The 72,089-nt window shown below is 44.9% G+C and overlaps 2 protein-coding genes and 2 long non-coding RNA genes across 7 annotated transcripts; 1 reads left to right on the top strand and 3 right to left on the bottom strand.

The window, feature by feature from the left end:
- Window positions 1-36,364: 36,364 nt before the first annotated feature.
- LOC100502438 (alpha/beta-Hydrolases superfamily protein) lies at window positions 36,365-37,856 on the bottom strand. Its single transcript, NM_001196916.2, has one exon. It carries the CDS (start codon window positions 37,647-37,649, stop codon window positions 36,663-36,665), a length of 987 nt encoding a protein of 328 aa, NP_001183845.2. The 5' UTR covers window positions 37,650-37,856; the 3' UTR covers window positions 36,365-36,662.
- Window positions 37,857-42,042: 4,186 nt separating this feature from the next.
- On the bottom strand, window positions 42,043-42,660 carry LOC103650123 (uncharacterized). Its single transcript, XR_002268000.2, has 3 exons — window positions 42,566-42,660; window positions 42,313-42,486; window positions 42,043-42,096 (listed from the first exon to the last, which is right to left on the bottom strand). It is a non-coding gene; the product is annotated as an uncharacterized lncRNA (long non-coding RNA).
- A 101-nt stretch (window positions 42,661-42,761) lies between these two features.
- On the top strand, window positions 42,762-47,597 carry LOC103650124 (uncharacterized). Its single transcript, XR_563926.2, has 6 exons — window positions 42,762-45,146; window positions 45,236-45,315; window positions 45,425-45,524; window positions 46,555-46,608; window positions 46,965-47,046; window positions 47,153-47,597. It is a non-coding gene; the product is annotated as an uncharacterized lncRNA (long non-coding RNA).
- A 3,574-nt stretch (window positions 47,598-51,171) lies between these two features.
- LOC103650122 (uncharacterized) lies at window positions 51,172-59,081 on the bottom strand. 4 transcript variants are annotated; one of them, XM_008675776.4, is made up of 6 exons: window positions 58,689-59,081; window positions 57,946-58,325; window positions 55,583-55,893; window positions 55,406-55,465; window positions 53,836-54,350; window positions 51,172-52,183 (listed from the first exon to the last, which is right to left on the bottom strand). In XM_008675776.4, exons 2-6 carry the CDS (start codon window positions 58,245-58,247, stop codon window positions 51,455-51,457), a joined length of 1,917 nt encoding a protein of 638 aa, XP_008673998.1. In that variant the 5' UTR covers window positions 58,248-58,325; window positions 58,689-59,081; the 3' UTR covers window positions 51,172-51,454. The 4 variants fall into 4 exon arrangements, with proteins under 4 accessions (XP_008673998.1, XP_008673997.1, XP_008673996.1 ...); XM_008675775.4 differs by having other exon boundaries at window positions 57,946-58,449; window positions 58,689-58,915; XM_008675774.4 differs by having other exon boundaries at window positions 57,946-58,978.
- Window positions 59,082-72,089: the final 13,008 nt, after the last annotated feature.

The raw sequence follows: 72,089 nt of genomic DNA, 5'->3' as shown, positions 1-72,089 counted from the left end.
TGTAAACCTTATGATCATGGTTTGGGCCAAATAAAAAAGTTGTAATATACTTAATAACCTACAATTAATAGTAAGGAAGTACCCCCAAAAAGTTTTCAGAAAGCCCTAAACAGTCCACCCAAGATTTAGCACAAGGGGAAATTCAGTTTTTGCCTAAGTACAAAAACTAACCCTTGCACAAAGACTCCACATGTTCACCTTAATCCCCTTTTCAAAACCTTTCGACCCAATTGACAAAAGGGCGCCAAATTAACCCTAGAACACCCTGGAAAGAGATGACACCTACCCTAGGGCGCTAGACACGACTTGACACCCCTTTTGTCTTGGTTCGGGCTTAGTTGACACAACAAACTTCTCCCCTCTCTATCTCCCTACCCCGACCATATCTCGACTTGGAACTCACAGCGAAGAGATAGGATTTGGAGCAGAGAAGCGACCGTACACAGTGACTTTGCCAAGATACGCATGCTATGGCGCTCTAATCGGCCGTTGAACCATGGCAGAAGCAAGCTTCCACGTGTTCGACGCGAGCTGGCATCCGGGGCGCGCTCAGAGCACGCCCGTGCGCGAACCCCCGCGCGCCCGCGGCCGCCCGTGACCACGCCCGCGCCACGGCTATAAAGCCCGCCCCAGTGCTTGGCTGCCTTCCCCGTTACCCCCTCCGTACCTCGCCGGACTTGCCCGAGCCAGCCATTAACTCCGGCGACCTCCCCGCGACCCGCCAGTGCCGCCCGAGAGCAACCACCGTGGCCAGCCCCTCTCCCGTCCTCCTCCGTTCGATCCAAGCCCTCAGATAGCTTCCTGGTGAGGCCGTGAGACTTGCTCAAGCTTGACCCAGGGACCCTCGTCACCGGAATAGCCCAATCGTGCTCGCCGGAGTTCCAGAACCCGCCGGCGCACGGGGACCGGGTAAGCCCCTGCACCGTTTTCCAATTCGTTGCGCGCATGGCCTCAGTGTCACCCCGTGAAGCTCCTCGTGCACCCTAATTGAACTATACCGCCGTGGTTTGGCCGGAGCAGGAGCCGCCGACGACCCCCGCCGCCTGTGCTCGTGGCCAGGGTAGCTCCGACCACCTCCGACACCGACCCGCACACCGACGTGACCGTCGCGACCTCCCGGACGTCACTGACCACCCCGCCGGAGCTCTACTGCCGCCGGTAAGCCCCACCGCCGTAAACTATGCCGCGGGTACTGTTTAAGCCGGTCAGGGAGCGCGGGTTAGATTTCAGTTAAGTCCAGGGGGCTTTGCGCAATGTCAGTGACCCAAGCCAATAGTGGACCAAGGGCTGTTCTGTGAGAAAAGAAAAGGAAAAAACCCCAGGGGCCTCAGCGTAAACCTGTTTTCTTTTCCATTTTCGAATTTCTTTTCTTTTTGTTATAACAGATAGCTAAATAAATGCATAACTTGAAGAATAATCATCCAAAAATGTTCAAACCAATTTTGCTAGATTCTGGAATTTATGAACTATCAGATAAAAATAATAGAACTCATGGCTTCTGTATTCCTTTCTGAAGTTTTGAATTAAATAAGAAAACCACTCAAAACTCAATATTAGAAGGAAAAATAGGAATATTGTTTGACCAGGGTTAGAAAAATTTTGAGAAGCTTATATCTACCTACTAGACCAAGTAAAAATGTTAAACCTCTCTGTATAGTCCATTTAAGTTAGTTTTACCCCTTATCCTATAATATGCTTAAGGATAAGGAAAATAGAAAATGTAATTTAATTAATGAACCAGAGAGTACCTCTATTTTTGTTAGGTTACTTATTCAATATAGTTCACTGGAAAAATATATCATACCCTGTTTTAGTGTAAAATAAGTAAGATCTCTTTTGTTTTAATAAAACAAGTGAAACTTAGAAAAACTCTACAAAAATAACCCCAAGATAAAAGCACCCCCACCCTTGGGATAACTATTGTTTTATTAGAGAGAACTTAGGAAAAATATGAAATCTGTTGTTTGGCATTTTTCAAATAATAATGTAGTAGAAAGTGCCTTTTTGGCATTAAACTTAAGAAAATCATAACTAAATAACCACCCCTTAGTTTTCTGTGATTTTTGGCACAGAGACCTGTTATTACTATGGGATGCCAACAAAAATAACCTTTAGGACAGAACCTACCCCTAACTATGAGGAGTAGTGTAAAGTGGCCCATTTTGCCTAACTGTTGTTATTTTTGTTTAAAGCCTAGCTTTTATACTTTAAGCCTCAAATTCTTAAAACAAGCTAGAATATCCAGTGACAACCCACTGTAATTTTTACAGAATTTTTGGAAATTATTAAAACCATGTTGTAGTTCAAACCTACACAAAAAAAACCCTAAATGGAAATTAAGGAAAGAAAAATGAAAGGTGTGAATTAATGTTATCCTAAAAACTTTGTAATCTGTCCACTAAAATGTATCAAGTAATACCAATCCACTATGTGATCCTCACTGAAAACCCAAGCCTAAGGAGTATTGAACCTAACCCACTGGAAGCCCCGCATGACTAAGAAACCCTAAGTTACTTCTTAACTTAGTCCTCTTCCGCATAATATTATTAAATTCTGCATAATCATGACATACATGTTCATTGCATTCGATAGACTGTAATCTTGCTGACGGAGAATACATCCTCGTGCCGGAGCAAGGAGCTGCTCAGGAGGTAGCCCCAGATCCAGCACCCGAGCCTGCACCAGAGGACCTGCCTGCCACTGCTTTGGAAGGCAAGCCCCGGTTTTATGCATAACCTGTTATTTATACTACTTTACTTCACTTAATGATTGTAGGATTGATTGTGCACTTAGGTGTAGGAATTGTTTGAAAACCCTAGTTGCATGATCTCAGGAATCCTTTTGAGATGAATACTAGTATGATAGGTCGAGTAGTTGCTTTAGTAAATTAGGATCTCGGTAGAAGACGAGTGATTTTTCTAGCACTCGCGCGAGATCAGGAAATTGATTGTACCCACTTTCACATTATCATGATACTAGTTGGTGGACAACAATCCATGGGGATTGGTTGTTTACGAGATGGAAAATGGAATAAGGATTAACGTGCGGATACCTGTGTCAAGCGTTTGAACGTACTAAACACATACCGAGAAATATGGTAAATCGGTAAGCCTAGTACCTGATTGAACCTGGCAGTAGACTTTGCCCCTCACGCGACCTGAGACGAGGTCTCCCATTCCGGTTATGGTGGGTACAAGTGCGGTCACTGCACGACGGCCAGTCGGGGTCAGTGAGGCATTGTACGCCAAGGCGGTGAGCCCTGTTCTGCTGACGGGGAATCGATGGGGACGGTTGATATGTGTGGGGACGGAGTGCCCCTATATGTCGTGTGTTTAGGTTTACCTTGCAAGGATAAAAACTCGATTCGAATCGTCTGCTTCTCGCAGCTAATGAGACTGCTTGATCCATTGTACTGCATTGAGTAATAAGTGGAAGTATGAGGAGTTGTGATAAGATGTTGATTGTTAATAATGCTTGCTACCATGTATGAGTAGATAGTCCACTTTTAGCCTTAAGAGAGTCACACTTAACTTTGACTAAGTTAAAACTTTGATTTAGAAACTCAGCTAGTGCTTTTGGCAACCAAACCCCCACAGCCAAACAGCTGCATGTCTAGAGGTAGAGGAGTAGACTCCTCACACCGGGTAAGTCTAGCTGAGTATTAGTATACTCAGCCTTGCTTGTGGCATAATTTTTACAGGTTCTCTGGAGGAGATGGTTGCTGGGATAACTTGGCCGTCCACCTTTCCACCGGGTTGGACTGTTGAGTGGGACCCTGCCTCGGCTGAGGAGGAGCATGAGGAGTGATGGGACAGGCTTCCCCATCTCTCTGTTTAATCACCGTTAGTTTTATTCCGCTGCACTTCGAACAATGATGGTTACTTTTGCAAAAACTCCGATGATGATGATGGTGATGTAATAATGTAACAGTGTGACATGTATGGTTTTATGCTTTATTGTATTTGCTCTGTGACTCACCTTCGAGTGAGATTGTGGTACTTGATCCTGTCAGTGGCCGTGTCGGACTAGATCCGAGGGATTGACGGGTTATTCCCATTTAAGTGTGGTCTAGCCTCTAAGGCGGGACTTGGGCACTTAAGTTGGAATAATTCGGGCAGTTCCGCCACAACACGCACCTGTTGGTCGCCATCGACAAATTCTCCAAGTGGATCGAGGTCCCCTAAACAGCATCAGGTCCGAGCAGGCGATGGCGTTCTTCACCAACATCATCCATCGTTTCGGGGTCCCAAACTACATCATCACCGACAACGGCACCCAGTTCACCGGCAGAAAGTTCCTGGACTCCTGCGAGGATCACCACATCCGGGTGGACTGGGCCGCCGTGGCTCATCCCATGACGAATGGGCAAGTAGAGTGTGCCAACGGCATGATTCTACAAGGACTCAAGCCTCGGATTCACAACGACCTCAACAAGTTCGGCAAGCGATGGATGAAGGAACTCCCCTCGGTGGTCTGGTGTAACACCTCTGGTGTTACTATAACTAAAACTTGAGCATGGCATCATAAGCATTGGCATTGCATATGTTTGACACACCTAGAGTGCATTCACTAGGCAAAAATTTCAAACAAGTTGTATTGTTTTAATGTTTTGCAAATAGGACCCTGGATAGGAAGCTTTACCCTAAATAGGGATTAAAGGGGTAAAACCTAACCCAAATTGAGAAAACCTAAAGGCTTTAGGGAAATAGTTGTAAAATATCCCCAAAAACAAAGTTGAATCACATTTATACCCCTGGGACATCAAGAATCTCAATTAAAACCCTGGAAAACCCTAAAACCAAACCCTAGGGACCTATGTGCAAAATTAGTCCACTTTGGGGCTAAAGTGCAAAAACCAAGTCAAATAAGTATTTTAAGTCATTTGGTTCACAAATATGTGGACTTGAAAGCCAAACCCTAAGTTTTGGACTCATTTGCAAAAAGGACCCCAATTTTGATTCCTATGCTAACCAATTTTGATTCCTATGCTAAGTCTGAAATCAGGGTTATAGGCCCAACTTTGGGGCTGTGTAGCTTTCAAAATAGTGAGAATTCATATTAGGTCACCACATCAAAATTGTAGCCCAATTATAGGAGAACAAGTTTGCTTAAGAGTGCAAGCCATGTTCTTGTGAAAAATTGGAACATAATTATGCCCAAAGTTGGACTGTCAGGCTGTTATGGTCTGAATTTTCAGACTAGCAGTGAACTAACATCGACTTCAAGCTAAATTCTGAGCATGATCCAGTGAAAATCTACCTGTGGTTGCCATAGCAAGTTTGTAGTGGGTATAATGCTCTACAAGTTTGCTGCAAAGATTAACTCGTGTTACCACAGGAATTTGGGAGAAAATCATGCTCCAACTTGGTCAGTCAGTCAAGCTTTTTACTGAATCCAGTGCACTGTTCACCGTCTTCAGAAAATATCGCGCGGTGGATAAGGACTTGGACCTCGCCGGCGATAAGGACGCCCCGGCGGTCGGGATGGACTGGAGGCCACGGTAAATATCCTTGGTCACGTGGCAGTAACTCTCTGTGGTGGCGGACTCCGGTTAAACGGCGGTCGTCGTGCCATCACCGGGTTCTGCCGCGCGGCGAGCTCACCTGCACCGTCTAAAGACCGTGGTCCTCATCCAACGCCAGCCGTTGGCATATAAATTGCGCTCAGGCTTAGCTTCTTCTCCACATCCCGCGCCTTTGCGACTAAACACTTGACACCGGAGAAGCCACGAGCTCTTTCCTCTATTCTTGCTCCGCCGCAAGGGACTCCACCGTGGATAGCACTCTTCGGGTGGGTAATTTCTCAATTACTCTCTGTTCTAGCTCGTGTATAGTCTCCTATTGATCTCTGTACTGAGCAATTAGAATTTGATTGAAGCCCATCACCGGAACACACCTGTGCGCTGTCAAACACCGCTGTGACACCCCCCACCGTCGACCCGTTCTTCGGGTCTTGTTCTGCCCAAACCGAAGCATGTCCATGGACCCTAGTGAACCCGTAAGCCTTTACCTAGCCTCAATTTGGCCATCTCTGCCATTGTCTGATCGGAACATGTCCACCCTCTTGTCCATCCGCTCTGCCACCGTGGCCAGGACATTATAGTGCACCATTAGTGAAATTGATGGAGGGGAAATGGTCGGGGTGGATCTAATTGTGTTCCTGTCGCTTGAGAGCTCCAGTCGTGGCGTCATCTGGCCGGAATAGGCTCGCCGGAGTGCGGCGAGGGCTGATTCCTCGTCGTGGACTTTGCTCTGCGAAAGTTTAGAAGGTGGAGGGCCTTAGTGTAAACCGTCAGTGACTCACTAAACAGTAGAAGAACCTGTCTCCAAATAAATACAACCCCGAGGCCCTTTCTGCAAAGCTGCCAGGGCGCAGGCGCACGCGCGCGCTTTCCTCGTTGAGCTGGGCCACTGGGCTGAAATCAGCCCAGTACTATTCATAAGTTTTTATTTTTCTTTTTACTCCAGAACCAAAACAATTGTAGAAAATTACAGAAAAATGGTAAAATTGTAAAACCAATTTTCCTAGGCTTATTATTTTCCCTAGAATTTAATAATATTATTTTTGTGATTTTTAGTTGAAATAAGAAATTTTAGGGCATTTAAAGTAGTTAAAAGTATTAGTTATGGATTTTTAGAAAATAATGGGTAAGTCCAAAAATGCCCAAACTTTTTATGGGAACTTAAAGAAATATTTAGAAGCCTTGGGTAGGATTTGAGTTGATTTGGACCATGTTTGATAACTAGAACCCAAAACCACCCCCCTGCCCTATGAACTCCTTTACCGACTCCGGAAACCCTAAGTTCTCGGAGTTCCGTGAAGGAAAGTTGTATTCAAGACTTAGATAATAAATCTTTATTATCTTTGCACTCTCATGCACATTACATGGCATTCATTCTTATATATATATATGGTTATGTTAGAACGTGAAGAAGAAATAGAAGTCACCGAAGAAAGGACACCACCACCCTCGGATTCTCAAGCAGGCAACTGCTTCTACTTCGATATTTGTGGATCCGAGCCCGACTCACCTGTTAACGAAGGCAAGCCCCGGTGCATTTGCCACCTTCCTTGATGTTTTTAAAATCTTTCTCACTTGCTTGCTGCATTAGGTGATAGGAGTTGCTTGATAAAACAATTCTTGCATTACCTTCCTTGATCTTAATTACCCTCCTTGAAACCCTGTTTTTACAAAAAAAGTTGTTACTATGCTTAGTATTGCTTTAGAAAAACAAAATGATTTGTTTTACAAAAGATGTTTGGCAAAGTGGGAGGGTTGTTTTCAAAAATAAAACTTGATGGTGAATCCATCACGGCCGTGATGGATTCAACATCGGAAAAGATGTACCTCTGCCAGGTACCAAGTTTTTGGGTTAAAAGATTAAGCTGAGACCGGGCGGGTGACTTGCACGAGAAGAGAGTCTCGGTGTAGTGTCTCCGCCTGAGTCGATTAAGGACCGTCTCGATGTAGGCCTGCTGACCGAGGACCCTTTAACTGGTCACATGCCTCGTCATGGGTAAGCCTTGCCTCGGGTGGACTAAGGCCAGAATAAGATAACACGAAATGGGCGTGGAGCGGTGGCGAGAGTAGCGTGTACCCTCCGTGGCAAGAGGCTGGACGGTGGTGTATCTGTGCTCTCGGTTTGCGTGAACCTGATCTGGTCTTAAGAACCCCGGTGGCGGGTTGACATATGCAAGGGTTAAGTGCTACATATGTCGTGTGATTGGAGATCCTCAGCTGAGTATAATCGATTCGGATCACCGTACCTCCGCGGTTATGGAGACTTGGCCACTGACTTACACGTAGCATTCCACTAAAGATGATGGGTTTTTGTTAAGAAATTGGCTAGTGCAGGACCAGTGATTGAACTAGGGTAGAAAGAACTCTAGTTGCAGGTAATTGTACTTAACTTGACAAATAAAATTGGATTTTTAAGGATCCACTTTAGTAAGCATTTCTGCAAAACAGAGTCTTTGATCATTGAAAAGCCTTACCTTGACTCCCATATGACCAACATACCCTTGAGAGTCTTTTCTTTAGTCGGGTAAGACTTGCTGAGTAATTCCATACTCAAGGTTTATCCCTTCGTTGTTTTTAGGTGAGGAAGTAGCAGATTTTTGTTGCTTCTGTGCCAAGGTGGTTCCTAAGGAGGAAAAACAAGACTGAAGTGCGAGAGGACTTGGTCCTCCATCTAGAAATCTTTTGCTTAAAACTTATCGGGAGGAGTTTGTGCCTCCCTTGGTTTGTATAATATTACTACTCAGCACTCGCTTTTAGTTCTGGTCTGTAATAAAACAACTTGAGCTTGCTTTTTAAATAAATGTAAGTTATGTAATCGCTTCCGCAATTCTTTATCTCCGATGTTCTGTAATGTCTGCAAGACGGGTGAATCGTTCCTGGTAAGGTAAGGAAAGATACCGAACTTGTCAAGTAGTTCAGGAGCACCTACAGGGTTGTCTGAAGTCCGTTGGACAAGGATAACTGTAGGTGGGCCTAATTACTTGGGAGGTTCCATCACAGCTGGTATCAGAGCGTAGCCCTTCTTTGCAGATATTATGAGGCATCTTCAAAAGGATTTTCAAAAGTCTTACCTAAAAACTCTTTTCTCTTCTTACCTAAGTATTCTGAAGAATCTATCTTAAAGACCAGATAGGAAGAGTGCAATGTATAGAAGGTTGAATCGACTAAGGTTGATTATGTACTTACACATACATCATGCTAAGAATTATACTAATAACATTTTCCCCCTTAGAAAGATGCCGCCACGCACAAGGCTAACGGCACGCAAGTCAACTGGACCAATTGGTGTGCCCCGGCATCAACTGGCCCCTCGACATGAAAGCAGTAGCAGTGGGAGTAATGACCCCATAGGAGATCTTGAAGCCCGAGTGAGTCGACTTCAAGCAGCGCTGCAACACAGGACCGATGCTTGGGTCGCAGACGGAGATAGAATAAATGAACTAAGAAGGGACATCCGTCACCTGCAGGATCAGCTTGCTGATCGGGACTTAGCACTTGACTGGGCAGTACAGTCTCGTTTGCTGGCATGTGCTAAGGAAGCAAGGGCTCATGCCCGAATTAAGGAACTTAGCTCAACTGTCGACGACCTGCAGGTCTATTGCAATACGTTGCATGAGGAAGTCCATGTACTATACTCGCAATTACACCCTAGTGCACCTGCACACCCTGCTGAGGCGGAAGCCGGACCCTCTCACGTTGCGGGACGCACGCTGGGTGGGGAGTTAGACCTTTTTGAGCCCCCTCCTTCCATGAGGTTGGTTGACGTCTGGACTCCCACACCTAACGATGAGGTCGCCAAGAGTAATGGGAAGCAGGACTAATGGTGTAATAGAAGTAGAAGTAGAGTAGTGTATTGTAGGTTGTACTGGTGTATAATAGGTAATACTATTGTATACTAAGTATTGTACCCTGTTGTAAGAATCTTGAGTCTGTAACATTACTTTTGGTAATGTAAAATGGAAGGCTTCTTTGGCATTTTATATTTATTTCAAATGTTCTTTGCCTCAGATGCCGACCAGGACTCGAGGACAGGACGCAGCAGGAACTTCTGGGGGAAGGGATGTTACCCCAAACCCACCTCCGGTTCCTCCCACATTGGCCGAGGCGATTGCCGCCTTGGTAAATGTCACCGCAGACAATACCCGCTTTCTTAGGGAAATGGCGGGTCAACAGCAATTCCAGCAGCAGGCAGGAAGGGGTTATCAGCAAGGCCCCCGTGAAACCACTTACCTGGATTTCTCGGAAACCCGTCCACCGCTATTTGTGAAAGCGGAAGATCCACTAGAAGCCGATGAATGGATACGGGTTATTGAGCAGAAATTTGGTCTTCTCCGTTGTTCAGAGACGCAGAAGCCGTTATTCGCAGCACAACAATTACGTGGTCCTGCCAGTACCTGGTGGGGAAATTTTGTGGCTATTCAACCTGTCAACCATCAAATCACCTAGGAAGAGTTTAAAGCAGCCTTCCGTGAGCACTACATACCCGAAGGAGTGCTGCATATGAAACAAGAAGAATTTATGAAGCTGAAACAAGGAGGAGATACCGTCAATCAGTATCTCAACAAGTTTAATCACCTGTCGCAGTATGCCATCGACCAGGTGAATACTGATTTAAAGAAAAAGAACTGCTTTATGAGGGGTTTAAATGATCGGTTGCAGAGAAAGATGGCCACATGTATAGATCTCACGTATGGAAAGGCTGTCAGCACAGCCTTATCTGTTGAAGCAAAATACGCAAGTTCTGGGAAGAACAAGGGATTCGGTGGTGAGAGGCCTAATCAGGGCCAGGCGAAGAGGCAACGGTTTGTGATCCGGCCTTCAAGCCAAAATCGCACTTTTTCTTGTCCACCCTCATTCCCTTTCAAACAGCCAATCATTATTCGCCCCAACAATACCCCCACTACCCCAAATCAGCCGGGTGCCCCAGGCACTCGATTCCCTGCCTTGCCTAGCTCTTCAACTGGGTGTTTTAATTGCGGCAAGTCGGGACATTTCATCAAAGACTGCCCATATCCTAAGCAAAATCAATCAAATGCTCCGCAAGGATCTGGGAGATCAGCTCAGCCCAAAGGAAATACTGTGGGGAAAAGTACAAAGAAGACGGGGCGTGTATACTACACCCAAGTGGCCACTACACCGGAAGGAGAGCCGGTGATGATGGGTACGTTTCCCGTGGCCAGTCACCCTGCAATTATTCTTTTTGATTCTGGTGCTTCGCATACGTTCATTAGCAAGAAATTTGTGGAGCAACATCACATTGCATGCCATGAATCAAAAGAGGGATTTAAAATTCATTCACCTGGGGGACACATTTTTACTAGAGAAGTGGCCTATGAAGTGCCAGTAACAATGGCCGGACGGAACTTTCCTGCTAACATGATTGTTCTGAAAGGCCAGGATATAGATGTAATTTTGGGTATGAATTGGTTAACCCAACACAAGGCAATTCTCAACACTGAACTCAGAACTGTCAGGTTGAGCTATAATCAAGAAGAGATTCTTTTGTCTCTCCCCGTAACCAATCCAGCCAAAGCTTCTGGTAGAATATATGAAGCCATTGTACCGGAGATCAAGAACATTCCGGTAGTATGTGAGTTTCCAGATGTATTTTCGGAAGATTTGCCTGGACTGCCCCCTGAAAGAGATGTAGAATTTGTAATTGAGCTAAAGCCCGGTACGGCTCCCATCTCCCGAAGATCGTACCGTATGCCCCCTAATGAGTTGGCGGAATTGAAGATTCAATTACAAGATCTACTGAATAAGGGATTCATCCGTCCAAGCTCGTCTCCATGGGGTTGCCCCACCATTTTTGTTAAGAAGAAGGATCAAACCTTGCGAATGTGCGTGGATTATCGACCCCTGAATGAGGTCACCATCAAGAATAAGTACCCTCTTCCAAGGATCGACATCTTATTTGATCAACTGACTGGGGCGAGGGTATTTTCCAAAATTGATCTCAGGTCGGGCTATCACCAAATCCGTATTCGGCCCGAGGATATACCGAAGACCGCGTTTACTACGCGGTACGGATTGTTTGAATACATGGTAATGTCTTTCGGGCTCACAAATGTTCCTGCCCACTTCACCTATTTGATGAACTCGGTGTTCATGCCCGAGTTGGACAAGTTCGTGGTGGTCTTCATCGACGATATCTTGATATATTCTAAAAATGAAGAGGACCATGCTCAGCATCTACGGATTGTATTGACGCGCCTGAGGGAACATCAGTTGTATGCCAAGTTCAGCAAGTGCGCGTTCTGGCTGGAGGAAATTCAATTTTTGGGGCACGTGTTATCGGCTAAAGGAATTGCGGTAGATCCTAGCAAGGTCAAAGATATTCTGGAGTGGAAACCCCCAACCACTGTTCACCAAGTCCGGAGTTTCCTTGGACTAGCTGGATATTATCGCAGATTCATACCAGATTTTTCTAAGCTTGTGAAGCCAATCACAAGTTTATTGAAGAATGACATTAAGTTCAATTGGTCTTCTAAGTGTAATGAAGCCTTTGAGCAATTGAAGACATTATTAACCACTGCTCCCGTATTAGCTCAACCGGACATCACTAAGCCTTTTGATGTATATTGTGATGCATCAGGCAGTGGACTCGGCTGTGTATTAATGCAAGAGGGCCGAGTAATTGCATATGCTTCAAGGCAGTTGCGCCGACACGAGGAACATTACCCAACTCATGATCTGGAGCTAGCTGTTGTGGTTCATGCCCTGAAAATTTGGCGTCACTATCTGCTGGGAAATATCTGTCACATATATACAGATCATAAAAGTTTGAAGTACATTTTCACCCAGTCAGAATTAAATATGAGGCAAAGACGATGGCTTGAGCTTATTAAGGACTATGAACTGGAGATCCATTATCACCCAGGCAAAGCCAATGTGGTGGCAGATGCACTGAGCCGTAAGGCTTCCTGCCACTGTCTTATGGTGAAGACCTCTGACAACACTTTGTGTCAAGAGATGGAAAAGCTAAACCTGGGGATAATCCAACAAGGGACTCTAAATCAGCTAAAGCTTGAGCCAATCATTTTGCAAAGGATAATTGATGCTCAAAAAGATAATCTGGGTATGAAGCACATACGAGAGAAGATAAGGGCTGGAGTAGCCAAATGTTTCAAGGAAGACGATCAAGGTGTGATATGGTTTAAAAACCGCATAGTAGTGCCAAAGAGCGAAGAGCTCCGCCAGCAGATTCTTGATGAAGCACATCTTAGCCGTTATTCTGTTCATCCCGGAAGCACTAAGATGTACCAAGACTTGAAGCAACATTACTGGTGGACAAAGATGAAGATCGAAATTGCACGCTATGTGGCTAGATGTGACACCTGCAGGCGTGTCAAGGCCATACATTTGAAAGCTGCTGGTCCATTGCAGTCATTACCAATACCAACATGGAAATGGGAAGACATCGGTATGGACTTTATCGTGGGATTACCCAGGACTGCAAAAGGGTATGATTCTATCTGGGTTATAATTGATCGACTTACAAAGATTGCTCACTTTCTGCCGGTCAAGACAGATTCCCCGGTTACTGTCTAAGCCCAATTGTACATTGCTCGTATTCTTAGTCTGCATGGTGTTCCAAAGACCATAGTGTCGGATCGTGGACCTCAATTTGTAGCCAAGTTTTGGGAAGCGCTTCACAAATCCTTGGGTACTAAGTTGCTCCACAGTTCGGCCTATCATCCCCAAACAAGTGGACAGACTGAGAGGGTTAATCAAATACTCGAAGATATGTTGCGAGATGCGTTCTGGACTTCTCACCGAAATGGGATGAATGTTTGCCTTTGGCGGAGTTTTCATATAATAATAGCTATCAAGAAAGTATCAAGATGGCACCCTTCGAAGCTTTATATGGACGACGATGTCGTACTCCGCTAAATTGGTCTGAACCTGGGGAAAGGTGCTTCTTTAGGCCTGATATGGTGAAGGAGGCTGAGGAAAAGGTTCAGAAAATTATTCATAATATGAAGAAAGCACAAGCTCGTCAGAAGGGTTATGCAGACAAACGGCGAAGGCCCTTGTATTTTCTTGAAGGGGACTACGTCTACTTGAAGGTTTCACCAATGAAGGGAGTATCGCGTTTCGGGATAAAAGGGAAGCTTGCACCCAGGTACATTGGTCCATTTCCTATACTTGAAAGATATGGGCCAGTGGCATACCGACTCCAACTACCTGAAACATTGTCTGCTGTGCATAATGTGTTCCACGTGTCACAATTGAAGAAGTGTCTTCGGGTTCCCGATCGAACCATTGAAGTAACAGATGTTGTCCTTGAACCGGACTTGACATACTCTGAGCACCCTATTCGAGTCTTGGATCAAAAGAACAGGGTTACCCGGAGAAAAACTCTCAAATTTTATAAGATACAGTGGAACCAGCATTCTGAAGATGAGGCTACATGGGAAACTCAAGACTTTTTAGATAAGAATTTCCCAGGCTTTTTAGCCTCTTGTAAACTGTAAAGCCTGTATAACTGTGTAATACAGAAGTGACCCCCACATCACCCCTGCCTTGTACCAGAAATAAGAAAATAAAAGTATTCCGCGTTTCCTTTTCCATTACTTACCCTAGGACTTTTAATCTCGGGACGAGATTCTTTTATGGGGGGAAGGATGTAACACCTCTGGTGTTACTATAACTAAAACTTGAGCATGGCATCATAAGCATTGGCATTGCATATGTTTGACACACCTAGAGTGCATTCACTAGGCAAAAATTTCAAACAAGTTGTATTGTTTTAATGTTTTGCAAATAGGACCCTGGATAGGAAGCTTTACCCTAAATAGGGATTAAAGGGATAAAACCTAACCCAAATTGAGAAAACCTAAAGGCTTTAGGGAAATAGTTGTAAAATATCCCCAAAAACAAAGTTGAATCACATTTATACCCCTGGGACATCAAGAATCTCAATTAAAACCCTGGAAAACCCTAAAACCAAACCCTAGGGACCTATGTGCAAAATTAGTCCACTTTTGGGCTAAAGTGCAAAAACCAAGTCAAATAAGTATTTTAAGTCATTTGGTTCACAAATATGTGGACTTGAAAGCCAAACCCTAAGTTTTGGACTCATTTGCAAAAAGGACCCCAATTTTGATTCCTATGCTAAGTCTGAAATCAGGGTTATAGGCCCAACTTTGGGGCTGTGTAGCTTTCAAAATAGTGAGAATTCATATTAGGTCACCACATCAAAATTGTAGCCCAATTATAGGAGAACAAGTTTGCTTAAGAGTGCAAGCCATGTTCTTGTGAAAAATTGGAAGATAATTATGCCCAAAGTTGGATTGTCAGGCTGTTATGGTCTGAATTTTCAGACTAGCAGTGAACTAACATCGACTTCAAGCTAAATTCTGAGCATGTGTTGGAGACTTGTTCTCAAATGCTTTGCCTTGGCAAAGACTGGTTCCCAAATGATGCAATCGCCAATGCTGGAGTGCGTGAACAGTAACGGAATTCTGTTCACTATTTATAGGCACAGGACGCAGCCTGTGAGGAATTACAAATATGCCCCTTATGAAAGCTTACGACATTGACTCAGACCATTATGGACTAAAAGGTCATTCTATCTTTAAGTCGGTTTGTAATACCGAAGCTTCACAAAGAGGAACCTTCGGCTATCTTATACAAACAGCTTCAGCCGAGAACCACTTCTTCCTATAAGACCTTCGGCGACGAAGCATAGACCCAACAGTAGCCCCTTTCGCGGTGCTAGATCGTTTTTCGTAACGAGCTTGATCCGTGAAAAAAGTCTCTTAAGCTTTGGAGCGCCGAAGGTCTGAAAAACACCTTCCCTTAGCTCGTTGTCGAGAAACGATTCGATCTCCCAGCGTGTAGCGGCCCCACCTTGCAGAGTTACTGTTCAGTCTCTGCGGTCCACCACGCAGCGAGTGCGAGCGGGTGTCCGCCTGGTGTAAAAATTCTGGCGCTTCGCCTTCTTACCTGCAGCACTATATAAACAGACGAGTAGGTGTGAAGTTACCACAGCATTCATTGCTATTTGTACTGTTTTGCTGCCAAAATTTTTAACCGTCACCGAAGCTTGTCTGTCAGAGTCGAACGAAGCTCCAGTTTGAAACCTGCTTCGGAGGAAGAAAGTATTAACGTTCCACAAGTTCATAATTGAATGGCCAGAGTGCGTTCTACTGCCAGGGTTGAGCGTGAGGGGGACGAAACTGAAGCTTCGGAGACTGTTCCCATCTCCGAAGCTATGCAACGATCCGGGCTGGTGACTTCGGAAAAGATCCCTCATGATGATGCAGGACAAGCAGAACAAGCAATCGCTGAAGCAGAAGAAGAAGATATTGAGGAAACTGATTCTAAAGATGATTATCGCATTGCCATGCCAAGCAAGCCCAGCCACTTGGACTTCGGGAAATCTACTGTTTCGAAGGCTGATCTGTCCAAGATGGTAAAGTCAGGCTTTTTTACTGAAAATCAGAAGAAGCTATTACGCTTCGGAGGAGAAGAAACTACCCCAAAACCAGAGAAAGATGAAATTGTTATTTTCAAGAGCTTTTTAAAGGCTGGATTAAGATTCCCCCTACATGGGATCATTGCGGAGGTGCTGAAGAGGTTCGGTATCTATTTTCATCAGCTGACCCCTAACGCTATCGTTAGGCTTATTGTTTATATCTGGGCAATCCGAAGCCAAGCAGTGGAACCATTTGCGGACAGCTTCTGCCGGGTTCACGAGTTGCATTATCAAACAAAGGCTAGAAAAGATGGATTGCACGATAATTTTGGTTGCTATAACTTCGCCTATCGAAAAACTACAAAGTTTCCTGTAATTAGCTACCGAAGCAGGTGGGCAGCAGGCTGGAAATCAGAGTGGTTCTATGTCAAGATTAATGACGACAAGGAAAAGCTTGTGCAAAGCCCGCTGGAACTAATCTTCGGAGAAACCCGACCTCGCTGCGACATGACACCCGAAGGTCCAACACAACAAGCAATGAGTGAATTCAGAATTATTGCAGAGCATATCAGCACAAGGGACCTTGTTCAAGAGTTTTTAGCTTTCAAAGTTTTTCCCAGTTTGAAAGAATGGGAAATGCCGAAGCTACAGGGGGAAAAGAGAGAAGGTGAACTTGTACGTTTACCTTACTATTTCAAGTTTAAAAAGTACTTTAAAACACCTTGTCAAGAGTGGCTAGATACAATTGAAGCAATGTGCAATGAAATTCTTGGCAATTATTCCAAAAAGGAAGATCAATTGATGACTGCCGCCTTCGGCACCCGTCCGAAGCGAAGGCTAAATCGAGTGTTGGACGCCTTGGGCTTTGATTATCCTGATTATGAAAATCTGAACAAAGGTACTGGGGGTCAAAAAAGAAAAAGGATAACTGAGGCCATAAGTGAAGAAAAAGAACCATTAAAGAAGAAAATTCCGAAGAAGAGGAAAACTTCTTCTCCGAAGCACCAAATATCTGAAGCAGAAGAAACCCCCGCATCACCTTCTGCTGCTGTCGTTGAGGAAATTCTGAAGGTAATGACTGAAACCTTACCTGCGAAGCTAAGTCCACTGGACCCTCAACTGACAAAGTTTTTTCAGAAGGACAAGGAGCCCGAAAAATCGAAGAAAACCATCAAGGCAAAGAAACAAAGAATTATCACTGTGACAGAAGTAATTGACAAGACGTCGCCAAGAGCTTCGGTCCAGAAAACACCAGCGGCTGCAGAGAAGACAGATATTGAAATTGCACCTTCGGAGGCCGCAGCTGCCGAAGTTGCCTCAGCTGAAGATTTGAACCTGGAGAGCACAATTGAACACATTGACCAACTACTGCTAGACATGGCTGCAGAAGAGGCTACTACCGTCACCGAAGAGGCCGTAACCGCAGCTTCGGGAAAAGGAAAAGAAATTGCTGACGAAGCTTTAAAAAACGAAGCCTTCATGTTCCAGAATTTAGTTGGAGAACAACTATCAAAAGCTGAAATAGAAGAGCTTAGAGAGTATGCCAAATCCTATGGATACAAACCTGGGGCACTCCTCTTCGGAGGCGTTGACGACGAAAAATTAGATTGCATTCGAGATCAAACTGGGGCCAAAATTATCGGTACTCTGTCAAAGAGTATCGGCTTCCCGAAGCTGGAAACAGACATCAGCCGCTACCGACGACAACATGTCGTTGGTAGTTTATTTTATTCCAACTTCAAGGTGATACTTGTCCCTTAACTTTATTGTTTCTAAGAATAAAAACATGTCTGACGAAGGTTATTTTTGTGCAGAGTATGCTGTTGAGCAAAGCCTTGCAAATGCAGCAAGATCTTGAAGATAAGAAGCACGAAGTTATAATTGAAAATTTGGAAAGCAGAATAAAGGAGCAATCGGATGTTATTGAGAAAAAGAACTTTGAGCTCCAGGCAGCCGAAGGTTCATTGGCGGAAGCTGAAGCAAAAATAACAGAACTAAACACGAAGCTTCTCCGCCAGTCTGAACAGTTCGAACGAGAAAAGCTAGAGCTTAATGCAAAACTTGAAGCCGAAGCTCAAGAAAATTCAGATTTGAGAAAACTATTGACAGGCCTTCAAGAAAAATGTCTGGAATTTAGCAACAAATGCATTCAACGCTTAAGAAAGATTTTTTACTCAGTTGGAGCCAGTAGTGAAAAATTCACCCCCTCAGCTGAAGATCTACCAAAAACCTTCGAACATATTGAGGGGGAGATTGACGAGCTCGACGAAGTCATAGCTGGGCATGGTGACTTTTGTGCCTGGGTGGCTTCTCGAGGCACTGCTGCAGCTTTCCTGAAGGCTGGCTGCGATCATGCAAAGATTGTCAATAGGCCAAATTTCACCTTATCACCATCAATCCTTGATGATATTCCTGATCTCGCCCGCAGTATCTCGAATAGATTTGTAAAAATGATATGGACAAAAGGTGGGCGGGAAAAGGCTGGAGACGAAGCTCGTAGCCACCTTGAACCAGTAAGAAACCATACCTTATGCTTACCTTTTCCTGAAAGCTTGATTTTAACTTACAACGACCTTAATCATATAGGATGACGAAGCCGAAGCCGATGATCAAAAATGACGCCGAAGCTGAAGCTCCTTGGAGATTAGATAGTAGACTGCAAACAGTACTTGAGAAACTTCTGAGATAACTTTTGTAAATGTAACTAAAACTTTTGAGATAACTTCTGTTCATACCTTGTTATATATCCTTATCATATATGTATGAGAAATGCTTTGATGTGGACGAAATTTTCTTTTGAGCCGAAGGCGAAAAAACACCTTCCCTTCTTTTCGTACGCAACGAAGCATAGAAAACAACATTTTTCCTTTTTTCCGAAGCTCTACTTTTTGTACACGAAGCTCTTTTTTCCCCTTCTTTTTCCTCTTTTCGCCGAAGCAACCATTTATGCCATGAAGATGATTATCCTACATATGCCTAAATGAATGTTTATGAATGCAAATGCTATGATGTAATGCGATGTGCAAATGAATGGCCAAACACGTATCCGAAGCCATATTCACAGCCATTATTTTCTTAAAAACAATTCGCACCTCAGCTCTGCATTCCCTTAGGAACGACTTTGGAGCTTCTTCGCCTTTACTCTTGGCGGAATCAGCGTTGACTTTTCGCTGTAAGCTCTGCATTCCCTTAGGAACGACTTTGGAGCTTCTTCGCCTTTACTTTTGGCGGAATCAGCGTTGACTTTTCGCTGTAAGCTCTGCATTCCCTTAGGAACGACTTTGGAGCTTCTTCGCCTTTACTTTTGGCGGAATCAGCGTTGACTTTTCGCTGTAAGCTCTGCATTCCCTTAGGAACGACTTTGGAGCTTCTTCGCCTTTACTTTTGGCACTCGATGGTGCGCTCTCAGCTTTTACATTTACATTCCTTGGGGGATTTTGCTCTTATAAAACTAAGAAAAGAAATTACACATGCTGGCCCCATTAAAAACCTTTCTCCCCCTTCGGAAAGGAAAAGGGTGCCATGAAAGAAAAATATGAAAAATTACATCGAGTTATACATAATATCGCCGAAGCTCATCCACGTTCCAAGACCTAGGAACGTCGTTGCCGTCCATATCCTTCAGTCTGTATGAACCGGGTCTTGACGAAGATGCTACTAAGAAAGGTCCATCCCATTTTAACTGCAACTTGCCCACTGTTTCTGGGTTGGCCACTCTCCGAAGCACCAAGTGTCCTGGCTCAATATTCTTTAACCGAACCTTTCTATCTCGCCATTTAATTGTTTCGGCTTGATATTTATTAATGTTCTCCACGGCTTGCAGCCTGATCCCTTCTAAAGCATCTTTTTCCACAGAATAAGCAGCTTCGGAGCCTGATTCTGCCGAAGCTGTTACCCTTATTGATCCGGTTTTTGCTTCTTCCGGAGTTACTGCTTCGTCACTGAATAATAACTTGAATGGAGTAAAGCCTGTAGACCTTGATATTGTTGTATTGTGGCTCCACACCACTTTGGTTAACTGATCTGGCCATTTTCCCCTGGGTTGATTGAAGATTAACTTCATTATTCCTGTCATTATGATGCCATTGGCTCTTTCAACGAGTCCATTTGACTCCGGATGTCTGATTGATGCAAAATGGATCTTCGTACCAATTTGATCACAGAAATCCCTGAAAGCTTCGGAGTCAAACTGTGTTCCATTATCCACAGTAATAACCTTTGGTACCCCGAACCGACAAACAATATTTTGCCAGAAAAACTTTTGGACGGTGGCCGAAGTTATTGTGGCTAAAGGCTTTGCCTCAATCCATTTAGAAAAATACTCCACCGCCACTACAACATATCTTAGGTTCCCTTGGGCCGGTGGTAACGGACCTAACAAATCAAGACCCCACCTTTGCAATGGCCAAACGGGTTGTATGAGCTGTGTTAAGGACGAAGATTGTTTTTGATCTCGTGCACATCTCTGACAACCTTCGCATTTTTGAACTAATTCCGCTGCATCCGAAGCTGCCTTCGGCCAATAAAATCCTTGGCGGAAAATTTTTCCAAGTAACGGCCTAGACCCGATGTGAGATCCACACAGGCCTGCATGTATTTCTTTCATCAACTCTATACCTTCGGCTCTGGATAAACACTTGAGTAGCGGAGCACAAACTCCATGCTTGTACAACTCCCCTTCTATCATAACATATGGACGAGCTCTTGCCTCTATCCTTCTGTTATAAGCTTCGTCATCTGAAAGGAATTTTCCCTGAAGATAAGAGATGATCTCAGTTCTCCAATCTTCGCTATACACAGGAGATATACTAAGGACTGCCCTTTCAAGAAGTTCCACCGAAGGTGCTTTTATTGTTTCGAAGATTACATCCGAAGGTAAAGGCAGCCCCTGTGCTACTGACTTAGCTAACAAATCAGCATGCTCATTTTGTCCTCGAGGGATATTTTTGACAGAAAATCCTTCGAAGGAAGCTTCAACTCTTCGAACCATATCCAGATATTTTTCAAGCTTCGGATCCTTAGCCTTGCAACTCTTGTCAATGTGACCCGAAACAACCTGGGAATCAGTTTTGAGTATAGCCCTTCTGATTCCCATTGCTTTTAACTTCTGAAGACCTAGAAGTAGGGCTTCGTACTCGGCAATGTTATTTGTGCAACTAAAATCAAGTTTTGCGGCATAACAAGTTTTGACCTTGGAAGGTGAAACCAACACAGCAGCCGCTCCTGCTCCGAAGGTTCCCCAAGATCTATCACAAAACACTATCCATGCTTCGGCGTCTTTATTTGCTTCCTCCTCCTGAGCCCCTGGCGTCCAGTCAGCAATGAAGTCTGCTAACGCCTGGGACTGAATCGAAGATCTATGAACATATTCAATACAAAATTCATTGAGCTCTGCAGCCCATTTTCCAATCCTTCCAGTAGCTTCTCGGTTCCTCATAATATCCTTCAGAGGTTGTGAAGAAGGAACGATTATGTTGTAGGCTTGAAAATAATGCCGAAGCTTTCTGGATGCCATCAAAACAGCATATAACACCTTCTCTAATTTTGTGTAGTTTTTCTTTGAGATGCTGAGAACTTCAGATACAAAATATACTGGAACCTGTTTCCTGGCTTGGCCATCAAGCTTCTCCTGGACAAGTGCTGCACTTACCGCTGAGTGCGAAGCTGCCACATATAATAATAAAGGAGCCCCTGGCACAGGTGGAGTTAATGCTGTTAGCTCTATTAAATACTGCTTCAGGTCTTCGAAGGCCTTCTGCTGAATTGGTCCCCATTGAAAGACTTCGGCTGACTTCAGCACTTCGAAGAATGGTAGATTTCTCTCTGCTGATCTGGATATGAATCTATTGAGAGACGCCAACCTTCCTGTCAATCTTTGAGCCCCCTTTTTTGTAGTTGGTGGCTCCATCCGAAGTATAGCTTCGATCTTACTTGGATTGGCTTCAATTCCCTTTGTTGAAACCAAGCATCCTAGAAATTTCCCCTTCTTTACTCCGAAGACGCATTTTTCTGGATTCAACTTTAAACCAGCTTGTCTGAAACTGGCGAAGGTCTCCTGCAAGTCAGCAATATGATTCTCCTGCTTCGTGCTTTTGACAATGATGTCATCAACATAAGTTAGCACATTTCTGCCTATCTGAGACTGGAGAACTTTCGCAGTCATTCTGCTGAAACTTCCTCCAGCATTTTTGAGCCCCTCAGGCATCCGAAGATAACAATATGTGCCACTTGGAGTTATGAAGCTAGTCTTTGGCTCATCTTCCTTCTTCATCCAAATTTGATGATAGCCTGAATAACAGTCTAACAGACTCATGAGCTCTGAAGAAGCTGCTGCATCAACTAAAGAGTCTATCCTTGGCAATGGGAACTCATCCTTCGGACAAGCCTTGTTAAGATCTGTAAAATCAATACACATTCGCCACTTGCCATTAGCCTTTTTTACCATAACGGTATTAGCTAGCCATTCTGGGTACTTTACTTCTCTGATGACTCCTGCACTGAGGAGTCTTTTGACTTCGTTACGAGCACCTTCGGCCTTATCGTCTGACATTTTCCGAAGCCTCTGTTTTCTGGCTCTGAAGGATGGATCAACATTAAGCGAATGTTCAATAACATCCCTATTTACTCCGCAGAGATCATTAGCTGACCATGCAAAAACATCTTTGTTGTTAAACAAAAACCTTATCAAAGTTTTCTCCTGCTCTTCAGATAATTGAGAGCCTAATAGCACCTTCTGCTCTGCTATGTCTTCACATAAGAGCATAGGCTTCGGCTGATCTGCTGAAGCTGCTTTCTCCCTTCTGAATTTGTACTGTTCACAAGCTTCAGCTCCATCTATGTTATGGATTGCTTTTGAGTCAGTCCAATTACCTTCGGCCTTTCTGGCAGCTTCCTGACTTCCATGTATAGCGATGGGTCCTTGATCCGAAGGTATCTTCATGCAAAGATAAGCAGGATGAAGAATTGCTTCGAAAGCATTGAGGGTGCCACGACCAATAATTGCATTGTAAGGGTATTCCATGTCAACAATGTCAAACACGACTTGCTCAGTTCTAGTGTTGTTGATGAACCCGAAGGTTACTGACATGGTGATCTTGCCCAATGCTACAATCTGTCTCCCTCCGAAGCCACAGAGAGGATGTGTAGCATCATGAATCTTATCTTCTGGCTCTTGCATTTGTCTGAAGGCCTTAGCAAATATGATATCAGCTGCACTGCCTGTGTCAACCAAAACATTATGGACCAGAAATCCTTTGATAACACAAGAGATAACCATGGCATCATTGTGTGGGTAGTCCTTGAGATGAAGATCCTCTTGGGAGAAGGTAATAGGAATGTGAGACCATCTGGACTTGATGAAGGGTCCTTGCACCCCAACATGCTGTACCCTTCTCTGTGCTTCTTTCTTCTGTTTCTTGTTGGCTGGCTCTGAGGACGAACCACCTGTAATCGGGAGTACCAGCTTCGGGTCCGAAGCAGCTCCAGTTCGATCATTGAACGTAGCCATCAGCTCAAAAAGTGGAAGTGAGTTCACCGGAGGTGGGCGCCAATGTTGGAGACTTGTTCTCAAATGCTTTGCCTTGGCAAAGACTGGTTCCCAAATGATGCAATCGCCAATGCTGGAGTGCGTGAACAGTAACGGAATTCTGTTTACTATTTATAGGCACAGGACGCAGCCTGTGAGGAATTACAAATATGCCCCTTATGAAAGCTTACGACATTGACTTAGACCTTTATGGACTAAAAGGTCATTCTATCTTTAAGTCGGTTTGTAATACCGAAGCTTCACAAAGAGGAACCTTCGGCTATCTTATACAAACAGCTTCAGCCGAGAACCACTTCTTCCTATAAGACCTTCGGCGACGAAGCATAGACCCAACAGCATGATCCAGTGAAAATCTACCTGTGGTTGCCATAGCAAGTTTGTAGTGGGTATAATGCTCTACAAGTTTGCTGCAAAGATTAACTCGTGTTACCACAGGAATTTGGGAGAAAATCATGCTCCAACTTGGTCAGTCAGTCAAGCTTTTTACTGAATCCAGTGCACTGTTCACCGTCTTCAGAAAATATCGCGCGGTGGATAAGGACGTGGACCTCACCAGCGATAAGGACGCCACGGTGGTCGGGATGGACTGGAGGCCGCGGTAAATATCCTTGGTCACGTGGCAGTAACTCTCTATGGTGGCGGACTCCGGTTAAACGGCGGTCGCCGTGCCATCACCGGGTTCTGCCGCGCGGCGAGCTCACCTGCACCGTCTAAAGACTGCGGTCCTCATCCAACGCCGGTCGTTGGCCTATAAATTGCGCTCGGGCTTAGCTTCTTCTCCACATCCCGTGCCTTTGCGACTAAACACTTGACACTGGAGAACCCACGAGCTCTTTCCTCTGTTCTTGCTCCGCTGCAAGGGACTCCACCGTGGACAGCACTCTTCGGGTGGGTAATTTCTCAATTACTCTCTGTTCTAGCTTGTGTATAGTCTCCTATTGATCTCTGTACTGAGCAATTAGAATTTGATCGAAGCCCATCACCGGAACGCACCTGTGCGCTGTCAAACACCGCTGTGACCCCCCCCCCACCGTCGACCCGTTCTTCGGGTCTTGTTCTGCCCAAACCGAAGCATGTCCATGGACCCTAGTGAACCCGTAAGCCTTAACCTAGCCTCAATTTGGCCATCTCCGCCGTTGTCCGATCGGAACATGTCCACCCTCTTGTCCATCTGCTCTGCCACCGTGGCCAGGACATTATAGTGCACCATTAGTGAAATTGATGGAGGGGAAATGGTCGGGGTGGATCTAATTGTGTTCCTGTCGCTTGAGAGCTCCAGTCGTGGCGTCATCTGGCCGGAATAAGCTCGCCGGAGTGCGGCGAGGGCTGATTCCTCGTCGTGGACTTTGCTCTGCGAAAGTTTAGAAGGTGGAGGGCCTTAGTGTAAACCGTTAGTGACTCACTGAACAGTAGAAGAACCTATCTCCAAATAAATACAACTCCGAGGCCCTTTCTGCAAAGCTGCCAGGGCGCGGGCGCACGCGCGCGCTTTCCTCGTTGAGCTGGGCCACTGGGCTGAAATCAGCCCAGTACTATTCATAAGTTTTTCTTTTTCTTTTTACTCTAGAACCAAAACAATTGTAGAAAATTACAGAAAAATGGTAAAATTGTAAAACCAATTTTCCTAGGCTTATTATTTTCCCTAGAATTTAATATTATTATTTTTGTGATTTTTAGTGGAAATAAGAAATTTTAGGGCATTTAAAGTAGTTAAAAGTATTAGTTATGGATTTTTAGAAAATAATGGGTAAGTCCAAAAATGCCCAAACTTTTTATGGGAACTTAAAGAAATATTTAGAAGCCTTGGGTAGGATTTGAGTTGATTTGGACCATGTTTGATAACTAGAACCCAAAACCACCCCCCTGCCCTATGAACTCCTTTACCGACTCCGGAAACCCTAAGTTCTCGGAGTTCCGTGAAGGAAAGTTGTATTCAAGACTTAGATAATAAATCTTTATTATCTTCGCACTCTCATGTGCATTACATGGCATTCATTCTTATATATATATATGGTTATGTTAGAACGTGAAGAAGAAATAGAAGTCACCGAAGAAAGGACACCACCACCACCCTCGGATTCTCAAGCAGGCAACTGCTTCTACTTCGATATTTGTGGATCCGAGCCCGACTCACCTGTTAACGAAGGCAAGCCCCGGTGCATTTGCCACCTTCCTTGATGTTTTTAAAATCTTTCTCACTTGCTTGCTGCATTAGGTGATAGGAGTTGCTTGATAAAACAATTCTTGCATTACCTTCCTTGATCTTGATTACCCTCCTTGAAACCCTGTTTTTACAAAAAAAAGTTTTTACTATGCTTAGTATTGCTTTAGAAAAACAAAAGGATTTGTTTTACAAAAGATGTTTGGCAAAGTGGGAGGGTTGTTTTCGAAAATAAAACTTGATGGTGAATCCATCACGGTCGTGATGGATTCAACATCGGAAAAGATGTACCTCTGCCAGGTACCAAGTTTTTGGGTTAAAAGATTAAGCTGAGACCGGGCGGGTGACTTGCACGAGAAGAGAGTCTCGGTGTAGTGTCTCCGTCTGAGTCGATTAAGGACCGTCTCGATGTAGGCCTGCTGACCGAGGACCCTTTAACTGGTCACATGCCTCGTCATGGGTAAGCCTTGCCTCGGGTGGACTAAGGCCAGAATAAGATAACACGAAATGGGCGTGGAGCGGTGGCAAGAGTAGCGTGTACCCTCCGTGGCAAGAGGTTGGACGGTGGTGTATCTGTGCTCTCAGTTTGCGTGAACCTGATCTGGTCTTAAGAACCCCGGTGGCGGGTTGACATATGCAAGGGTTAAGTGCTACATATGTCGTGTGATTGGAGATCCTCAGCTGAGTATAATCGATTCGGATCGTCGTACCTCCGCGGTTATGGAGACTTGGCCACTGACTTACACGTAGCATTCCACTAAAGATGATGGGTTTTTGTTAAGAAATTGGCTAGTGCAGGACCAGTGATTGAACTAGGGTAGAAAGAACTCTAGTTGTAGGTAATTGTACTTAACTTGACAAATAAAATTGGATTTTTAAGGATCCACTTTAGTAAGCATTTCTGCAAAACAGAGTCTTTGATTATTGAAAAGCCTTACCTTGACTCCCATATAACCAGCATACCCTTGAGAGTCTTTTCTTTAGTCGGGTAAGACTTGCTGAGTAATTCCATACTCAGGGTTTATCCCTTCGTTGTTTTTAGGTGAGGAAGTAGCAGATTTCTGTTGCTTCTGTGCCAAGGTGGTTCCTAAGGAGGAAAAACAAGACTGAAGTGCGGGAGGACTTGGTCCTCCATCTAGAAATCTTTTGCTTAAAACTTATCGGGAGGAATTTGTGCCTCCCTTGGTTTGTATAATATTACTACTCAGCACTCGCTTTTAGTTCTGGTCTGTAATAAAACAACTTGAGCTTGCTTTTTAAATAAATGTAAGTTATGTAATCGCTTCCGCAATTCTTTATCTCCGATGTTCTGTAATGTCTGCAAGACGGGTGAATCGTTCCTGGTAAGGTAAGGAAAGATACCGAACTTGTCAAGTAGTTCAGGGGCACCTATAGGGTTGTCTGAAGTCCGTTGGACAAGGACAACTGTAGGTGGGCCTAATTACTTGGGAGGTTCCGTCACATCTGGAGCCTGAGGACAACACTGAGCCGAGCCACGGGCTTCACGCCGTTCTTTCTAGTCTATGGGGTCGAGGCCATCTTGCCCACAGACCTGGAATACGGTTCCCCGAGGACGAGGGCCTATGCCGACCAGAGCAACCAAGCTAGTCGAGAAGACTCGCTGGACCAGCTGGAAGAGGCTCGGGACAAGGCCTTACTACACTCGGCGCGGTACCAGCAGTCCATGCGACGCTACCACGCCCGAGGGGTCCGGTCCCGAGACCTCCAGGTGGGCGACCTGGTGCTTCGGCTGCGACAAGACGCCCGAGGTCGAAACAAGCTCACGCCCCCTGGGAGGGGTCGTTCGTCATCGCCAAAGTTCTGAAGCCCGGAACGTACAAGCTGGCCAACAGTCAAGGCGAGGTCTACAGCAACGCTTGGAACATCCAACAGCTACGTCGCTTCTACCCTTAAGATGTTTTCAAGTTGTTCATATACCTCGCTCCCACGCAAAGTTTAGTCATCAAGGAAGGGTCAGCCTTGCCTCGGCAAAGCCCGACCCTCCCTCGGGGGCTAAAAGGGGGGAACCCCCTCTGCGTCGAAATTTTCCTCGAAAAAAGATCTTTTCTGCCAGAATGTCTTTCGTGCTTTTCGACTACTTCGAAAGTGGATCCTGAAAACGACGGAGTACACGTAAGCAGCCAAGGCTGACTAAGCTGAGGGACTCCTACGCCTCCGGGATACGGATACCTCACTCATCACCTTCTGCGATAAGTAACTCACGTTCGGATAAGTGATTCCGCGGACCGAACAAGTCTTCACGTTCGGAAGCTCTTCTGCCGGAGCGATTCTTCGAGCCTTCTCGACTGCGTCGGTGACAGAACCCCATGGACGGATAAGAGTGCGCGTAAGCGGCAAGGTCGACCGAGCCGAGGGACTCCTACGCCTCCGGGATACGGATACCTCACTCATCACCTTCCGTGAGAAGCAACTCTCGCTCTCACAAACAATTCTGTTACCGACAAAAAAGTCCAGATACTCGAAACAAGAGGAAAGGAGACGCGGCTTTACAACACGGCGAGGGTGTGTTTTGGCCTCGGCGGCTGCGGAAAACACACGCTACAAGATAATCCGATCCTGCAGGCTCGGATCTTGACGGCTAAAGGGAGCAGCAGCACCCTCGGCATCGACAACACCTTCAACGAGGTCCGACCTAGCCTCGGACGGCGACACGGTCCAAGGGTCTCCGCTCTGAAGGACAACGTCATCGCCAAGCCCGGGCCATCGCCGCCAGGGTCTTCTCCGAGAATCCGGCCCGAGCAGGCGGCTCGGCCGGTCACCCCGGGGCCTCGGCCAGCTGCCCTCCGAGGACATCAGCCCGACCCGAGGCCTCGACAGGTCAATTCCGGTGTCGGTCCCGCTAACGGACGACCCGGCCAGGCTCCGGCCGACCAGGTCTTCTTTTTGAGCCAACTCTGCCTCTGTTTGCGCTGACACCGCTACCCCTGGCCTCGGCTCATCGAAGAGCGGCCGAGGGGTTCCTCTAACTAAGCAAGGGAAGCCTCGGACAACAAGGCTGACCGAGCCGAGGGACTCCTACGCCTCCGGGATACGGATACCTCACTCGTCACCTTTACACGGGGCGACTCACGCTTGGTGAAGCGGTTCAGACAACCAACAGGCGAGTCTTAGTGCTCGAAAATGAGGAAAAAACACGGCTCCGTGCCGAAATTACATACATGTTCAGGCCTTGACAGCCACAATGAACAAAAACACGGGCATTCAAAGTGCCATTACAAACGGAACTCCGGTTCCACCTTCGCAGGTACGAACAACCCCACTCGATGGGGGGGGCATGCGGAGCAACAGAAGCCCGACGGGCGGCTCGCCGTCACCCGCTCCGGTAGCAACGACAACGACCCCGCTCCGGGTGGCCGAACTACAGTGGCGAGGGCCTCAGGGCGGATGCCGCTGCAATCTTGCCCTCGCCCACGCCGACGCTCGAGGGGCGAGGACAAGTACAAAGAGCCGGAGGCCCGAAGCATGGATGGTGGCGGTGATCCCGTCGGCAACGGGGACTTCTCGAGCGGCCTCCACCTCGGCACCGACGACAGGGGCCGTCAGCCCTCCGGCAGATCCCCACTCAGATCCTCCCGGACGAGTGGGGCACCGACCTCCGCGTGGAGGCGTTGTACCGGTGCAAAGGCAGGACCGCCCCAGAACACGAACGCCGCCCTGACAGCGCGCGATATCTTGGGCGGTCCTCCCGTGCACACGGCGCGGCAGCCGCCTTCTGGCAGGAGGGGGCACCGGGAGCTAAGCCGACGAGCCCGACGCGCTGAGGCTGACGACGCCCGCCGTCGACCAGCCCCGCGTTGTCGAAGTCCGACCCGCCCGCAGGGCCAGTGAGCGCCCTCTCCCTCGAACGCCGAAGGAGAGGCCGACCCACGAACCCGCGCGGGAGGTAGAGCTCCGGCTCAGCTCGGCCTCCACCACAGCGAGGATGATGAACATCCTTGAAGCTAAGGGTGGGACCAAGATCGCAGCCCGGCTTGCTTCTCCCCACCCAGGGGCTGGTGGTCACCGTCTCAGGTGACCGCCGGCGGAGGGGTGCAGCCGGGCTGGCTGATGAAAATCTTTGAAGCCGAACGATGGCTAAAAGGTACCAACTCCCACGGAGTTGCGTTCCCCCAACGACAAGGCGGAAAGACTGCGGGTATCCCCCATCCGGGGGCTTGGAAGGTGGAAAGACATGATGCATAAGGGAGCGCGAAGACATGGTCGCCTTCCAAGAGGGTCACCCTCCTTTTAAAGGCGACTCTCCCTACTTGCGTCCCCAGCCGTCATGGGCTGAGTCTTCCCAACACACTCCAAGGTCCTCCCCCTACGGCGCGGGGGCTGGGTCCCACACGTCATGCAAGCCGGCCCAGAGCAGAAGAAGCCAAACCGCCGTGTGCGGTGCGTGCAATCGCCCAGCGGTTACAAGCGGCTCTCCACTTTTGCCCAGACCAGCGGGCGAAAGGGCGGGCAGCCATGCAGGCGGCATGCAACCGTGCCAAGTGGGCGCACTTCTCCGACTCCCAACACGCCCAGCATGGAGGCCCAGGCCCACGCGTCATGCCACCGGCGCGCCGAATGCTTCGTGCATGCAACTGCACCGCCACTTGCGCCACCACCGCGCCTCCTCGACTGCGGAACCAATACCGCGACTCGAGGCGACCCAGCGCATGACCCAACAGCGCCAGCCTGGCGCGACGGTCAATGCGGCCAAAAATGGGCCGGCAGTAATGGCGGTGGCAGGCGGGCAAGAGCAGCGGTCACGTCGTCAGCCAAGCTTACGTCCCATCCGGGGACAGTGAGAGAACCCTCTCTCACGGCGTGAAGACAACGCGCCCGTGTTTCGTTCCTCGAACGGCTCGCGCACGTGCAACGGCCGCCCCGCGAACCACTCGCCCTGTCGCATTAACTCCGCGGCGGGACAGGCGGCGCCTCTGGCAGGAGAAGCGAGCGACGCTTCGTCTTCGCCATAATGACCGCGTCAAAAAAGGTACGCTGCGTCGTTCGATTTTGTATCCTTTTCCTTTTTCCTCTTTCTCTCTCTTGCAACAGGGACCGAGAAAGGGGGATACCCCGAAAAGGATCCTTCCCCGTGAAGGAACTAGGCTCCGAGCCTCCCTACTGATCAGAGGTTCGAAGGCTGGCCCCTCGGAAGGGTTCAATAGCCGCCTCAGAGCACGTGGGCTCCACACCCACTACTGGTCAGAGGTTCGAAGGCCGGCCCCTCGGAAGGGTTCAACGGCCGCCTCAGGCTACTCGGGCTCCGCGCCCACTACTGATCAGGGGTTCGAAGGCTGGCCCCCGAAGGGTTCACAGCCGCCTCAGACACAGAGCGAGGGATGACCATGGGTACGTTCGATACATAACCAAGGCTCAGGCTGCGCTCCTGAGGTACCCTAGGACATTTCCGAGACGAGCGGGAACGATCTTGTAACGGAATCCCATCAGAGGGAGGCATCGAGCCCTCGGACCCCGTCGCCAGGGGATCGGGTCCGGCAGATCACCCGCATGTACTTTTGGGCGCGCCTCTGGGCCTCTAGCCGACCCCTAACAAATGGGGCACGGACGTCCGCTCGGATCACCCGCCTGCAGCTCACCAGAGACACCATGTTCGGCGCCCACCGAGGGCAACATGGCGCTCTCCCCCCCCCCCCCTCCTCCTTGCGGAAAGGCGACGCAGGGGCGTATGTAAAAAAGTCGAGTATGTCCCTGATCGCCCTCTTGCCCTGTGCAGAGGCTCGGGGGCTGCTCTCGCAAACCCGGCTCCGGCCAAACCGTTGACAGCATCAACATACCAGCCCGAGAACTTGGGACCCGACCGTACACCCGGGCTACAGCCAGCTCGCATGAGGGAACGACCAGACCAGCCGAAGCATTGCGCGAGGCATTAAGACCTCGGAGGAGTCAAACCACTCCTCCGAGGCCTCGGGGGCTACACCCGGCGGGTGTGCTCGCGCGCACCCACCGGAACAAAACGCAACCGAGAAAGGCTGGTCCCCTTGCAAAAAAGTGCGGCGAAAGCCTCCAAATGAGTGCTAACACTCCCTTCGAGGCTCGGGGGCTACTGTCGGGGACCATAATTAGGGGTACCCTCAAGGCTCCTAATACTCGGCTGGTAACCCCCATCAGCATAAAGCTGCAAAGGCCTGATGGGTGCGATTAAGTCAGGGATCAGTCCATTCGAGGGACTCGACCACGCCTCGCCCGAGCCTAGCCTCGGACAAGGGCAGCCGACCCCGGAGGATCTCCGCCTCGCCCGAGGCCCCCCTCCAGCGGCGAACATATTTCCGGCTCGCCCGAGGCCCTGTCTTCGCCAAGAAGCAACCCTGACCAAATCGCCGCACCGACCGACCAAATCGCAGGAGCATTTAATGCAAAGGCGGCCTGGCACCTTTATCCTGACGCGTGCCCCTCAGCCGACAGAGCCGAAGTGACCGCCGTCACTTTGCCGCTCCACTGACCGGCCTGATAGAAAGACAGCGCCGCCTGCGCCGCTCCGACTGTGGTGCCACTTGACAGAGTGAGGCTGACAGGCGGTCAGGCCCGGCCGCAGGCACCATAGGAAGCTCCGCTTCGCCCGACCCAGGGCTCGGACTCGGGCTAAGCCCCGGAAGACGGCGAACTCCGCTCCGCCCGACCCAGGGCTCGGACTCGGGCTAAGCCCCGGAAGACGGCGAACTCCGCTCCGCCCGACCTAGGGCTCGGACTCGGGCTAAGCCCCGGAAGACGGCGAACTCCGCTCCGCCCGACCCAGGGCTCGGACTCGGGCTAAGCCCCGGAAGACGGCGAACTCTGTTCCACCCGACCCAGGGCTCGGACTTGGGCTCAGCCCCAGAAGACGACGAACTCTGCTTCGCCCAACCCCAGGGCTCGAACTCCACCCTGGCCTCAGCCAACGGCCTCCGCCTCGCCCGACCTAGGGGCTCGGACTCGACCTCGGTCACGGAAAACGGACTCGACCTCGACCTCGGAGGAGCCTCCACATCGCCCAACCTAGGGCGCGGGCCGGCCACGTCAACGGGAGGCGCCATCATTACCCTACTCCAAGCTGACTCAGGCTACGAGGAACAAGACCGGCGTCCCATCTGGCTCGCTCCGCCAGATAGGAAATGATGGCGCCCCGCATGCTCCCTGACGATGGCGGCTCTCGGCCCCCTTACGAAAGCAAGAGGACGTCAGCAAGGACTCGACAGCCCCGATAGTTGTCCCTCCGCCAGGCTCCAGCGCTCCTCCGACGGCCACGACATCACATAAACCGGGCGCCAATATCTCTCCGGCCGCCACGATGGCGTGTACTTAGGGCACTAGCTCTCCTCCGCTAGACACGTAGCACTCTGCTACACCCCCCCATTGTACACCTAGATCCTCTCCTTACGCCTATAAAAGGAAGGACCAGGGCCCTCTTAGAGAGGGTTGGCCGCGTGGGGACGAGGACGAGACAGGCGCTCGCGTGAGGCCGCTCGCTCCCTCTCCCGTGTGGACGCTTGTAACCCCCTACTGCAAGCGCACCCGACCTGGGCACGGGACGAACACGAAGGCCGCGGGATTTCCACCTCTCTCACACCTGTCTCTGGCCACCTCACTTCCCCCCTTCGCGCTCGGCCTCGCGTCGACCCATCTGGGCTGGGGCACGCGGTGACATTTCACTCGTCGGCTTAGGGACCCCCCAGTCTCGAAACGCCGACACTTAGAAATGGCCCAAGGGCACATTTCCCTTTCACATACAACTCTCACAGAGGATCAATTCCAGAGAGGTCTACGAAATCTCTGATGAGCAGGTGGGACAGTATCAAAACTCAATGTTCTACCTTTGCTGGATGCATGACGGCTGTGCTTCGACAAAACCCAAGTGGCCTGACTGGTGCAGATAAGGTACGTGTATGTAATTTTATGCATATGTTCTTCAATGCACTTAACAACACCCCAGTGGCCTTATTAATGCATATTTTGTTTTGTAGACTTCTCTTGCAGCTACTCGGTTTGCTGTTGTTGAAAAGAAGCCCTTCCATTTCTTATATTGTTGGTCAATATTGAAGGATCAACCAAAATGGATGGACCAGCACATGGGTAACCAAAATCCTCCACCCAACCCAATAGGTACCCAATCAAATACTATTGACTTAGATGGTGGTGAAGACTCAGCTCCATCAAGCTTTACTTCGAAGAGGCCGCCTGGTCGTGATTCATCCAAGGAAAAGGCAAAGAAGCAAAGATCTGAGAACACATCATCCACTGATTCAGAGTACCTAACACGGATGGGTGAGCTTTCTTTGGAATGGTTATCTGTCTACAAATCAGTAGCTTCAACTGAGGAGAAGAACTTGGAGTCCATGAACAGACATGAGAGGCAGAAACTCATCTTGGAGAGGAAGAAGCTCAACTTGGAGAAACTAAAGATGGAACGACAAAAGGTCAAGGAGGACACGAAACAGGAGGTTCTGATATTGATCATGGATTTGAGTAAATGTAACCCCCTACTTCGATAGTACTACGAGGCTAAACAACAAGAGATACTGGCAAGGGTTACTGGAACCTCGTCGTCAAGCAAGTGAACATTCAGCAAGTCATCGTAGTGGTTGAGGAAGTAATGTAATTTGTTTTTGAGAAAAACTTTATGTTTCTGCACTAGCGAACTTCACAATTTTCTGTTGTGTGATGTTTGAACTCTGTCATGTTGGTTAATAATAGTAGACTTGTTATTTCATTCGTGGATTACACCATCACACATTCCACAACCACAAATTACAAGAACTTGTTATGTTTCCAGTACACATAGTAGCTTGGGACAAACATAAACTACGACATGACACATGACACTACGACATTTAATAAAATGTCATCATTTTATTGTTGATGTAAATATAAACTTCAGACTTAAGCAGCTCTGGATCCAAGTCGCGCCTAGTGGTGGTGGATTAGATCAACCTACAACTGAGTATATTTCACTGGATCAGTTATGCCACTCCATGCAGTTGGGCAGTTACGCCACTCCCAATGCATGCAATCCACACTACCAAGCATATCAGGGAAGCCGCGTGACTCTTCAACTTGGAGTAGCCTAGCGATATCAGCAGGAGTAGGTTTCCTGAGATAGTACCCCCCAAAAGCGGTTTGGATGGTGGTGCAAAAGTGTTTCAAAGCCTCATGTGACGTAGATTCACCAATGCGTACGTATTCATCAACGGCATCCGCAGGAACACCGTATGCAAAAGAGCAGATAGACCTAGCTCACCGGCACAGTTTGGACGCTGAACGAAGTAGGGATCCACTTGTTGCACAGCAAGAACGAGGCGCTCAAACACATGGCGACGCATGCGAAACCTATTTTGCAAAATATAGTCAGTACAAGTGTGAAGCACGTACTATGGACGTGAATAGATGTGCGTACGAAATAAGATACCTCCTCCGGAATTGAGCATCCGTGTAAACCGGTTGCGCGCAAAAGTAGTCGGCTCGGATTCTTGCATCACCACTCATATGGTCACGATGGATTCGAACACGACCAGGAATGGAACCAGCATACCGACGCTCGTTGCGTGCACGACGCCTACGATGTTGGTACGTCGCAACCTCCAAGTCATGTTCTTCATCTTCCATGTCTTGCGCCATCCTAAGAAAATAATTCGAATCTACGTACCAGCATCCTCCAAGTCATTAAGTGTTGAAGAGTGAGTGATTATTTATAGAACGGATAGGCTTCGGAGACAAGCCATCCTCTTGTCGTACAGACGAAGCTAGTCGATGGCTTGTTGAAGAAGTGTCGTGGCTTACGGTGAAAGCATGTCAATTTCGAAACATTTTTTCATACGAATGAAATATTATGACACGTTTTATCGACAACAATTACACACAACATAACATGGAATGTTATTTATTTTGTACAATTCGAAATTATTAAACAACCATTGTTTTTTAGATTATTATTTCTAACATTATTAAATACACTATTTTGTGTATCCTTTGTATACATGAAATGGGTACAAAACAAAGAAAACCGAAAAAGAAATAGAAAAAGAAATTTTGTTAACACTGTAGCTTTAGGGGGCCGAATTTAGGGGACGTTGCTGGAGACTCGGAAGATATAGAGGACAGAATCTTTTAGAGTGTGTTGTAAAAGACAGAGAATATTCGTTTAGGGGACGAAATTTAGGAGATGTTGCTGGAGACAGCCTTAGAGCAACTCCAGTAGTTCTCTAAAAGACTTTCTAAATCAATAATTTAGGTAGTTAACATGAAAACTATTCTCCAACAGTTCTCTAAATGAACTTTCTAAATTTAACAACTTGTCATCTAACCTCATTTTCTCTCTACATTTAGCAATCATTTAACAACTCCCTAAACAAAAATGTTGACTGCATTATATAGTTTTTGTGACTTATTTTTTATGGGGATAAATACAAAACAAAATTACAATATATATTTAGAGAACTATTGGAGAACTCACATTTTTTTACTCTAAAAGTCATTTAGCAACTTCTTAAATCTGTAATTTAGAGAGCTAAAATTTACATAACTATTGGAGTTGCTCTTAGGTTGGATGGATCGATTTCATCTGCAATGTGTTATGGTGGGTTTGGGGCTACTGATCAGTGAGCGGTAGACGTGAAACAAAGGCAGCTTATTTTTGTTATAAAAGAATGCGGCACATTTTGATTTACTCTCCCAAGTCCCAACTGACAACTCCCAACCACTTGTACCATGCAGCTACAGCTGTTGGCAGAAATAATATATCTGATTCGTTAATTAATGAATGAAAGTTGCAAGATTCATCATCGGCAGGCATGGAGGCATCTGGAGCGGTTGCAGATGGCGGATCGGGACCATCAGACGAGATCTCGTAGTATTGGAGCAAAAACAAATTCTGTAATCAGCAGACAGCACAAGTTTATTGCTGGATCCGTACTCGAATATAGCTGGAAGGAACCTAGGATAGAATCTGGGATGGTGAATGGACCACGCGCGGTTGAAGGCAAGCCTGGCCATGGCACGCACGCACGCAGGAGGCGTGCCCAAACTACTGCTCGCCGTGGTGCGCGCCCGCGGCTGTAGCGGTGGCGCGTGCCTTGAGCCAGTCTATGATATCGTCGAACACCTTCTCCACGTTCTCCTCGGGCTCGCCGACAATCTGGTGCCACATCCCTGGGTAGATGCGAAGCGTCTTGTCCTTGCTCCCGGCGCGCCTGCAGAGCTCCTCGACGCAGGCCGGGTCGCAGACGGTGTCCTCGGCGCCGTGCACGACGAGGAGCGGCAGCTGCACCTCCTCGAATCGCCGCTGCAGCTCGCGGCAGACGCGGAGGAGCTCGAGCGCCGTGGCCGCCCTGGGCGGCGCCGTGGTGCGGCGCGGGGAGGCGAGCGCGAGCGCCCGCTTCCAGTCCACCTTGAAGGAGCGCTCGGGGATGTTGCCCCGCGTGAAGGCGACGCGCCAGGTGGGGACGACGGCGGCGGCTGCGGCGAGCAGGTGCTCGAGCGGCCACGGCGGCTTGAACCTCGGGCTGACCCCGCACATGGCGCCGTTGAGCACGGCCCCGTCCCGCCACAGGTCCCTGTTCCGCAGGTGGAGCAGCAGCGCGATGGCGCCGCCGAGCGACTCCCCGTAGAGGAAGCAGGGGAGCGGCGGCGGGTAGTCGGCGCGGAAGGGCGCGAAGGCGGCGTCGCAGTCGTCGAGCACGGGGTTGATGTCGGGGAGGTGGCCCTGGAGGCCCTCGGAGAAGCCGTGGCCCTGGTGGTCGAGCGCGGCGACGGCGAAGCCCGCGGCGGCGAGGTGGACGGCGGTGAGCTGGATTGTCCAGCTAGACTCTCCGGTGAAGCCGTGCACGACGGCGACGGCGCCCAGGACGGGGGCGTCCCCACTGGGCACCCAGCGCTGGGTGAAGATGCGGAGCCCCCGCGGGTTGACGAAGGACGAGGCGGAGTGGGTCACGCCGTGGCGCGCGTAGAACTCGTCCGGCGTCAGGCGGCCGAAGGGGCTCCGCTCGTCGGCCTCCGCGATCGGGTGCACCATCTTGCTGTAGCTGCTGCCTGCTGGGTGGATGAATCAGAATCAATATAGGTGGGGAGGTGGAGGAGAGGGGAGGCGTTGCCGTTGCTTGTATCGGACCGCCCTCCGGTGCGGATGGAAACAATGGGGAGGAGAAGGCAAGGCAGTGCGGGCGCCGTGGTGGGAATCAAGCAACACCGAATGGGCAGGGTCGCTGGGCGTAGGCCGCAGTGCACAGCCGCATTGGCCCACAGCGAATTGACTCATTGTGCTGCGTTGCTTGGGAATAGAATGGGCGATTAGTTTAAAAAAAACTAATATCAACTCCAAAAGTCTAGCTAAATAAACTAATATCGACAAAATAGAAAAAACTACGGTTAAAACTTATCCAGCGGACTTTCCTTCTTACTCTAAAGTTAGCTAGGATATTATATCTAGGCTCTTGGAGTTGTTCTAAGACCCTGTTTGAAACATCTAAAACTAATAGCTAGTTACTAGAAATTAGTTGTTGGGGTCAAACACCATCAGTTAATATCATGGCTAATTATTAGCTACCTCACAGCTAACAATTAGTTCATTAGCTGGCTCAGTCCAGTTAATAATTTATTAGTTGGCTAACTATTAGCTCTAGTGGTTCCAAATAGGGTATAAACCCTAAATTCGATCGTAATGAAATTTTGGTCAAACTCAAAAAATATTGTTTTCTTGAAAAAATGTATTTTTTGGACGGAGGGATAGCTACTATTAGGATATTATTTGAAAATCTCAAATTATATAAATTTTGACTACATTTTATTTGAGCTACATGTATCTGCAACTCAAATAACATGGATAAATCGATAATAAAGTTTTTTCTTAGAATGATGTGCCTTTTGTAGAAATTTATCATATGATGGAAGATAGATGAATGATGAGGATCCTAGTGCTCCTGATGACTCTTTTGAGGGTGTTTGGTTGTCTATGCTAAAGTTTAGATCCTGTCACATCTAATGTTTAAATGATAATTACGGGTATTAAATATAGTCTAATTATAAAATTAATTTCACAGATAGACTAAAAGGCGAGACAAATTTATTAAATATAATGAACCCTATACTTAACACTCATGATTGATATTGGAGCATTTGATGTGGTATAAACTAAACTTTAGTAAGATAAATATTCTAAAATATTGCTGGACTTGGTGAACGTATGATGTTTCAAGTACAGGTAGCGAGTGGGCTGTCACACTCAATTTAATGAATGCTGTCCGTCAGCGTTTTTGTTTTGTTTCTCCCAACCACCCGGTTCCGGGGCCTGGGGCCAAGAGCAGGAAGGTACCTGTGACGATTGACGAAGGTACGGCCCACGATAGAGATGGGAAACAGAATTCATACCGGAATTAAATTCAGCGTTCAGTTCTCCAACCCGACTTCAATACAAGAGCCTGAAAGTGAAAGCGGGGAAACATGAAAAAGGAAAGGTGCCCACCCAACTCATGGTGATGCATCCACCAAGCCAACTGTTTGAATGCTCACGTGAAAGATCACATCTAGATGAAGGGACACCAAGCAACATTCCTGAAAGCTCTGTCTAACCCATATGTTTTGATTTCATTTCATCTAAGATTCGTACAGATGATGATTAAAATAAACTCCATTGGAATCTAAATGGCACGATGCGCTTTTTGGCGAAAGAATTGACGCTTTTAGGCGCCAGAGTCATGACTTGCCTTGCAAGTTCATCACATGTAACTTTGGAATTCTAATGCCATGTTTGGCACAGTTTATTTTTAGCTTATTCACTGCTTTAAGCAGAAGTTATACCAAACAGGTAGATTATGCAACAGTTTATTAGTTTAGCTATTTATCAGAATGAACTAAAAGAAGCTAACAACCAGAAGCTGCTTTTCACCAGCTTCTCAGATAAGTTGATTTTCTAACAAATAGTAGCTATACCAAATAGGGCTAAATATTACAGTACACCACTATGTGTGATATATTTTGGATTATTTACGGCTACAGCCCAAAAGTAATATAATTACAAAAATATAAGGAAGCGAGCAGCTGGGTGTCATTATTTAGGTACAATGGGATACACGAGTGGCAAATATCCAATTTCTAAAAATAAAATTAAATGCAAGCCTTGCATACCCCCAAATATTGGCCACCTTCCAATCTCCAAACAATAAATAATAAAATATTATTTTCACAGACCAGGAGTTGAAGAAATTTGATATTACTGTAGCCCAAGGGTTCATGGGCGCGTACGAAACACTCATGCCTCGTTTTGGATCCTTGAATCGAACTCATTCTAATTATTTTAATTTAGATGTTTTATGTAGATGAACAACCATCAAAGATGAACTTCACTACTTGGGGATTGATAGATCAAAATCCTAAGAATTTCCTATAGGGCTGACTTCCCACCAAAGAGATGGGTTGGCCCCATTGGCTGCTTGAATACACAGAACAAGGTGGTGTTCGCCAAGGCAAAAGGCTATCAACCTAGTCAAAAAGGGAAAGACTTTCTATATGAGGATTAGAGCTCCTCTACCTTTGGTGACTAGGACTCAACTTATACACCTACCCTCTAAACTATATAAATAGAGGCAGAGTACCCCTTTAAAACACACAAACAAACACGATCAAGTACATCATAACTAGCAATCCAACAAAAGGCAACATGCCTAACTAGATGTACGTATTATCTGCCCTATGTTGAAGCCCGTCTATCCTACTCCAGGTAACCCTACAATATACTTGTTGATCGAGACACATCAACAGTTGTCGTGATAGGTAGGGGATTTCAGTGAAAGAATGATCATCACATTCATAGCAGGGTCAACCTTCATGTTTGGTTCCTAGATGTGTATGGCTGACAACTCTAGCACGCTTCATGAACACCTAATCCATACTATAGTGATCCAAGCTTCCCCACCAACTCATGGTTACATGCTAGAAGACATCGTCAAATTTTTTGGTGAACTTTTGATTTTGGTCCTACTTGAATATAGAAACAACTCAAACCAATGAGTACAAGTCCAAGTTAGGCACGACCTAGCTTTCTAAGTCAACATCTGTGCCACTGGACAATTGTGGTCCAAACCCAGTTTGACTACCAATATGAGTCTAACTCAAGCACGACCGATTCTTTTGAGTCAACTTCTAAGTGCGGTACTAGCACGACCTAGACATGGGCCCATAGTGTTAGGCACGGGCACGATCTAGGGGAGTGCCCAGGTCGCAAGTTCAACATATAGTGTCTGCATGGACATGGCACGTTTAATAGGCTAGCACGATATGTTGAGATATTTTCTAAAGCACGTTTAATGGGCTAGCACGATATGTTGAGATATTTTCTAAAGCACGTTTAATGGGCTAGCACGATATGTTGAGATATTTTCTAAACATTGGATAATCTTAGGCCATATGGATTATTGGAATTGAATTTCATAATAATAATTATAATTAAACATAAATCAATTAAGCTAATAAAGTTTTATACAAAATGTTTTGTATACTACTCTTGGTCCTATATTAGATAATTTTATGCTCCTCCCCCCATCTTGCATCCAAGCGCTAGCTACTACCTTTACGTGGCCACGTGGCAGAGCTAGGGCGTGGTAAGTAGTGACGGCACCACACAGGAACAGTGGCCCAATAACACGACGTGGTAGTGCGGGTAGCGGCACAACGTGCAGGCACTACACGACGGTTAATCTTTAGCGACCATTATTTAGAACCGACGGTTGGTCGCTAAAAGTTATAGACCGACGGTTGGTCGCTAAATGCATTTATAGCGACGGTCTATGGGTCGCTAAAAGTTTAGAAATTTAACGACTTATGGTCGGTCGCTATAGAGGTAAGTGTGTGACTGATGGTGGGTCGCTATAAAGGTACGTGATTTTTGTGTTTTTTATTTGCTCACCAAAGCCCATCTAAAGGCCTGCTAAACAACAAACGAAACCCTATTCTCTCCCATGGCCACCCCTCCCTCAGCCATGGCGGGTGCAGCCGCCACTGCCCACTGCTCACTCAGCCGTCCGCCCTAGCCGCTAGGTCAGCCGTCCGCCCGTCGCATGTATAGCGCCGCCACTCACCGCAGGCACATCGGCACAACGCCTCCGACCAAATCCAGTGGCTTCACGGCGCCACGGCCTCCAGGCTCCACGCACGGGCACGACCTCCACGGGACCACGCACGGGCACGGCTTCCAGGCTTCAACGGAATCTCGTCCCCGGTCACTGCACGGCTTCAACGGAATCCAGCCCGCCACTGCGCCACGCCTCCGGCCAAATCCAGCGGCGCCTCTGCACGGCGCCACGGCCTCCAGGCTTCCACGCACGGGCAGCACGGCTTCCAGGCTTCGCAGGTACAGTTCCTAGCCCTCCACGACTCCACGGCCTCCACGGAATCAACGCACCCTAGTTTTTAGTATCTTTGCTTTTGCTTGTTCCCCAGAAGAAAACTACAAAAACAGCTTTCTCTACCTGTCAAAGTGTTGACATATTATTCAGAATCTTTTAAGGTACCAAATGAACTAAGTTGGTTTCTGAATTAGAGTATTCCATCGATTTTAGCTTATGTATATGACAACTGAAAACAGAGTCCAAATAATGTGATCAGTAAATATTGTGGAGCAAATTTAGCAAAATATTTAACTCAATGTACACAGAATAAGCAAGGGCAAACCATGATGATCAGACCTCTTCACCAGATATGGGATCAGTTACAGGTTCCCCTGCAGATGCCTGATTGAATAACATGTTTCCTCTTGTAGCTCGAAAAAGCATCCGCTCAAAAGCAAGTGCCTTCGACTTTAATATTATTCCACTAACAAATCTCACTCCAGAATGTCCATGTGCTCCTTGATGCACTCCCTGGGAACAGTTCTTTTTTGTAATGGCAGAACAGGCAATGTAATAGTGTTAGCATTATGAATCAGGGCTAAAATCAGACCTGTTCGAGCAGATAGGCATTTCCCTCATGTATTCCGGTTAACATTATGAATCACTGAAATATGAGTAATGCACCTCTAGCTCCTCCAGATCAATATGAGCAATGTAATAGTGTTAACATTATGAATCAGGGCTAAAAACTTTCTGTTACAAGAAATATGAGTAATGCACCTCTAGCTCCTCCAAATCAATATCCGGTTCAAGTGCAGGTCGAACAGAAGATCTTAAACCTGCCCTGTTGATCTGATCACTGAAAATTTTTAGTTTGCGTGACATTTCTGCACATCGCTTTACCTGCAATGGAATTAAGATGTGTTTGTCAACATAACTAAAAAGTTAGTGAGACCAGAGATTTTTAAATATCAGCAACAGCCCAAACAATAAGTTTTAGTACTGTCCGCTTCATCATCATATTGTTTATGTACTGTGCTATTTTTAGAGGATGTGAAGTCTGGTTCTAATTTCCTATCATCTACCATACTGTACTCAGTGCTATGAGCATATTTTAACTGGTAACTTGATTGGCAATCCAGTACTCATGATATCAAATAGCATAATGCAATGAGTAGATTAACCCCTTTTCCCCACAGTTGTCTACTGGGCAAATCACTATATAATCCACACCAATCCTGAAATGACCATCCCTTATACTGTAAAATAGCCTCTACTAAAAGCAAACCACTCAGAGCATCACCTACTGCCTGATTGATCAGCTGACTCGCTGCCAACAATCTCATTACAGCGTGGTACTGTGCTGATTGCTGAACCTAGAAAGGGCATTAGACCAACCGCATCAAATAAACTGTTGAAAGGGAGAATAAGGACGTAAAACAGATAGTAAGAGCGTACCAATGTCAGCTTGAGAGGAGAGCTCATTGCTTAATGACTCTAGCTAAGAGATGAAATCCTCTGAGAATACCACAGTCCCATGCCCATTTGCCTCAAAGTATATACCAATGTCATACTCCAAGGCCCTTTTGTGCAGATATTTCACTCCTGTAGGAGTGAACACCACTTCGAGGCCAAGGCTCTTCAGAAACTGCGTCGACGCCCCATTCGCATAAGCTGTCTGAACTATTCCAAGCCTTGCAGACAATGACTTGTTTGCTTGGCCACCATTGTTATTAACGATATCTAGCTGCTCTCTGATAAAAAGGGCAAACAGAGATAGTATCTTATCTCCATCAACAAGATCAACCCAAAAATACACTGCATATGTGTTTACCAAAAATCTTGCTTCCCAGCTGCTTCCAATAACTTTGGGAAACAAAGAAAGTTAAAAGTATTAACCTTAACCATTTGATAGTCAACACAAAGAGAAACATATATCCTTAAATTCGACGTATGGCTGGTTGACAAATACCTGGTTGACAAAGATACGCTACAAAGGACTCTGTTTTAGAATGCATCAGTCAAACTCGCCTTCAGTCTAGTGGCGTTGTACTCCCATTTTAACAAACTGCATAAGTATATGATTATCAATCAGTGCCTTCTTTGACCCTGACTAAGCATTGTGTATCTCTTAGCAAACTGCATAAATATACTAATTTGAAGTATATTGATCCGTGCCTTGCCAATTGCCATGAGTCAATGACGTCGATTGCGCGGTGCTCCATTCATATCCATTCTGAATTTCTGATTTGATTGTCCTTGGAGTAAATCTTGGACTGTCTTCATGTGTCCGAATCCAAAATAGTCTTGTGGTTCGTCTGCCTTTCAGCTCATTTGGAAGGTTCTCAGAGTTGCTGATCCCACCATTGGCAGTTCAAGTATCAAGAGGCCATTGGTGACAGAAGCTGCAACATCCATGGTTATTAGATGTACATGTCATTTTCTTTCACCCTTTTCCTGAATAACTTGTTGGCATTAAGATGCATGACACTATTACCTTCTTCCTGAATAACTGTGAGCGAGATGTATAAAATATGTAGTTTTTTATGTTGAAAATACTGAAGTATGGAACAATGTACTCCTAACTAGGGATTGTGGTGGGACACAAAACTGACAGTAGCTTCCATTTTCCTATAGTAAATTTTATTTGTCATGATCTAGCTTTGCATATATAATTTTCTCCGAGTTCCTTACAGAAGCTATACCAAGTTTTATATTTAGTCCCTAGTATGAGTGGAAACTTTGTATAACTGCTGTAAGGAAAAACTTGTTCATAAAACTTTGTATTTCCCAACACGCCCTGCATACCTCTCTGTTCCTAACTTTTTTTGTGTGCATATCTTTTTCAGCAGGGAAGTTCCCTAAGGCAAGCAGTTGAAGTTTACTGTCTTTTTACACTCACTGGCTTAAGTCTCCCGCGGCACATGCACGGTCTTATGACACAACCACTGCCTTTTTAATATAAAATGGTCATTAGCTGTTAAAGTTTACTGTGATGCCCTTAGTCTAGTGATAAAATGGAGTTCAGCTGATCAGGTACAAAGGAGCCCCTGAAGTGGAAAGTCAGGTTCAAAATTGCACTTGGAATTGCTGAAGGGCTGCTTTATCTACATGAAGGCTGCCATCGCCGCATAATTCACAGGGACGTCAAGGCATCTAATATCCTTCTAACTGAAGACTACCAACCTCAGGTATGTTCTACTCTTAGGTTACACTGATCATGCCATTATGTGATCATCATGGATGTCAAGAATTACAGTTTTGCTCCCACCTTATACAGATATCAGATTTTGGGCTTGCAAAGTGGCTCCTTGACAAATTGACCCATCATGTTGTGTATCCCATTGAAGGCACATTCGGGTGAGCCTGGCTGTATCTTGGTCATGCTTTCATAGTCAACATATAGCGCTGTAGTTGTTTTAACTTGAACCTCACATTTGCTCTATTTTTCTTGTCATGACATTTGCAGCGAGCGTCTATGCGTTCGGGTTACTAGGACATGGGACTTCTATGATCCTGGAGATGATAAAAAACTTCTGCATTCTGATCTTGTACTGCTCGATGAGGAGGTATAACACACATTTTCCTTATATGCGTCAATCCCTGCTTGCTTATCCTGTAATGCGTGTAACTACCTCTCTACGTGTTAGCAGGGTGCCCTAGGTCTCTTGAAACTATTTTTGTTCTGTATATAAACTGGGTCAGTTGCTATTTACCTTTTAGGCGGCTCCTTTGCTGTGTTTTATTGTTACAAATAAAAAAAACCCCATCATTTAAGCTTTATAGGAGAGGAAATAACAGGCCTAAATGTCAAGGCAGGTAGCAGTCCTTGGGTTAGCTTTGTAATGGGGAATATATGTATTTGCAGACATACTATGTCTTAACACTAAATTAACTGAGCCATACTATTGTAACATCCTCCATTCCAAAGTTTTTCTTTATGTCTCCAGGCTAAATAGGTATGTGGCACTATTTGGTGAATTTAGTCATGTAAGTATTTTTTAGACAAATGATAGCTATTCAACATATGCAATTGTTCTGTAAATAGAGGCACATTAGGCGGCTCCTTTGCTGTAGTTCGTTAGGCTTGGACCGATAGAATCGTACCCAATCGCTAGGCAATAACTGACTCATGATGACTGTTATGATTTGTTCAGTTTCGCATAACTAACTCAATCGCTACCTCATACTTCGTTTCGATCATTGTACTTTTATGATCCTGTGATCCCTAGCATGGTTCTAAGACTAAGTATATTCTTTTTGAGTTTTTGCTTGCTGTTCGTGAGGAAGATATGCAAAATTAGAGAGGGACAATATGGTCACTGCAGGAGATGTGGGAAAAAATAAAGAAAAAAAATAAAAATTAATAAGAGGGTAGAGTACTATTCTTATGACACTAGCAGGAGATGTAGAAAAAAGAAATAATTAATAAGAACTCAAGTCTAAAGCTTGCAACATATTATTATGACACTAGCAGATCATTAAATTAGATATCTATACTAGAGCCTAAAATCCATTGAAATTTTAAATTCTATACTTTGACGTATGGATGGTGTTTGGAGTGCAAATATGCATGTTTATGTTCATTTCCTTTTGCAGGTTCATAAAGCATGGTTACCACCTTGGCTAGCGGCACAATATGCTCATTACGTGGTAAGAGCAGAACCACAAATATTTATCACTTCAATTTCCATTCTTATGTTCTCCCATCACTGACCACAAATATTTACTACTGCAATTTCCATGTTCTTGTTCTCTCATTGCTATAGACGTCATCATTTGTAAGAGAGGTTGTCTCAGATCACTGGAGTTAACATGGGAAACCTGCTATGCAGAATGTTTTCGTGCCTTTTTCATACTACTTTCTTTTATTTCCAATTTCACTGGAGTTAACATGGGAAAGCTGATGGATGTACTTGCTTTTTTGTACTTGCTTTTTTGTACTAGCTATAACACATTTACCTTGTTCTCTCAAACACTAATGGATGTACTTGCTTTTTTGTATAAAGGATTGAGGGAGAGGAAGCAAAAATGACTGTATGGGAGAATATGCAGAAAGCTGAAGCAGAAGCAGCCATACAAAAGCTTGTGGTGCGCTTGTTTCTCCGTTCTGAATTTATAACTCTTTTTTCCATCTTCATTCCAGTTTCCTGGTTGGTAGGAGGTTTCATATCATCTCATACTTGTGATTCATCAGATAAAACTTGAAAAGAAAAGGCCATACTCGCTGGAGAGGATTTTCAACACCCTTAGGTCTGGCTCTCGGAAGACACAGGTGGTACGCAGTACATCAACCGCAAATCAGAATCAGCATATTTCCAGAACTATCAAAACGGCGCCAAACCTCAGCAAGAACGGTCAAATGAGTTCATTGAGTGGATGCTTCAGACAGGATCTATAGCATGGATCATAATCTGGATTGTCCTTAAGTTTTTATTGTGCTAGGGGAACATAAGAAAGTATGTAGAGCAAAATGAGAGGAGCTGTTGTTACCCTCAATTCTTTGTGATTATTGTGCTAGAGTGATGTAGTTGTTGGCTTTTGAACAATAGCTGGAGTGATATGAAACATTAGTGGTCTAGTTGTGAATGATATTATAATTGTGATGCTTTTGTGAATATATAATTGTGGTGCTTTTGTGTTTATGTGATGGATCTATGACTGTGGTATACTGATTAACTGTGTATGTCTTTATGATTTGTGTATAAAAATCTGTGATTTATGGTGCTTAATTAAATGTATATTATTATTAATAAAAACTGTAAAAAGGGTGACTTTCTGTTGGTTGCTAAATGTATAGTATGACAACTTACGGTTGGTTGCTAAATCTATAGTACAGCAACCCACCATTGGTCGCTAAATATACAATATTAGCAACGGACGGTCGGTCGCTAAAAAGATGTCGGTCGCTAAAGCCTTTAGCGACGGCACTTACAGCGATCATCCTTATGGGTCGCTAAAGGTTTTTAGCGACCAACCGTAGGTCGCTGAAGGCCGTTTTAGCAACCAACCGTAGGTCGCTGTAGGTGAACCGTCGTGTAGTGAGGGGGAGTGAGTGTGACACATTGGGGGCTAGTTTGAGAGTTCAAAAACTGGAGGGGATTGGAGGGCTAAAATCCTCTTATTCAAAATTTAATAGGAAGGGAATTTTAGCCCATCCAATCCACTCTGGTTTTGTGGCTCTCAAACTAGCCCTGGGAGTGAGGGGCTGCGTAGGATATGTGGAGAGATGGCACGTGGGGCAAGGCACAACTGTGCTGGTATGGCGCTGACGACAACTTGGCATAGGCCTAGTGGGCCACAATGCATAGTGATGGTAATAGATATAAACTCACCAGATTTTGTCATCCCAAATCCATACCCGTGAAAAATATATATACACATTAAAAAAACTCATACCTATGACGGGTTTGAAAATTTGTCCAAACACATACCCATCGGGTTAGCGGGTACTCACGGGTTTCCCATGGTTTCATCTCCAATATGGTAGTTCTTTTCATAATCAATAAATATCGTAATGATCATGGTCCAAATTTATGTGATGAACAACGAGTTCATGGTTTGGTATAAAAATTATTAGTAGAGAGAATGAAATACAAATAATAAGTTATATAATCAATTGACCTTGCACTAAGTTATCCATCCACCATATATATAACGCTAGTAAAAACTATAACAACAAGCAACACTCTCACCAACTATTTATACATTCACCATTTGATAAGAATTAGAAAATAAATGGGGAGATAACAAGTTTATTGTTCGTTTATAAAATAAAATGGCAATATGCACTAGATTTGGTCGGGTTTAAAAAATCCACGAGTTCACGAGTTTGGCTACTGTAGTAACAAACTCGTACCCATGAACCTATCGGGTATAGATTTATGCCCATTAACAAACCCGTAAATATGAAAACTGATCTAAACCTATACCCTAAATAGAGTAAAAATCCATTGGGTTTTGAGTTTCGGGTAACCGCTGTCGTCTCTGTATCCATTGGTATAGCACGGTTGAGCTGGCCTATAGGATCGTGCCTGGCCCAAAAGTTGAGCATAGCATGAAGTGTCTGGTGCTATGTCATAGTCATACTGGATCAGAATTGGACCGTCCATTTGAACGTTTCTACATTTTCTCTTTATTTTATTTTACTATTTTTATAAAGGTCCTTTGCACGTACTCAGCTGACACCAACATTTACTAAAAAACAGTAATTAATCTAACAATACTTATTTTATATTATAAATGTTAGTATTTTATATAAATTTGATTGAAATGAAAATTAATTGATTTCTCGAGTAAGAGTTGCATTGATACCTTCGGCTTGCCAGAAGGTGAAAAATGTGAGAGTGACGCAAGAGCGATTACCATCCAGCGTGAACAGTACAGGGGTATTGTTCATCTATTTATAGGCACGGGACGCAGCCCGGACAAAATTACATGCATGTCCCTGATAACTAATTATAATCATAATACGAACTATTAAGGACTATACAGTCTTTTCCTCTTTAAGTCGGTATCGTCCTTCGCCTTTATCATAATACCAAGCTAAAGCTCTTTCAGACGTATCTTCGGCTTTTGTTCGCATCATCTTCGGCTTATATCTTCATGTCGCACCTGCCTTTGTACTGTCTTGCCGAAAGTATTTTTGCCTTGAGGACCTTCGGCAGAGAAGAAGACCTCCAACAAAAACTGATCTAAACCCATACTCTAAATAGGGTAAAAATCCATTGGGTTTTCGAGTTTCAGGTGCACGTTGTCGTCTCTATGTCCATCTTTATAGCACGGTTGAGCTGCCTATAGGATAGTGCCTGAGCCAAAAGTTGAGCATGGCATGTCGTGTCTGGTGCTGTGTCATAGTCATAGTGGATCAGAATTGGACCGTCCATTTGAACGTTTCTACATTTTCTCTTTATTTTATTTTACTATTTTGATAAAGGTCCTTTGCACGTACTCAGCTGACACCAACATTTACTAAAAAACAGTAATTAATCTAACAATACTTATTTTATATTATAAATGTTAGTATTTTATATAAATTTGATTGAAATGAAAATTAATTGATTTCTCGAGTAAGAGTTGCATTTTCATGAACAAAAGGAGCGACACAAAACAGTACCCTTTTTTTTACCATTTTGTATTCGCTGTTTTTATTTCTTCCATTGATGCAAGGATTGTTCCAGCAAGGCGTCGAGTCGGTGCAGTACCGTGCGACGTGAAGGCTGTTGGACGACGATGCTCAGCACAGCAGGCAGGCAGGTACGTGAGCAGTGAGTGAGGTGAGCTCCAGGGACCTGCCGTGGCATGGCAACCATACTACTGCAATTACGCACTAGCAGTTTCGATCTCTCGATCAGTATTCACGATATTGTTTCGGTATATTCCCGATGCAACAACCACATGGGCATGCAGGAAATCCCACTTGCTGTAGTCGACCAGAGCGATGCGATTTAAAAGATTGTAAAATGGATTTTCTTCCTAATACAAAACATATAATAGCCTAGCAATTCCTCGCCACACACTGGGCTGGGCTCCTCGGCCTCTAGTGGCCTTGTGCCAAGCTTAACTTGGCTTCAAGGCAGCGAAGTTAAGATGGACGTACGTCGTCCAGTGGCCTCCCACCACAGCTACGAACTCCATCACGGGCTAGTTCAGATTCAATACCTCATAGATATAGTATAAAGAACTCGATCTAAGACTATCTCTAGCAGATTATCTATTGTATCCTCCCCTATTTCAAACTTATCTCTGCAAACAGTGTCATCTACAATTCCGCGTTTCTTATTTTACACATTGTACTGTAGACAGTCTAAGGGGTATAGCTGCCTCTGAGCATTCATATAAGAAAAATGAGTTCTCATGCATGCCGAGTTTAGAGGATGTTTGAATGTATTATAGCTAATAGTAAGCATTCATATAAGGGACAATCTGGTGTGAAGGCTGGCACAGTAAGCAGCGGGGAAGTAGCTGGATCCATTCATTCATGGTATCCTGCAATCGCAGCATCACGGCCAATGTCTGATCAGGAGAAATGGGCGGGCTCAGAGTTCACATGGGCAAGGTCCAAGGAGTCATTTTGTTCGTTAATGGAGTACCACACACGACCTACCACTGCTTCTATGCTACACCGGCACAGAAACCATTTGCAATCAAGGTTGAGATTGCGCAGGCTGTTTAGCTGCAATGGCGACCATCCAGTTAATTAAGGGCACAAAGATGCGACGGGCCAAGTTGCAGTTGCATGGCATATTTTTCTCCTTTTTTTTTCTTCTTTTTGATATAACGCTAACACAGCATGACATTGTTAATCTGGCAGCCCAGAAGAGAAGGGTTAAGAACAACAAACTAACAAATCTACAATTTGGGTGAGACATAGCTGATATATGTACACTAACTTATGAGGCGATCCAGGCACTTCCTATGTTGCTATGGCCACCGATTTTGATGACGGGGCTACAAGATACATACACAATAGAGAGCCTAAGACTTTCTACCTGCTTCTTCAGTCAGCAAAAACTTTGGGCTTACGGACCCTTTGGCTCCTCCTGCTATTTACAGCGACAAGCACAGCTTTCTCAACCTGCAGCTTCTGGGAGGCACTCGCGCTCTCTAGCTTCTTCTCCGTGGCCCGCTTCTTTGTCGCATTTGCAGCTGCAGTCGGGTTTTCAGTTTTCTGCTTCTTCACTGCTGAGGATGGCTTCCCAGTTTTATTTGCATCTGCAGGTTCATTTCCAGATTTGCGCTTCTTTCCAGCACAGCAAGACCTCATGGTTCCTGGTCCTGTTGCACCAGAGAGTGGGCTCTCAGTTTCCTCTGCTACATCAGAGGGCGTGCCCTCAGTTTTTTCCTTTGCATCAGGTGTTCTGGAGTCCACCTTCCGCTGCTTCTTAGTAAATAAAGAGCCTTTCTTCTTCCGTCTTTTCTTAGGTTTCAGCTCCTGCTTGTTCCCCGGGGATACAGGCTGCCTCGAGGGTGACTTTTCAAGGAACGATTCTTGCTCCAATGCTGGATCAGAAGTGTTTTCTCCTTCAACTGGAGAACACAAGCTCTCAATTTTTACTGGACCGCAAGTGTTCTTCACCTCCACTGGTGGAGAATTATTCTTCATTTCTGCTGGAGCAGAAATGATCTTGTCTTTGGAAGGACTTCCAGAAGGCAGATGCTTTGCCTCATGAAACTGCTGACAAGCTTCAACGGCTGCTTGATTGGCTATGAGGACATCATCAGTGTTCTACATAAAAGAATCAGTAGTATCAACTAAATGCAAACACAAATATATTGCCCAAGAAGCTAAAACGTTCATTATTTTCTGGGAAGTGGTTCAAAATCAGGGAAATATGTTTTAGATGCATGACTATCATTAAGCTTTCAAAATAGCGTAGAATAAATCACTAGTATTTGCGTGTTTGTAAAAACATTTTTTTAAAATGACTTGCTTCATCATATCACTCTCCTGATGGCTTCGGTTTTATAACCTGCAAATTTCACTAGGGATATCTTCTATCTTTGCTAACAAAGTAGATATATAATTCTGTATGGATCTGATTTACAAAGATCCTAATAACTTTATAGCCCCTACATATCCAAGACATAACTAGAGATTCCAGATTCCTTTTACATGGGTAGTATGCTTTTGTTATTTAAATGTGGACAAGTAAAGCGGCCATCCCTGCAATATTTTTTGAGATGCAGTATAATGTTCGACTATTTTGTCTAGAAATAGTAAATGAGCAAATTTATACATCCCAAGCTTAATGTGCATATAAGATGATCCAAATTCCAATGTCTAAGCAGCCATTTTGAGCAATGATTTCAAGTCGCCCGACTTGCTAGTCGATACACCTAGGCGACTAGATGACTAATCGCGATTAGGACGACGATTAGGTCGACTAATCGGGTCACAGGGTCGCAGAGGGGAATTCAAGAGCGGGAACAGATCAATAGAGGTGCAGGTACCGTCAGGTGATGTACTAATCATCTTCATCTTGCCGCTGCAGGCTGCTGGGCCACCGCCGCCGAGGATGGTGCAACCGTGCAGGGCTGCCGTCGTCAAGGAATAGGGTGAGCCGGTGAGCACTGAGCAACCGTTGAGGAACAAGGAGAGGGCAGCCACCGGTGTTGAACAGGGAGAGAGGTGAGCAGCTGCCGGAACAGGGAGAGCCGCTGCACAGCCTCCGGAACAGGGAGAGAAGAGCAGCCACCGTAACAGGGAGACTGGAGCAGCCCCATTTAGATAAAACCCTAAGGCCTCGTTCGGCTTCACAGGAACGACATGGAACATGGCCTGTTCCACCCGGAATTATTTGATCTGGATTTAAATCAGAACCAATCTAAAATAGTTGTTCGGTTAGATCTATTCTGTAATAAAACCAGACCATTCCAGAATGAAACCAGGCCTTTTTACCCACTCAACGACTTGGATTAGAGCCACACCTATAATCACCCGGAATCAAACCAAACCAAGCCTTTATAGGTTTTAGTGAACCACCCGGATCCACTCTATCCGGCTCAGATTGAAAAAATATACCTGTCTTCGAGTTGGAACAAACGAACGCGGCCTAAGGCGTTACAGTAATGGGCCTTACTACCAGCCGTCCAGCCCACATCCAAAACAGGCCAAAACCAGGAGTCCAGGCCAACTAATCGTCCCCACCCAAATTGGACGACTTATCACGTTTAGTTGACGACTAATCGGACGACCGGACGATTAGTCGAGCAGATCGGGTCGGACTCCCTAGTCGCATCAACATAACCGACTAACCCGACTAATCGTGATTAGTCGGACGACTTGAAATAACTGGTTTTGAGAGTATCAATCCAACTCCAAACAAGAACTTAATAATCAAATTAGGAATAAGAATAACCAAAGGGCAAAAGACTTACTACATTGTATAAATCCCCAATATCACTATTTGTTATGGAATTGCCAGTACCCAACAGTAGGTCCACTGTGATGGCTTTGTCCCTCGAGTGATTGCACTCTCCACTTCTTTCTTCAGTACTCCTACTAGCACCTATCATATGCACATCAGTTTCCCCATCAGCCAAAGCAGGTCCGCCTGCAAGAGCTTGTCCATCATCATCATCCTTCAGCAAGATATTTAGATTCTTCCTTTTCTGTGGTTTAGTATGTCGAGACTTTGTATTAGAGAATGAGTGCTTTTGAGTACGCTGTCTCTTCCCAGCCACTCTGACATCAGTATCGGCCCCAGAAAATGCCAAATTTTCTCCTTCAGAATGAGCTTTGCTGAGACGATCTTGCAGCAGATGGACTCGAGACTGAAGCCCATCAATTGTCAGGAGAATATCCTGTAAAGCGTGTTGCTCACAAATCATATCATAATCCTCGGAATCAAGCAATGTAGTAGTATCAAGTCCACCACTGATACTACCATCAACTGCATTCAGAATGAAACAAATACATAGTTAGCACTTGCATGATAAATACTTAGGTAGAGAATAAAGATGAATTACAGTTTCTGCATGACTAAACCACAAGTAGTTATGTATGTCCTTCATCGATCTATCCAAAAATGGGAAAGCTACCATAAAATCCAATAAAACCATAGAGGGTCAGGAAGATGTTGGACACATTTTATCATATGGCTATATAAACTTTGTCAAATTATGAAAGGTCTACATGTTTCTGGAAATTCAAAGTTGATATATGATATATCTGATTTAAGCTTAGTCAAATTATGCATTACTTTTGTACAAACTATACAGGTATTCATAATTCAAAGTGCTTTCACACTAAATTCGTGTTATAGCTGTACTGTGTAAACACTGTTGTGAGAAAACAATGGTCAAAGTCTAGTTTTCTATACCGGTAAAAAGGTCTACTTTTGAACACCGTGCCAAAATAAAATACACCTACATACTTGGATAGAGAGAATATTTGCTTGGATACTAACCAAGACCACTGAAATACATGTAAGCAATAAGATTCGTCACATAAAATAACATTAAACAATTGCCATGCATTGTGCTTTCAAGCAATTGTAAGATTTATACTTTTATTGCCATATATTCTAATAAAGTAAAATCAACGGTGTGTATAGGAGACTGGTATAGTCTAAGGCAAAAATGGCAAAAATGGACGGTGTCTAGTTTCTAGTTTTGGTCAATATCGTGTTGTACAAAAAGGGCGTTTATGTTTTCATAGAATCAAGGGTGTGTCAGTAGGCGAAGGGTTCTTGCACCTTTTTCTTCTTAATACAATGATATGCAGGCCTCCTCCTACGTGTTAAAGAAAAAAAACTGGGGCATCAAGGTCATATTAGATATCTTGGATTCCTTTTATAGCATGCATATGGTGTCACAAAAGCAACGTTTTTCTCACAATTGAGTGAAGAGCTAATTCTGTCTAATGGTGTACCTTTGCTAGATGCTATGTTTTCCATTTTAACTTCACTGAAAAGTTTGACAAGATACCAGATGGGTACATTCATACCTGTGCCACAATCGTCATCAACTAAGAGATCACCGGTTTGAACTCCCTTATTTTGTTTATCTGCAAAATATTGGAAGAAATGTTGTCATTAAAAACGAAACCTGGTGCAAAATTAACACAAACACGGATAAATTGGTGTCCTATCCCTAAAAAAAGAAGACAAATTGGATGCCAGACCATGGTAGTATGACAATATCTGGTGCTTGTTGATGTACAAGGACGCATCCACACTGTCCTCATGCCTCTTCCTCTTTCTCCTCTTCATGATACTGTTTCCATGGCCTTTATGAATCTGCATCGATTCTGACATAGTACCATTTGCTTTGCTTGCTGCCTGTTGTAATTCATTCTGTTTCTTGATTAGAGCAAGCTCCTTGTCATACTTCGATATTTGAGATGAAAGCTCCCTCATACGCAACTCTAACCAGTGGCATCTCCACTGAATTGGACGAACAGAATTGCTCCACTCAGCCATCACCTTTTTCCTTCTGAAGAGTAATCACATGTCACAAAATTTGTATAAAAATTAAGCATGTTGAGTAAAACAATACAACAAGATATAATAAGAATATAGGAAGTACTCCCTCCATTTCAAATTATAAGATGTTTTGAATTTTCTAGATATACAGTTTTTGTTATCCACTCAGGTATACACTATGTCCAGATAAATAATAAAATCAATATATCTAGAAAAGCCAAAACGTCTTATAATTTAGAACAAATATGGTAGTTGCTTGTTCCAATTATATTCTAGTCATACCCATAAATGACAGATAAGCTAGCACTTTGAAGCATTCATAAGAGTAGCTCAATTATCGGTTTCCTTGTTCATGACTACACATTATAGTTTTTTTACTAAATCATGTATATGAGAAATAAGCATGCACAAATCAGAACCATAATTTAAAAAAGAGGCATAAGAATAAAAATATACAATGTCTACCGACAGGCACAAAAGGAATGCATATTGGTCTACAACAATAAAAAATCATCAATGTTGGCTTGGGTTAGCCATAAAATCAAAGCAGGGTGAAGAAAGTGGCACCAAGCATCTAGCATTATATGTGACAAGCGGATACAACAGAAGTTTAGGAGCAAGTTTTATAGGACGGCGATTAAACCTGCTATGTTGTATGATGTAAAATGCCTACAAAAATATGTCATGTTCAATACATAAATGTTACAAAAATGTGTATGTTGTATTGGATTTGTGGCTATACAAAAAGGGGTCAAGTCCAGAATGATGATATACGTGATAGGCTATAGGTAGCACCAATTAAAGAAAAGCTTCTCCAACACCAATTGAGATATTTTGGACATTTCCAACAGAGACCTCTAGAGTATTCAATACGTAGTGTCATACTAAAGCACGATAGTAATGGAAGGAGATGCAGGGGAAGTCCGAAATTGACATAGCAAAAGACCATAAAAAAAGACTTGCAAGTATGGAATGTACCTAAAGGTTTAGCCTTAAATAGAAGTGAATCGAAAAAGCTATCTACATGCCTGAACCTTGATGTGTGGCTTCTGTTAGTTTCAACTCTAGCCTACCCCAACATGCTTGTAACTAAAATGCTATATTGTTGTTGTTGCTGCTGGCTTGGGTTTGAATCCCAAGCTGGAAACTTCTTTTCCAAATACAGACTGTCATGTTTAACATATACCATGTAGTAAAACACCAAGATGAACTTTTCAGAAAGCTAAAGAAAAAGGTAACACTGACAAAAGGACTTTCTAACCAGAAGGATATTGGTGTTCTGTGTCAATATGTAGTGTTTTGATCTACTACTGGATTGACAGACATATGGTCACCCATAAATCCATGACGATTATCATGGAATTAATGTACCTGGTAGCTGAAACAAAGTCCTGGTTGAACAAGCATAATTGTAAATTCATAATACTTCTGAATAAGATGCCATTTGCTTAATTATCTTTCTAAATAGCTACCTGACAAATAGAAGATCATAGGAGTAACCAGTAATTACCTTTTCTTATCGTGATAAGCATACTTAGCATAAGTGGCACGGCATTTCTTAGGACAGAACATATATTTTTTTCTGGCTGTTGCTACCTGCTTCTATTTTTCAGAAGAATTGGTCAGAAATTATACCTGTCCTAATCTAAGTGTTATTATCACCTTATAAGTTTTTAACATTTCATATATAAATGACAAACGAAATGTAGGCCATAAAAGGAAAATTTCGATGAGAAGGTACAAATCAATAAACATACAAGACACCACATTACGTTACTGAATCATATCTTTCTGTTTTAGGTACATTGATGATCCTACGTTTCTTGTCGCTTCCGCAGTCAGGATGGTGCAATAATTACAACATAGTATAACAGTTGAAACCCTACTACAACCTTCCGTTTTGTCAGCAGGGGCGCAGGAGAGAAAATCAATCACTGAAACACAAAAGCACATAACAACCTAGCATAGTCTTACACATGTTCATTCTTCCATGTACCAGGAGTGCACAATAATGACATAAGTAGCATTCAGGGCATGCGAAGAACTACTAAGGATGACTCACCTAGGGGGTTTTGAGGGGCCAACACCATTGGCATGAGCAGACAGGCTAGAATTCACTTCTGGTTCACCATTGTCTGCCTCACCTTCAAATCCAGAGCAGGTGTCACCAAACGAGCTCGAGCATTCAGTGGTATCACCTCCCTCGTATTTCACAAGTTCAGTCCCGACCACCAGAGGGCCACCATTCGTGCAGACAACCTCGGATTTCACCACCACCACGCTGTTTTGGTTCTTGGAGCCACCGTCGCCCTCGTCCTTAGTATCCATGGCTGTAGGTAGAGCTGGAACGGAAGCCGGAGCCATGGCTCGCCGCTGATGCGTCAGGCCAGGTCGTCAGGGGCCCTACGCGCCCACACGAACCCCACCAGAATTCCCCCCAATCTTCCTCCAGAAGAAGACCATGCGGGCGGACAGATGACGTTCAGCAACGAAATTCGCAGGGGTAGAAGAGAATCAAAGGAGCGCACTAGAGTGGTCGAAGACTTCGCAAGAAAAAAGATCAATTCTGCAATAGAAAACCCACGGATTGGTAACAGAACCCTATAGAACCGAAGGAGTCTTAAGAATCGTCGCGAATGGGCCAATGGAAAATACAAATACTCGACCAGGCAACGAGGGAATCCGCGGAACACTCATACGCAAGACGAATCTGCAACCACAACAAAAAGACGCAAAAGAACCCGCAAGAACCTGACAAGCCATGTCAATCACGCAGGATCAAACCAGCGGGGGGCGAAGGCTTACCGAGGATCGTCAGATGGAGAATCGGGCATCAGTCCGGGCGGATCGCCATGGCGGAAATTTGTGGGAATCAGGATCGGGGGCCGGGGCACGATCGCTCGGGTCTGTGGCTCAAAAGTGGAGGCGAGGGCGAGGAGAGAATTTGTCAAAATGGGTCTCCTCGTTGCCGCTCTAAAAAAAATCTGGTTCCCTGTTGTAAAATCTGTCGCCCCACCTGGATTTTGTTACATCTGACGTATGGGTCCAAGCAGCGGACATGCCTAAAATAACTTGACTGTTAGGCTCTCTTCCGTAGGGCTCCTTCAAGGACTCATTCAACGATTTCTAAAAAAAATCTACCAAATGAAAAGTTTTTTATGAACTCTTTATAAAAATATGGAGGACTTTCTAAAAAAACAGCAGAATACAGGAGCCAGAAAAAAGAGCTTCTATCAACTCATCTTCCACGTTTTTCTCTTCGTTGGCGCTACATCGTATGAGAAGCTACCTAAGGAGCTATATTTTCAACAAACATGGTGCTCTTTTAAAAGTTATTCTCAAAAATAAGGCGAGAGTTGTTTTCTTAGAGAAGCCAAAACCAGGGTTGAAGCTGGCAAAGAAAGAGCCCTACCAAACAGGGCCTTAATTAGTTACCTCCTGACGCCTCGATTCAGATTATACTGTCTCTAACACATCGCATATCTCATCCCTTATTTCAAATTTCACTCTATAAAAAGTGTCTCCTACAATACAAATCATCTATTTTACAAGGTCTACTGCGGACAGTCTCAAAAGATGAGAAGGGAGCCTCCCTACGGATCTCTCTCCCCTCTTTCTTTAGACATGAAAAGGAAGTGTTTGTCTTCACCAACGCTTCACCGACCACAATTACAAACAGGGTACATGGTATTGAGTGCATTGATCTAGCCAGGGAAAGCCTATAATCTTGATACAGTTGTATCCCACATCATTGTACTCACGTGGTGTTGTGTAATTTCTATTGACTTCTTGTATCCTTTGTGATGAGTGTATCTCTCTTCTTAAAACCCCATAGGGATTCCTTGCACGAAGTTACACCACGTCGGCTCAAACTCACCGCATTATGTCACGACGCCGATCTCTGGACCATAAATTTTCATCAAATTTAGCTAACAAAGTCGTTAGAGTCCACGTTTGCTCCTCCCTCTCCAATGCACTACGCCCCGCAAACGAGAGGGCGACTCCCTCACATGGATTGCTTGGTCTTCATCCTAGCGTCGTTGCCACTCAACAAAGTCAGGCTCGCCGCCGCCGCGGCGTCATATGAAGAGAAGGAAAACCGACCAAGGTCAAACACTCCATCTCCCCGCGTCTCCCCGAGTATCGTGCCCTAACCCCATTAGAATCTAACCCCCATTGGATCCAAGTTCTCAAGGCGACGCCGAGGGATGAGGATGTGATGCGATGCAAGGTGGTGACACACATCAAGGGCGACGAGATTGAAAAGGCATTCACCATGATCCATGTCACCGAGCGCGTCCCGATGACCTCAGCTACTACAAGGTGATGCGACGTGTCCTCTCTTGCTCTCACATGCTCGATAGGTCTGTTTGTTCTCTTGTTTTCATGCTGACTTGACACACTAGGGACTAGGTTGTGGTAGTGTGGTTACGATGCGAGAGCGGTCAGATCTATATGTGTTTATATCTAGTGATAAACTAAATAAGTGGTTTTGTGGGAGATTCAACCTAGATGTGCTTCCCCTATGTACCTCCCAACTTCTGAAACATATAAAATTGGTCCAATTCTTTTTGTTTTTTTTATTTCCTGGGTGTTCTGCATTTTCAAACAATATCTAGCAAGATATTTACTTTATTCCCATTGCGAATCTAGAAGTCTAGTCTTTTGTACCTTGCGCATGTTTTGGTTATAGATAAAACATCAACATGTGTTCACGATTAAGAGTTCTTTATAGGCTAAATGCATACGACCTGTTTGAGGTGACAATATTTGGTGATGGAAATTGTTAGGACACCAACTTATGCCCATTCTATTTCAGTATTTCTTGATACAGCATAGCAATAACAAAGCCTTATTATCCTAAGCAACTTCTCAAACCCATTCTATTTATTCAATAAAATTAGATAATCTTGTTAAACTCTTAATCATGCTCATGTGCTTGTATTTTGTCATGTAGTTCACTCTCAGACCTGCGAACACAAGGTTGACTTATTTCTTATAGTTTGGGTTGATGATGAATGATTATCAACATGGGTAGTACTTTGGTGTAGCCAATGGACTAACCAGAGTATGAGATTATGTGTTGTGTAACTATGTCTCTCGGCTTGTGGTGTGTAGGTGTGAAGCATAGGCAAAGTGGTCGATGGTGAAGATGAAGGTCATGCAGGTTTGTGCTGATGGATGGGGAGTGTTCACTTATTTTTTATTGCTGTGAACCAAGAACAAGGCAACACAATTGTTAAACGTTAAAGATCTTCATCCTTCGAAGCATTATTTACCTTCGGGTATAATGAGTCTCGGACGAAGGTCATGAAGAACAGGTCTTCATCATTCATAGATATAAAAACATAATTACAAATGTAACATTATGTCATTTACTAATTTCATATCGAATGTACAAACAATATTAAGATATACTTTATATATTAACAAATTGATACACAATGCACATTACATTGATACCATCGGCTTGCTCAAAGGTAATGGCGTGAATACAATTCCGATCTAGTGTGAACTGTACGGGGGCACCGTTCATCTATTTATAGGCAATCGTACAGCTTCGTACGATATTACACTCATGCCCTCAAAGATTACATATAAAGTTTACAAATGTCATAGAGATATCATTGCCATTTGCTCCTAGCAACTCGAATAACAACTTCTCCTTATGTTGCCTTCCTGCGTCAACGTGACGAAGCTTCCTGGTAATGAAGCTCCTGTAACACTTAGAAACATGCTGATAACAAATGGTTAGCCGTGTTTTTTAGGACCTTTAGAAAATGAAGGCCCCCAACAGTAGCCCCTCACAGTATTAGTTTGTTTTCTTTGTAACAAATTCAGACTGCGAAACGAATGAAGGTCTTTAGCTGAAGGTCCAAAAAAACACCTTTCCTTCGCTAGAATAGCAAAACCTTTTGTATCGTAGGGCCCACCGTGCGGTGGTGGTTTGCATATATATATGAGGGTCGATGAAAATATTTTTTGTGCTATCAAGCTTGTGTTGGCTTTGTTGTTTAGATTGTTGACACTATGCCCGCGACTACGTTTGAGCTTCGCCTCTTTGCTTTAACCAACGCTGAGATGGCCTAAGATAAGAGAAGCGAAGACCCCGCACTAGCTAGGTTTTATGAGGCTATGGAAAGGACAAATGTTGAGAAAATTACTGATGAGATTTTAGCTGGACTATCTGAAGATTCTAGTGATAGTGAAGATTTTGATATTGAAAGTGATAACGATGATGCCGAAGATCGGTCGTGGAGGCTGAGTCATGTGGTATTTGGGAAATCAACCGTGAAGAAAGGACATGTTGAGGCTATGAAAGGCAAATACTTTCATGATGTGTCTATAGTGAGAATTGGTGGTGAAAATATTGTTCCGCTTCCTGAAAAAGATGAAGTAGTGATTTTTCAAAGCTTCATGAAGGCTGGGCTATGGTTCCCCTTACACAAGTTTCTAGTCGAAGTTTTGAAAATGTTTGAAATTTTCCTTCATCAGCTCACCCCTAATGCATTAATCAAGGTTGGAATTTTTATTTGGGCAATAAGGAGCCAGGGAGGATGTTGATTGTTTTTGTAATATTCATGAGTTGTCCTACCAGACGAAGGCCACCGGGATGGAACAATATCATAATAACTTCGGGTGCTATACCTTCGTATACCGGTCTGATGCAAGGCATCATGTGCCAACCTTTCGGAAAAAATGGCTAGGTTCATGGATGAAGAAGTGGTTTTATGTGAAGAATTATTTGAGTCAAAGAAGTGATATTAAGGATGTAATCCAGTGGCCTATCCGATCCAGCTTTGGACTTAGGAGGCTTGCTATTGTGAATACAGAAAAATCGCAAGGCTGCTTGACGGTATTTGTTGATGTGTGCAACTACATTAGTACCAGGGACTTAGTGTAGGAGCATATAACTTTCAAGGTGTGGCCTCTGGCTGCCGAATGGGAAATGTCTAAGGATGCTGAAGCTGATTCAGAAGCCGGAAAGAGCAGTCTGGTTCGCCTAAAATACACTTATCGATTCAGGAATCAATTTGGTGAGCCAGATGACGATTGGTTAGATGCCATTGAAGCAACAAGTGATGAATTGCTAGGGGGCTATTCAAAGGCTGAAGACGAAGCTATGTATACTGCCTTCGGTGCTCGTGGGAAACGAAGACTGAACAGGGTCTTTGATGCTATTGGTTTTGTTTATCCTGATTACCGCTTCCCTGCCCGAAAAAGGGGGTTAAAAAGGAAGAGTGTGCTAGGAGCTTCTTCTATTGCACCAAAGCAAAAGAGGGTGAAGGTTTTAACCCACCGACCGAAGTCGTACTTCTTTGGTTGGGCTGCTCAACTGCCTGCCACAGGGACTTCAGAAATAGAGACTGCCGATAAAACCGAAGGGGTCCTCCCGGCAACTATAGTGAATGCCCCAGATTCTATCCATTTGGAACTGCCAGATTAGCCGAAGGTTCAAGAGTTGTCGAAGGCATCAGCGCAACCACAAATTACAACTGCTCCAGCGGGAACTCCTAAGAGAGGAAGGAGAATGGCTAATGTGATTCGGGCTGTTTTAAGACCTTCAAAGATGGCGACACCTGCGCCGTCGAGAGTTTCCAAGGATAAAGCCAGTGAACCTTCGGATTTAGACAAGGCTGGACCTTCAGAGGCCATGCTGTCAGAGGAAAAATTCGAGAGCCTACCAGAGAGAATGACAACACCATCCTTCGGGACAGCATCATCGGAAAATATTGACTTCATTATCCGTCATGCTTCGGGAAAGCAACTGACGAAGGAACAAATTGCCAAAGCTCAACATTATGCCAAAGATCTAAAATATCCTAGAGGGTCCTTAGTTTATGGAGGCAGCGACGAAGATGATTTCCTATACTGTCTTCCTGAGAACAAGGAGATGATGTTTGTCGAGAAATGATGGACAACATGGGTTACCTGAAGCTTGAGCTTGGGTTATCCTTAATGTCGAAGGACCATCTAGCAGACTGCTTAGCGTACACCAGTTTGAGGGTTTGTGCTTACTTTTTCCTTCAGGGTCTTAATAATCAGTTTGAGTAAAGTATTTACTTGTTTTCTTTTTCTCGTTATCTCGGGACTTATTTTAAGTAAAGCTTTGAAGGCGCAAAAAGAATGTGAGGATGAGAGCACTAAAATAGCCTTCGGAAATCTACGCTCAGAAGTTATAACGCTTCGGAATGAGGCCCTTGAAAAAGATAAGATTCTTCTTTCTTTAGTCGAAAGGCTAAAGACGAATGAAGCTAATTTCGCTAAATTCTCTGAAGCAAATCAGAAGATTTCAAAGCTTGAAAAGGAAAAGGAGGCTAACGAAAAACGCATAGCCGATCTAGAATACACCTTATCCGCCCAGGTAGAATTGCATAAATCTGAAGTAATGAGGCTAGAGAAGAAACTTGATGAAGTTACCGAAAAAACTTTAACATTGAGCAATCGAAGCATGAGATATCCGACATTGAACGGTCCAGGGTACAAAAGAATGTTGAAGAGCTTCGTCAAGCGAAGGAAGAATGCTACATTGTTGCTATGCAATGCTCTGATAAGCTAAAAATGCTTTTACTAGTGTTGGCGCATTCTCGGTTGAGCGAAATTTTATCTGTGGAGATCCCGAGGGTGTGATCAAATGGATTAAGGGTGAAATCGAAGCATTTGACGAAGTTCTAACTGGTAGGGGGACTTTTGTGCTTATGTAGGCGCTCGAGGGGCTGTGTTGCTGCTGAAAAAAGCTGGCTGTGAACATGCGAAGGCTGTAATTCAGCTAGAATTCTCAGTTTTAGCAAATGACATTGAAGAACCTTCAGCCGAAGCTACCACCCTTGGTGGAAAATTTTATTCTAAAGTGTGGATGAATGACGGCAGAGAAATAGCAAACGAAGCTATCAGGCAAAGCGAAGAAGAATCTCATCTTGCTTTAGAGGAAGCAAGAAAAGCTAAAGAAGCCACAGAGCGTGAAAGGCGTATAGGTGCGCTTGTCATATTTTAGCTTCGTAAGTGCTTTAGGTTCGTATCTGACAAAACCTTATATTTTTTTCGCAGTTGAACTCTCTCCCCCCAGAACAGTACGACCCTGACACTGATCCAGCCCTAAAGGGCACTTTTGACGAATTCAAGATAGTGAACGCAACAATTGATGAAGCTGTCGAGGAACTCTTAAACGAAGCTACAGAAAAAGTCCTGAAGGAGGATGATTAGACTGTGTGTAAAAGACATTTTTAAAATTTGTATGCTGCCTTTATGCAATAAACAATTGCAACCTGTGTGATTCATTATGTAATATATTTCTTTGTGTAGCGTGAAAGTGTCGTACATACCGTTTTTGAGCCGAAGGCGAAAAGACACCTTCCCTTGTTTACACGCTTCATAAAGAAAATCCCTTTTGCCAAAGGTCTTGCATAAGGAATACCGTTGTCGAAGTGACAGTATTGGCCCGAAGGTGTTGCCGAAGGTCTTGTATAAGGAATATCGTACCGTTTAAGAGCAACTGCTAGAGATGCAGTATCTTTTCTTTTGTCCTGCTTTGTCTAGTAATTCCTTAACAAAAATACACTTAGCTTCGTAGGTCAACCACATTTGCGGATGAAGGAGCAATTTCCCTTCTCCCTTTTTGAATGATGTGAAATGATGAATGATGCGATTATATGATGCAAAATGATGCGATGATATGATGCGAAGAATGATGATAGAAAACACTTCATAATAGTAAGACTCTGGATCCCCTTAGGAACGACTTTGGAGTCTCTTCACCTTTTACTTAGGTGGCATTTAAGCTCTGCATCCTCTTAGGAACAACTTTGAAGCTTCTTCACCTTTTACTTAGGTGGCATTTAAACTTTGCATCCCTTAGGAACGACTTTGGAGCTTCTTCACCTTTTACTTAGGTGGCATTTAAGCTCTGCATCCTCTTAGGAACAACTTTGAAGCTTTTTCACCTTTTACTTAGGTGGCATTTAAACTTTGCATCCCCTTAGGAACGACTTTGGAGCTTCTTCACCTTTTACTTAGGTGGCATTTAAGCTCTGCATGCCCTTAGAAATGACATCAGAGCTTCTTCACCTTTTACTTAGGTGATATTTTAGCTCTGCATCCCTGTAGGAATGACTTTGGAGCTTTTTTACCTTTGTTGTTACACTCAATGGTGTCACCATAGATTTATTACAACATATCAAAGGTTGCACCTTCTCAAATTGATTCTGAGGCAAGAACATGAAGCAAAAGAAATGAAAAGTATAATAGATGTATATCAAGTTCTTAGTCCATCCCCTTTGTAGCTTCAGCAAATGTGCCTGGATTCTAGAACAATACTGTTGACTGTTCGAGCTTCGAATTCTTCCCTTGCATCGCGTTGCTGCTGGACTTGGCACTGCCCTTCAGGCTGTTGGTTGTGGGACAGAGTTAGAGCCAGTGCAGGTGGTTGTGGCAAGGCCCACGCGGCTGGAGAGTGACTTGCCGAAGCCACTGAAATTGTAGGTTATGAGAATGGTTGTTGGTTTCCCACATACTCTAGAATGTATGGGGAATAACATGAAGCAGTATGAAGAACTTGCTTCGGTTGACTTTGTCGTGCTTCGGTCTCAGCTATCTCCTTCTGTTTCTGTATTGTGACTTGACAAGTTCTTGTTGTGTGCCCATTGTCCTCTCCATAGAATAAGCAAAATAGTCTTCTTGGTTGTGAGTTGAACCTTCCTCCAAAGCTACGCCTCCACTGCCTCTTGGGACTGGTGGTCTGAAGGAGCTCTGTTGCGCCCCTGTTGATTGGGAACGGTGCTGGTGCCCTTGGTTGTGATTGCCCATGTCCTCACTTTGACTTAGATTGGTGTATTGTTCTGACATGCCTTGGGTGGAACCTTCCTCCAAAGCCCTTGGTCATCTCAAAATATCTGTAAGCTTCCTTCCTTCTTTGCCTAAAATCGTTGTCGACCCTGATGTACTCATCCATCTTCTGGAGAAGCTTCTCCAGAGTTTGGGGAGCTTTCTAGCAAAATATTGTGCCATTGGGCCTGGACGAAGTCCCTTGATCATGGATTCAATGACGATCTCATTTGGCACTGTTGATGCCTGAGCTCTTAGATGCAGAAACCTTCGGACGTATGCCTGTAGATACTCTTCATGGTCTTGTGTGCACTGGAATAAGGCTTGAGCGATCATTGGCTTCGTCTGAAACCCCTAAAAGCTAGTGACCAACATATCCTTCAGCTTCTGCCATGATGTAATTGTTCCTGGCCTAAGAGGAGAATACCATGTTTGGGCAACACTTCTGACTTCCATGTTGAAGGATTTCGCCATAACAGCGGTGTTGCCACCATATGATGATATGGTTGCTTCATAGCTCATGAGAAACTGCTTCGGGTCTGAGTGACCGTCATACATTAGAAGTTGGGGTGGTTTGTATGAAGGTGGCCATAGAGTATCCTGCAACTCTATAGCTAGAGGAGAAGTATCATCGGAAACAATGCTATCATGGTGAAAGTCGTCATACCATACGTCATCATGGCTGGGGTATCTTCAGAGTATCGGGTATCAAGTGTGGGAGATTTACCTCGATGCTGCATTCTATGTACAGTGTGCTCGAATCACTCCTCTTTAGATGGAGTATAATGATTCAAACAACAAGGCTCACAACACTTTGTTCTCATGCCTCCTGCTTGCTCAGTTTTAGCAAGTTGGTCATTTGGGTACGACACATCAGATCTAGTCCACCCTCGAGAAATTTCATGAGAGAAACGGTCATGTAAATACCAGACTCTTTGAGATGTATCAGTGAGAGTACGATAACTTTGTGCAGTTGGCTGGAGCGACCATTGATACAATGTTTTCTCGATTCCAGTCCATTGTGAACAAGATGCGCGCCAACAAGGCGCAACCTCCCGGACGTACGGAAGATGACGACCATTAGCTATAGCCTCACCACCAAATAGGAAGACACACTCATCTGTTTCCTGCAGATAACTAGGACATGTTTCCCATACCACCCTTGTGGTAGCACTGTTTTCCGGGGTGGTCGCTCTATGTTCCAATTAACACAATGATATTGTCATGAACAATAATTAAAACAACAGTATAACTGGAACATAATCATAATATAACATTAATTTCCCAAAACCAAGTAGAGCAGTAGCAAAACTACCCAATAGTGTTTTTGTTTGCGAGGTAGGGGATAAACAATGCTAGGGAAACCTATTGGGTCCCATCAAATTAACCTGAGCATGTCACAGTGATTAACCAGAACATTATTAGGTAAAGAAAAGTGACCAAGGGCACAACTTGCCTGAGACTCAAGATTTCCAGGTACCAACTTGCTCTTCAAGTGACTCGTTACCTCGCTGCTAATCGTAGCCATACAAACAAACATGGTATAGGCAAAATTAACATCACACCAAACATAAGAACAAACTGCATAATAATATTCTATGTATCGTAACTAGATCCTAGGTTTAAGAAGCACTAAAATCGGAGTTACGATTAAAGAGTTATGATTTTCCGAAGATTTAGGTGTTTAATATAGAATAAATTAAGTGCATAAATTTAAGCTATGCTTCATGGCTAAACAAGGTTACCAAATGATAAACAATATTAATATGAATTTAATGCAACTAGAATGGATCAAAAAAGAGTTAAAATGAATTAAATATGAATAAAACAAGTTTCTGGAATTTTTTTGTACTATTTTTAGAATTTGTTTTCATAATTTCTAAATGCGGAAGGACTGCAGCGTATTTTTATTCAAAGCCAAGGGCTAAACTACAAATTTTAGGACTTAGTGGCACTGATCTTTACACAGTCTGGGATGGCGGGTTGGTTTCAAGAAACCCTGAGGGCTAAACTGCAAAACGGGATCGGCTGAAGCGGTACAAGACGAGATCGACCGATGGATCTATTATTAACGGTCGCAATTAGCTTGTTATACAGTCCAAACCGGTACACACTGACCGTCGCAGGATCAAGATCCGATGGCCAACATTAGATCAAGTCATGTAATGTACCGGTACACACCCACGACCCTTGATCCCGAGATCAGTGGCCCAGATCTGAAATCCCCACGATCCGACCGGACCGGCTCAATCCAGATCCGATGGTCCATCATTTCCCACGGTACGACCTAATCTTCACCGTGCTCACATAGGTCGACGGTCCCGATCACACAGTCGAATCGGTATGATGTGATCAAATCGCAGTCGTCCATCGCAGGATCCAACGACCACGATGACACACCAACACCCACATCTAACCCATACACCGATCTAATCCAGACCCTCCATCGAGGATCCCATGGCCGCACGCTAAGGATCCCCCCAACAACCGTGAGCCCGGCGGCCGCCCGAGACCCACGACGGAGGCCGTGGTCGCGACCACCCAAACTTCGATTCCTATTCCTGAACTCCGATCCGAAGGCGGTAATAGGTAGAGGGTAACAGTATGATGCTTTTGAGGGATTGCTCACCATGGTTCCAGCAACGGCAAGCTGCACACATTGCACTCGGTGGATCCGTGGCACCCACGGTGCGACGGCGAGCAATTCACCCTCCCCCAATGAAGTTCTCCGCTCAATACGACAACACACACCTCGAACGCGCATTAATGAAGCACCCATACCACCTGCCGGGACCGGAACGACGACGTAGAACAGAGTCGTCAGCGGCGACGAATAGCCCCCCTAATGTCGACGATGGCATCCACCACCCAGGTGGCATTCAAGTGCGTCAGGGGCGTGGGGCATCGGTACTTATATGCCTGGCCGGAGGGGACAGATAGCCCCGGGCAACAGCTCGGTGAGATCCACGCGAGCAATGGAGTCCCTAGTTCCGAGTTCGGCACCGCACGGGGTGGGAGAGAACCCAACCAGTGGGTCCCACGCGCCAGAGACTGAGACGGAACGGTCCGCGCGCCTGTTTGGCCGACGTATGGGGCCCCTAAGTCAGCGCTAGGGTGTGAGCTGTGCGCGCACGAGACGAATGGCTGCAATGCGGCCCCATCAGTCAGCAGGCGCGAGCGCATAGGGGAGGTGGGCCGCGCGGGGAAAAAGTTAATGGACCAAAACACAGTTCCAAGCCCATCCAGTTCTCTCACCTTTTTCATTTCCTTTTTCTTTTTTATTTCCTATTCTTTTTTTTCAAATTTTCAAATTCCTATTTTAAATTCAAACCTGTTTCAACTTTCTATTTTAAATTTCAGATTTCCATTCTCAAACATAATCCTAATGTGAATATAGATTCTACTGTTTATAATATTATTGTTTATTACTATGGTTATTACTTTCCATTCTTTTAATTCTTTTACCATTTCCGTTTTGTTTTTCCACCTAAAGTCAAAATTTTGAATTCAAATTCACACTAGGGTTTCTCTTTTAGATTAAATGCATTACTAAAAAATCCCAGCATGAGATGGACATTTCTTTATTTATTTATGGGTTAATTGACTAATTTTACTTCATTAATTGATTATGAAAATGAAGGGTCCTAATAAATTTCCACAGGTTCCAAAAAATTTTCAAAACACTATGATAAATATATTTATTTATTTGTCCCTTCTACCAATTTTGGGCTTTACAAATCCTACCCCCTTAAAAGAAATCTCATCCTCGAGATTAGTAAGAAAAGGATGTACCCAAATCTTATCTCAAAACATATGCACAAGCAAGAATCTCGGCATGATGCATCACTTATTAGTAAAACATAGGATCAAATAGACCTTATTACTATTCTTAAAATAATAAAGTACTGGCTACTACCTAAAGTATTATTTAGGTCGTACAAATACTACTTCCTATATATATTTATATATATGTATATACTCTAATCTTGTTGTTCATTGCCTTCCTCACTGACTTCTTCACCCTCAACTGGCACCTCATCCTGGTTTTCGGGTTCACCAGGTTCAGCTTCTGCTTCCACGTGGTTGACTTGACCCCGATTGATAGATAAGGGTTGACTCTTGCCTCCCGAGGTCTGACCTTGCTTCATCGGAGCTGGAGTAGTATAAGCAACCCTATTTGGACAGTAGTTGGCATAATGACCGGCTTGTCCACATTTGAAGCATGACATGTTTGTGGATGTATTAGGAGCAACAGGTCCCGCTGGAGTGCTTGCTTGAGGAGTAGCTTGGGTCTGCTGAGTTTGTTGCCCAGAACTGCCACGAGCTGGTGTGCCTTGGGTTGCAGTATAACAGGGACGGGTGCTACTTCCCATCTGTCCTTGGTTAGTAGCCTTCCTCTTTTTCCAAGCTCAACCCTCTTATTTTCAAGAGCAATAGGTTTGTCCAGTAGTCTCTGGAAGGACGAGAATGTGTGTGATATCAACTGGTATTGTAATGGCCTGATCAAACCCTCCAGAAATAGCTCCTGCTTTTTCTCATCATCATCAACTTCACGAGGAGCATATCAGGATAACTGGATGAATTTGTCTATGTATTCGCTTATGGACATGCCTCCCTGTTTGAGGGTTAGGAACTCCTTGATTTTCATGAGATCAGTAGGAATATGGTAATTCCTAAAGTGAGTGGAGAATTCTGCCCAGGTAATGGTGTTGGCAGTAGCGTGAGCAGCGCAGTATGCATCCCACCAATCCGCAGAGGGGCTGGTGAGGTGACCCAATGCATATAACACTTTCTCTCTGTCAGTATATTGGGCTATGTTGAGAACCTTGTCCACGGACTTCAACCAGTCATCAGCTTGTAGTGGATTGGGGGAGTTGGAGAATGTCGGCGGCTTATGACTCATAAACTCCCGGTACTTATCCCTGGGTGGAGCTGGCGGTGGTGGAGGTGGTAGATGTTGTCGATCCTGTCGTGTCTGGTGCATTTCTTGGCGTTCATGCCTCATTTCCTATCGTCCCGACGGATCTGTGCTTGCATTTATGTCATTGTGTTGGCCATTTGTTGTAGTAGTCGCATTTGAGCAGCAGTCACGTCATCAACAAGCGGGGGATTTGGAGGGGGATTCATTGTTGGTTCCGAATTAGCTACAACTCTTATTCGGCGAATTTGTGTGGGTAGATCAACACCTCCTCCCCTCCTGGTATTAACCATCTGGGTTAGAGACATATGGTAAGATAGTTTTGCAAGGGGAATAATTTAGTAGGCAAAATAGAGAGCCTAGTAGCTAGTCATAAACTGAAGGATCTTAGGCAGATCTTTGATCTGTTGTTTTGTGTCTATGTTGGGATAACTATGCTTATAAGATGAATCTCCAAAGATAAGATA

The sequence above is a fragment of the Zea mays genome, chromosome 3 (genome assembly GCF_902167145.1).
Source record: "Zea mays cultivar B73 chromosome 3, Zm-B73-REFERENCE-NAM-5.0, whole genome shotgun sequence".
NCBI classification, from domain to species: Eukaryota; Viridiplantae; Streptophyta; class Magnoliopsida; order Poales; family Poaceae; genus Zea; species Zea mays.
The sequence above is the reverse complement of the archived record's forward strand: the minus strand, read 5'-3'. Positions and strand labels throughout refer to the sequence as shown.

What these genes read in the sequence shown, in the direction of transcription:
- LOC100502438 (NM_001196916.2), bottom strand. Translation starts at nt 37,649, where the DNA reads ATGGTGCACCCGATCGCGGAGGCCGACGAGCGGAGCCCCTTCGGCCGC.
- LOC103650122 (XM_008675776.4), bottom strand. Translation starts at nt 58,247, where the DNA reads ATGGCTCCGGCTTCCGTTCCAGCTCTACCTACAGCCATGGATACTAAG. An exon ending in GGCCCCTCAAAACCCCCTAG is followed by an intron (nt 55,894 to 57,945) that starts GTGAGTCATCCT and finishes ATTACTCTTCAG; the next exon opens with AAGGAAAAAGGTGATGGCTG. An exon ending in TGATGACGATTGTGGCACAG is followed by an intron (nt 54,351 to 55,405) that starts GTATGAATGTAC and finishes TTCTGAATGCAG; the next exon opens with TTGATGGTAGTATCAGTGGT.